Below are 72,089 nucleotides of genomic sequence, written 5' to 3' on the forward strand. Positions count from 1 at the left end.
TCTCAAATCCTACTCGGAGCTGCCGGATCTGCTTGTTAAAGTACGCCGCCTGTGTGCCCATTTTAGGAAGTCAGCTACAGCTTCCGCCGCCCTTGCAGTGTTTCAGCAGCGTTTGCAGCTTCTGGCTCACAGACTGGTGTGTGATGTTCCCACACTGGAACTCTACACTGCAGATGTTGGGAAGGATTTGTTAGCAGAAGAGGGCAGTTGTTAAGTACCAGCATCAACAAGGCCGTCGGTATTCAGTTCAGACTCCACACATAAGACCTCAGGAGTGGACATGGATGTCAGACATATTTACCATCCTCCAAAACTTTGAGGATTCCACCAAGATGGTGAGCGGCAATGACGCCATAATTAGTCTCACCATCCTGCTTCTCTGTATTCTGAAACGGTCTCAGCTCACAATCAAGGAGGATGCATTGCAGGCGGAGCGCGATGAGATGGAGCAAGGAACCATACAGGGTGATTACACACAGCCAAGCCTCATCTCATCCCAATGTGGATTGGGTGACAATGAGGAAGAGGAGGAGGAGGAAGGGAAGGAGCTAGTTTCATGCACTATAGATAGTACTACCTGTACAGCTGTCATACCGTCTGTTCAGCGTGGATAGCTAGAGGACAGAGAGGAGGAGGAGGAGAGCATGGTCAGTCATCCTCTTGGTGAGGACAAGGAAGTCTTGCCTGTTAGTAGTCTGGCACGAATGGCTGAGATTATGTTATGCTGCCTTTCCCATGACCTTCGCGTTCTCAAAATATTGGGTGACAGTCATTACTGGTTGGTGACACTTCTAGACCCCCGCTACAAGGAGAACTTTATATCTCTTATTCCTGAGGCGGACAGATCTACAAAAATTGGGCAGTACCAGAAGGCCCATGTCGCGAAACTATAAAAAAAATTCCCATCTGAAAACGCTGGCGGCAGAGGTCACAGTTCGTTGGACAACCAAGGAGTACAGGCGAGAGAGACACAACTTCAATCCAGCAGAGGCAGGGGAACACTGTCAAAGTTCTGGGACAGTTTTCTCAGACCCTCCCATCGCACAGGCCCTGAGGCGCGGGGTACTCTCACAAGGAGTGCAAAGTTTGGGAAGATGCTGAGGGAGTACCTTGCCGACCGTACCAACGTCCTCCGTGATTCCTCTGTGCCTTATAATAATTTGGTTTCCAAGCTGGATACGTGGAATGAACTGGCGCTCTATGCCTTGGAGGTCCTGGCCTGCCCTGCCGCCAGCGTTTTATCAGAGCGGGTTTTTAGTGCCGCCGGTGAAATTATAACTGATAAGCGCATCCGCCTGTCAACTGAAAATGCTGACAGGCTGACTCATATAAAAATGAACAAGGGCTGGATTGGGCCAGACTTCTCAACAACACCGAATGATAGCAGCGTAACATAAACTCAAATCCAGTGTCTTTTCTTGGGAGGTGTATTCCCATGCACCTTTTCACACCCACACATTGGTATACGCTTCCTGATTTTGGCCATTTGCTCTTGTCCTCCTCCTTCTCCTCATCCTCCACCATCATATCACCAGGATGACGTTGGTCCGTTATGCAGCACCCACATAATTTTTTTAACAGGTGTTTATGATGCCCGTGAAAATTTTTTTTTATACAGTATGTTCATGTATACCTCCCAGGGGTACATGTTTGTCAGCCCATACACTTAGTTCATAGGCATTACAAATATAGGAGGCCCGCTCCTTTCTAATGGGAACATTTTTTTCAGGAGGCCCTCCTCCACATCTCTTCCAAGGGGCATTGAAGTGCCTCCAAATTTTTGGCAGCCCTTGCATTCACTGCATAGGCCAACACTATGGGAGACTCTCTGCTTTCTAATGGGAATTTGTCGTTACTGTGGCCCTGCTCTGTGTGTCTTTAAATTCTTAGTGGGGTTTTTCCTAAAATTGGTCAGCCATTGGACTCACTGCATACCCTATAACTGTGTAGCAGACCCTCTCCTTTCTAATGGGAACATGTTGTACCTTGTTACTGTGCCCTGCTCTATGTGTCTTTAAATTCTTAGTGGGGTTTTTCCCAAATTTTTGCAGCCCTTTCAGTCACAGCATGGGCATTACCACTATAGGAGACCCGCTCCTTTATCATGGGAACATTTTTTTTAACTGAGACCCTCCTCTATGTCTCTTCTAAGGGGTATTGGGTTGCGTCAAATTTTTGGCAGCCCTTGCAGTCACTGGATACGCAATAACAGTATTGGAGGCCCACTTGTTAATAATGGGAACAGCAAAGCATAGCCGGCTGATGTCTCACTTACAATAGCTACTGCCGACTGCTGGCCTTTTAAGAATAGTAAGGGCCGTCTGATGTCCCTATAAAAATAGGCTTTATGACTTTCAGAGTCCCTCCATCTTAACTAAAAAAGGATGTGTCTTATGATGTGTCACACACTACATTGCCAGATAAGGTTGTAAAATGTTAAAATGTCATTTCCCGGTGAATGCATTTGTCTTAAAATATATCGTAAAAAAAAAACAAAACAATAGGATCTTTCTTTAGTATAAAAAACAGCGTCACCAATTTAACCTCAATGTAATCACATTGTTCAGCTCATGCACCTCCTCCTTCATCTCCGAAAAGATCACATCAGTCACAAGCTGAAAGCACTGCAGCACTGCCTTGGCCAAGCGGCAACAGGCTGTGCTGAAGATAACATGCCTAATGCTTAATTGACAAACCGCCCAGTGCTGCAGAGTTGTTGAAAGCTGTAACACAGCAGCCTGATCTGTGGCTCTCACCGCTGAACATACAGCCAGGCAGGGTCGTGTGTGACAATGGGCGGAACCAGGTGACGGAGAAATTACAGCCGGGGTAGATACGGTTTCGCTCTATGCCAGCCCTTTCACCGAGCTAAAGAATATGGCTGTGGTGAAATACAACTCCCACTGAGAAGCTGCTTCAGATTGAAAAACATTGTTCCCATTGTTCATTCTGAGGGCTAACCTTTCTCACCCACTCAAGAGCCCCATAGCAGCTGCAAAGTTAGTGATATCATGAACTTTCCTGAGGTAGAAGCCAAGGCACACCAGAGGATTCTATGGTGGGACCCTTCAACCCTGCTGAGAAGCAGTCCTGGCTAAGAAAAGTGTGTGGAGGGTTCCCTGACACTCTGTGGCTGCTTTTTTACTGAGAAAGAAACACACGCAAACATGGGGAGAACATACAAAGTCCTTGCAGATGTTGTCCTTGCTGGGATTTGAACCCAGGATCCCAGTGCTGCAAGGCTACAGTGCTAACCACTGATCCAATGTGCTGCCGCTCACCCTCTAATATCTAACAGGCTGGAGAAACTTGCACCTACTGCCACTCTATCTTCAGCTCCTTTGTGAGAAAATGTATTTGGGCCGTCACTCAGTCTACCAAATAAAATTCCTGAGATGGAAATTGGGGATGGCTTTGCTACTGGTACTGGGGGCAGTGCTAATACCATGGGGTTGTACCATAGTTTGCTGGAAATATCCCAAGCTGGTAGGAGGCAAGAAAATTCCCACAGAAAAGTACCAGCAGTAATGTTCAGGCCACATTTTAAGTGCAATCAGCTTTAGAGGACTTCCTGGGAGATATGACATGCAGGGTAGATACGGTTTCCCTCTAGGCCAGTCCTTTCACCGAGCTAAATACAACTCTCAGCCAAAAAAGTTGTGGACTGGCTCCGTACCGTCCCTGGCCACATTCACCTGTCCACGTGTTTGTGGTTAGGTGGTCCTTCCCAGTAAGTGCACTGGGCAGGGCACGGGTAATGTTGTGGTACCCTTGCTTGTGGAATGCGGAGGCGATACCGGGAAATATAGTGGCGGCTGGGGACTGAGTATGGACACCCGGCCGCCGCCGGCATGAGGTTGTGAAAAGCTTCCGCCTCCACGAGCTTAAAAGGCCATTTTTCAAGTGCAAAGAGCGGCCCAGAAATCTGTCAGTTTAGTGTTGCGGCCTGTGGGTGGGTGGGTGGCTGGCTGCATACTTGCACTTGCATTCGAAGTAACAGAAAACTAAGCAGATGATGGCCTCTATCATCATCATGGCCTCACCTCGGCACTATGAACTCTCCTGAAGGAGAAGCCATGGTCGGCCGGAGGAGTCTCCCGTTCTCTGGTGAGCCCGTCCAGCCCTGCAAAAAAGCAGCCCCGGCTAAGAAAAGTGTTGGCGATGGTTCCCGGACACTCTATGGCTGCTTTTTTAATATGGATCGGCCATGCTTATGCATGTTATTTCTCAAAACGCATTGCAGATCAGGCCATTGTCCAACTCTGTATTCAAGAAATTAAATGCGCAAAGAAAGATGTGTGTGTGTGTGTCAAAGCACCACCGACAAGTGCAAGTTGATGTTGGATGGGCTGCCATTGCTTCTGCAACAAGCTCAATTTCAGGACTTCCTGGGAGAAATGACACGCAGGGTAGATACGGTTTCCCTCTATGCCAGTCCTTTCACCGAGCTAAATACAACTCTTAGCAGAAAAAGTTGTGGACTGGCTCCGTACCGACCCTGGCCACATTCACCTGTCCACGTGTTTGTGCATAGGCGGTCCTTCACAGCAAGTGCACTGGGGAGGGCACGGGTAATGTTGTGGGACCCGTGCTTGTGGAAGGCGGAGGTGATACCGGAAAATATAGTGGCCGCTGGAGACCGAGTATGGACCCCCGGCCGCCGCTGGCATGAGGTTGTGAAAAGCTTCTGCCTTCACTAGCTTAAAAGGCCATATTTCAAGTGCAAAGAGCTGCCCAGAAATCTGTCAGTTTAGTGTTGCCGCCTGTGGGTGGGTGGGTGTCTGGCTGCATACTTGCACTTGCATTCCAAGTAACAGAAAACTAAGCAGATAGTGGACTCTATCATCATCATGGCCTCACCTCAACACTATGAACTCTCCTGAAGGAGAAGCCAGGACCCACCGGAGGAGTCTCCAGTTCTCTGGTGTGCCTGTTCAACCCTGCAAAAAAGCAGCCCTGGCGAAGAAAAGTGTGCGGGAGGGTTCCAAGACACTCTATGGCTGCTTTTTTAATGTGGATTGGATGTGCTTATGCATGTTATTTCTCAAATTGCATTGCAGATCAGGATATTGCCCAAGTCTATAGTCATGAAATTAAAGGCGCAAAGAAAGATGTTTGTGTGTCGTAGCTCCACCAACAAGTGCGAGCTGATGTTGGATGGGCTGCCATTGCTTATGTAACAAGCTGTATTAGAGGATTTCCTGGGAGAAATTACATCCGGAGTAGATACGGTTTCCCTCTATGCCAATCCTTTCACCGAGCTAAAGAATATGGCTGTGGTGAAATACAACTCTCACAGAGAAGCTGTGTCAGACTGAAAAACATTGGGCCCACCAAAGGATGTGATTCTGAGGGTTCACCTTTCTCCCCCGCTCAACAGACCCATAGTTTGCACCTATTATGAACTCTCCTGATGGAGAAGCCACGGCCCACCCGAGGATTCTCTGGTGGGCCCATCCAACCCTGCCAAGAAGCAGCCCTGGCTAAGAAAAGTGTGTGGGAAGGTTCCCGGACACTCTATGGCTGCATTTTTAATGTGGACTGGCTTCGTACCGTCCCTGGCCACATTCACCTTTCCACATGTTTGTGCTTAGGCGGTCTTTCCCAGTAAGTGCACTGGGGAGGGCACAAGTAATGTTGTGGGACACGTGCTTGTGGAAGGCGGAGACGACACCGGGAGAAATAGTGGCTGCTGAGGGCTGAGTATGGAACACCCGGCCACCACCGCTATGAGGTTGTGGACATCTTCCGCCTCCATGAGCCTAAAAGGCTACATTTCAAGTGCAAGCAGCTGCCCAGAAATCTGGCAGCTTACTATTGCGGACTGTGGGTGACTGGCTGAATACCTGCTCTTGCATTCCAAGGAATGGGGTAGGGACAAATGAACGCTGCACTGGGACCAGGAGGTGGACGGTGATTGTTGTAAGTCTGCAACGACAAGTGCATGGCGGGAGGCATCATCGCATGCGCCAAGGATCACTTATGATTGGCACATTTTTAGGCAGTGACCTGGTAGTCAGAGATGCTTCCAGGGGTCTTCCCCATGCTGTTCCCATGTCTTTTCAGCACTGCATGCATGTGTCTGATGATGTGTCACACACCACATGGTCAGATAAGGTTGTAAAACGTTAAAATTATATTTCCCAGTGAATGCATTTGTCTTGGTTGAAAGCAATGCAAAAGTGCAAAAACACATCAAAAACGCTGCATGTGAACATAGCCCAAGGTGTGGAGGAGCATTTTTGTTTTGGTTCATTTATTTTGCCTTATATACAAGTCTTTACCCTGGAAAGGATGTTCTTTAACATATTTCTCAGGAAAATCCATTTTGGTTTCATTTTTGCATGTTTTATTTTGAGTCCGTAAAAGTGGCATAATACCTCTGACAACATTGTTGACAGAAGTGACCTGGGCATCAGAAATGCTTCCAGGGGTCTTCCCCATGCTGATCCCATGTCATTTGAGCACTGTTCCCATCGATTTGGACAATTTTTAGGCCCTCTGCAGACCGCCGGGGGGAGCTGCCTGAAAAATGCTTGAGTTTCCCTTACATTACATTGGGCTTGTTACTCGGACTGAGCTCTCGAGCATTCCAATTTGCTCGACTCGAACAACGAGTACCCAAGCATTTTAGTACTCGCTCATCACTAGTCATGTTCAATGTACAGAGTCACTGTTGTTCAAAAATTGAAAAGCCCCAATCAAGACAAAAAAATTTGTTATTGCCTGATTTACTCCTTTGGGGGCATTAGAAAGGTTGGGTGTACAGTAACAAGCTACGAACATTACAGGCACTCTGAGAAAACATACAGCGAGATATTCAGGCTATGACCCTAGACGTCCTGCGGAATAACTTCTACAATATGGAACGGCGCGCGCAAGCGTGCTTGGATGCGAACAGTCGACATTTTAAACACCTTCTTTAGAACATCAGTTTCTCATGAACCATGGTATGTACAGTCCAAATTTCAGTACGATAGATACAGCAATTTTTCTGGGTAAAGTAAGAAGTGAATCACCCTGTATTTCACTAAGTAATTGATTTGTTCTAACGCATGTATTCAGTATATGCTAATAAAGAGTGCTTGAAAAAAACTAATTAAGAAAATCTATCTACAAGAGCACTTTTAATTTCTTTACATGTAGATACAGATAAGCCATAGTTATGGGCATCAAAAAATTGTATTAATGAAAAAATAACTATCTTCTTTTACAAGCGCAATCTGTTTTGTTTATTTGTTGATTTCCTCCTGTATTATTATGATTATATAGCGTTTTTTTCCTGGGCTTTTAATTACTGAACATTTAGCTTTGTCTTTGTGCTAATATTGTTCGAATGTAGAGGTGTTCTTAATTGTTTCCCACTGTTATTATTGAAATGGCTTCATGATTATGGAATCTGGGTTACTGTCGTCTCTTAAAGCCGCTTGCTATTAGTTGGAGTTTGAAAAGAAGAAGCTAATAATAGGTATTGAACAAATGGCTGCAATTATTAAATGGTAACAACAGGGAACTTTTCAAACAATGATGGCGTTTCAAATTATTTAATGTGAGTTTAGAATAGTTAAATTCTCTAAAATATTTGCATGGCATTTGTTCCTCTACACTGTGTGCAGAATTATTAGGCAAGTTGTATTTTAGAGGATTATTTTTATTATTGATCAACAACTATGTTCTCAATCAACCCAAAAGACTCATAAATATCCAAGCTTAATATTTTTGGAAGTTGGAGTGGGTTTTTTTTAGATTTGGCTATCTTAGGAGGATATCTGTTTGTGCAGGTAACTATTACTGTGCAGAATTATTAGGCAACTTAATAAAAACCAAATATAATCCCATCTCACTTGTTTATTTTCACCAGGTAAACCAATATCAGTGCACAAAATTTAGAAATAAACATTTCTGACATACAAAAACAAAAAAATTAGTGATCAATATAGCCACCTTTCTTTATGATGACACTCAACAGCCTTCCATCCATAGATTCTGTCAGTTGCTTGATCTGTTTTCGATCAACATTGCGTGCAGCAGCCACCACAGCCTCCCAGACATTGTTCCGAGAGGTATACTGTATTCCCTCCCTGTAGATCTCACATTTTATGATGGACCACAGGTTCTCTATGGGGTTCAGATCAGGTGAACAAGGGGGTCATGTCATTATTTTTTCTTCTTTTAGACCTTTACTGGCCAGCCACGCTGTGGAGTAGTTGGATGCATGTGATGGAGCATTGTCCTGCATGAAAATCATGTTTTTCTTAAACGATACGGACTTCTTCCTGTACCACTGCTTGAAGAAGCTGTCTTCCTGGAACTGGCAGTAGGTCTGGGAGTTGAGCTTCACTCCATCCTCAACCCGAAAAGGTCCCACAAGTTCATCTTTGATGATACCAGCCCATACCAGTACCCAACCTCTACCTTGCTGGCGTCTGAGTCGGAGTGGAGCTCTCTGCCCTTTATTGATCCAGCCTCTGGCCCATCCATCTGGCCCATCGAGAGTCACTCTCATTTCATCAGTCCATAAAACCTTTGAAAAATCAGTCTTAAGATATTTCTTGGCCCATTCTTGACGTTTTATCTTATGTTTCTTGTTCAAAGGTGGTCGTTTTTCAGCCTTCCTTACCTTGGCCATGTCCCTGAGTATCGCACACATTGTGCTTTTTGATACTCCAGTAACCTTGCAGCTCTGATATATGGCAAAACTACTGGCAAATGGCATCTTGGCAGCTTCACGCTTGATTTTCCTCAATTCATGGGCAGCTATTTTTCTCCTTTTTTGGCCAACATTCTTCTTGCGACCCTGTTGGCTATTTGCCATGAAACGCTTGATTGTTTGGTGATCACGCTTCAAAAGTTTGGAAATTTCAAGACTGCTACATCCTTCTGCAAGACATCTCACAATTTTGGACTTTTCAGAGCCTGTCAAATCTTTCTTCTGACCCATTTTGCCAAACGAAAGGAAGTTGCCTAATAATTAAGCACACCTTATATAGGGTGTTGATGTCATTAGACAACACCCCTCCTCATTACAGAGATGCACATCACCAGATTTACTTAATTGGTATTTGGCTCTCAAGCCTATGCAGCTTGGAGTAGGACAACATGTATAGAAAGTATTGAAGTAATCAAAATATGCATTTGCCTAATAATTCTGCACGCGGTGTATGTCCTACTCCATGAAGGAACAAAGACGGCCACACAGTAAGAAAAATATGCAATAGCTATAATTAGTATTAATATTTCAAAGGAAGGATGGGTTCTCGGGGCCACCTTAATCTGATATAGGCGGAAAAAAATTTTGGAGTCTTAAAAGGAGCCTGTCAACATGAAATTGTTGTTTAAACCAAGGACATCCGTGGCATGGCCAAACAGTTTAGTGCAACTTCCCACATACTTTTTTCCATCTATCTTTTTTTAAAGAGCTAGATGCAAAACAAGTAGGCAGGAAGGTGCATTGATGTGTTTGGCCACACCAAAGTTCCGCATCTCTGCTTGGTTTGAACAGTCATTGTGTGCTACCAGACTCCCTTTAAGGTCTGCTTGCTATCAATAGTGACCCCTTTGTGGGAGTGCTGATTTTTATTGAAAGGAATCTGATGGTTGTGGTCCTAAAGATTGTTAAGCATTCTGTGCATTTTCACTCTATCATACAGATGATACCTGAACCCTTCCAAGTCATCTATATGAGCATGCATGTAATAGGAAGTTGAATAAAATTATACTTTGATATCTGCGATCTGATATCTTATTCCAGAAAAATCCACATTTTTATTATATGTAAAATTAGCTGTTAAGATCTGTGGACCGGACACTGATCTCCCTGAGAATCTGCCTCTAGAGCCTATTTTAAATAAAAGGGGGCGCTACTAGTGTGAGACATGTACTGACTGACAGTCTGCTTTCCTGATCTCACTGCACAGCTGTGTGTGAATAGAACTAGATCCCAGTCTTAAGTCTCTCACCAAATCTCATACTTTGCACTGATGAAGGGCAACACCACGAAACACTGTGTCTGCAAATTGAGATTCTGGTTTGACTTTTATCCTATGTTATATGGCAAGGCTTGTTAAAGGGTCAATATTAACTTTTAGGATAGCTACTTCCAATAGGTGGCTCTAGAGTTCTAGTTGTCTTCCTTTCTGAAGAGAATTTGCATATTTGATTATAACTGACACACCTGCAGGCTCCTCTCTGCTTCAGCTTTCATCTGACAAGCAACCAGTGTTGCCACATTGTGGCAATACAGCAGAGCTGTGAGAGCTGCAGCAAATGTGTTTGTTATGAGACAAAGTTCAGTTCTACTGCACTGTGTTAGCTATATGTCTCACACTGGTAACGTCCCCCTTTCATTTAATATAAGTTCTGGAGGCAGATTCTCATGCAAATCTTAACATTTTATTTACAGATGAAAAATAAACGGCTTTCTCTGGAATAAGACATCAGATCACAGATATCAAGATATCATTTTATTCAGCTTCCTATGATCTACAGTATGTGCTCATATAGACGGCTTAGGAGGGCTGATCCTACTGATAGATTATCTTTAAGTCTGTTGGAGACAGCTATGAGTCTAGTACCATGGAGTCTACTATGAGGATCACAGTCAGGGCACATATATGTATTCTATGTAACAAATGTATTATTTTGAATAGCAAACTTAGGTATAATATAATATAGAAGATGACATAATTGTCTTCACAAGATCATTTTAATCTCACTAGGGCTAGCAGCAAAGCTTCAACTAAGCTCATCTTGCAGCCTCCAAATATTATTTAATAGGTTGTCTGAAAGAATCCATATTTGTTTTATTTATTAACCCCTTCACACCCTGGCGATTTTCCATTTTTCCTTTTTTCCTCTCCTTCTTCCAAGAGCAAGAACTTTTTTTTATTTTTCCAGCCATATAGTTGTATGAGGGCTCGTTTTTTGCAGGACCAGTTGTACTTTTGAATGACATAATTAATTCTGCCACATAGTGTACTGGAAACCTGGAAACAAAAAAACTTCCAAGTGCAGGGAAATTGCAAAAAAAGTGCATTTCCTCAATTGGGTTTTGGTTCTTTTTATTTACCATGTTCACTATGTGATAAAATTAACCTGGCAATATGATTCCCCAGGTCAGTACAAGTATGCAGATACCAAACATGTATAGTTTTTTTTTTATTTAAGTGGTAAAAAAAATCAGAAATTTGTCAAAATATTTTTTGCTTTTGTCGTCATTTTCCGAGACCCGGAACGTTTTCATTTTTCAGGATTTGGGGCATCTGAGGACTTTTTATTTGTCCCCTGAGATGATGTTTTTACTGATACATTTATGGAGTAGATACGATGTTTTGATCACCTGTTATTCTATTTTATTGCAATGTTGCGGTGACAAAAAAAACATGGTTTTGGCATTTTGATTTTTTACTCGTTACGCCATTTACCAATTAGATAAATTTATTTTATATTTTGATAGATTGGACATTTATGAACGTGACAATACCAAATATGTGTATTTTTTTTTTAATTGTTTTATTTTCAATGGGGCAATAAGAGGTGATTAGAACTTTTGTGTTTTTTTTATTTTTAAAAACTTTTTTTTTTTACTTTTTACTATATTTTATACTCCTCTTAGGAGACTTGAAGCCGTGATTGTCAGATCGCTTGTGCTATATATAGCAGTGTTTCAGCAAAAATCATGATCTCCTATGAGAAGGATTGTAATGACAGGCCAGGGGGTCTTCAGCATGACAACCCATCGGCGCCCTACATTCATGTGATGGGTGCACTGATGGGCAGGATCAATGATCCTGCTGTCGGAGTGTGTTAAATGCCGCTGTCATGGATTGACAGCTGCAATAAACTGATCCATCCGTGGCTGTTAGAGGTACTTGATGGCTGAATAAATCAAAAAATTTGAGAGCTCATCTGCTAAGGCAGAGACACTACCGAAGACGTAAATATATGTCATAGGTCGTGAAGTGGTTAAAGGGTTTGTCCACTTCTAGGTCAACCTATTCTCAATCCATATATTTCCCCATTTAAAATAACAACACTTATACTCACCTCTGGTGCCGGCGCCTTTCCAGTGGTGTTGACACTGTCTCTCTTGGGGATCTCATAATAGTGTGATGTCACGCGAATTCTGTGGCCAATCAGCGGCTGCTTTACTCTTCCCACCATTGGTCATATCACATACATCCCAGAGAAACAGAGTAGTGCTAATTTTCTCCAGATGTAAGTGATTTGTCCAAAGCCTGGGAGTGTGAAGTGGCCTCCAGTAGTGTAGCTACTGGGGGGAGGACAGAGGGTGTGGTCGCTCCGAGCCCCATGCTCAGAGGGACCCACCTGGAGCTATGCTACCCTTATCTATATCAGTGTGCCCAGCTCGCTGATATAGTTAAGACCTGCAGGCTGCAGTAGAGCAGGGAGACACAATCTCCCTGCTCTACTGCTCTCTGTTCTGAAGACCGCAGGTTGCTTTAAGCCTGGAGTCTACAGAAAGGCAGAATGATACAGTGCTTGGAGCGATGGCACGTCTCAATGTGATGACATAATTGACTGGGCCTCTGACATCCTGCCACTGCGCCAGCCCTTTGCAGATGGACTCGCCAGGATCCTGGATTAGGTGAGTAGTATAGGATGTTTTTTATTTTAACTTGTGATGTGACATGGGGGCATCTTGAAAAATGGGGGGGGCATAGACATTATAGGGGCTATTATATTGTGCTGCAGCCAGTGTGGGGGCCATTACTATGGGGGTCATTATTTTGTGCTAATGTGCTATTAATATGGTAATGTAATATATGCTAATGTGGGGGTTATTATTTATAAAAAGTGAGGGCCATTATATTGCACTGCTGCTAATGTGGGGGGCACTATTGTGTTGCAGCTAATATACTGTTTTGGTACTACTGTGGGGTCATTATATAATATAGAAGCTAATGTGGGGGTCATTATATAGTATGGCAGCTAATATGGGAGGCATTTTATAGTGTGACAGCTAATATGGCGACCATTATACTGCTCTGGTACTACTGTTTGGCCATTATATATTGTGGCAGCTAAGGTGGGGTCATTATATAGTGTGGCAGCTAATGTGGGGGCCATTATATAGTGCAGAAGTTAATGTGGGGGCCTTTAAATAGTGTGGCAGCTAATGTGGGGTCCATTATATAGTTTGTAAGCTAATGTTGGGGCCATTTTACTATTGGGGTACTACAGTGGTGCCATTATATAGTGTGGAAGCTAATGTGGGGGTCATTATATAGTGTGGAAGCTAATGTGGTGGCCATTATATAGTTCTGCAGCTAATGTGGGGGCGATTATACTGTTTATAGCGAAGCTGTAGGCCCATTATACTGTTTATAGGGGAGCTGTGGGGACATTATGCTGTGTATAGAGGAGCTGTTAGCCCATTATACTGTCTATAGAAGAGCTGTACATGGGGGGACTCAGAGGACATTATTATTGTAGATGGAGGGACTCAGTGAACGTTATTTAATGTGAAGTGGGCACTTAAAAAGCATTATTGTTGTTGGGGCACTAAGGGTATTGTGACCCTCAAAGGGGCACATAGGAGGCATTATTACTTTATAGGGGCAAAATGTGACCACTATTATCTAAGGCACTTACACAGGGTATTAATATTTTCTATTTTCAAGGGGGAAATTGTACCATCTAGATGGCACAAAAAAGGCATTTAACTTCATAAGGGGCACAGTGGTGGGCATTAAGATGAAAAATGTTATTGTACCACACAGCAGGTGCAGTAATAGGGCAACATATGGCAGAATGAGGAGTTTGTGCAGGCTGGGAATAGATGGGGGCTGTGCTGGAAATGAGAGAAGTCTAATGTGTCTTTGCTGTAATCTCTGCAGACGAGTCCTGGCTGGAGAAATTGTCAGTCTGGGCCAGTTATAAAAGACGGAAAAAGAGAATGACTCCATCAGAAAGAACATCAGCTGTAAGTCACCATCTGTAAATCTACAGTAATCACTTGTATGGTCTGCAGCACCGGTATTTACCACTATATGGTCACTGTATGGCAGTAATATCAGTTATGGTCTTTGTATAGAGATGTATTTTGGTCATCTGCTGAGAATCCCCTATTTCCATAATTAGGGTGTGCCATTGTAGTTGTAATCAGGGTTACCTGGTTCGCCCCCTTGAGCTGAACCCCTAGCTATGCCTTTGGCAGCCGCTGATTGATTGCAGGGTTCAAGTAACGTCACACTGTAATATGATCGCCGGGAGAGACAATGCCAACACCACAGGAATGGCGTCAGCACCGCAGATGAGTAAAAATGTTATTAAAAAAAGGGGAAAACATAGGGAATGAGAAGGGGTTGTCCGAGTAGTGGACAACCTCCTTAAAATGATGACAACTACACTTTTCACAAAAGCTTACAATTTTCTTTCCTTCTGCCCCAGTGTTCTTTGTCAATGATCATGATCTTTAATTGTCATACACCTTCATTGTTAAATAATACTAGAGGACAACAGGGAGCTACATATTCCAAAATAATAGCCAGAAGTATAATGCCAGGTACGTCGGAGAACAAGGAGCCCCTAAGCGCGTTTTGCGTAGGCTTCATCGGGGGGGCCTCACCTTCATTATTAAGTCTACACTGTGCAAAAAAGAGTGTGGCATTTTGATGTTATTGAAGAGAAAAATTTTAAGAGAGCCGTTCATCGATATATACTCTAAGAGCATAGAAACTGGTAAAGCTCTAAGCATTTAGGAAAGGCACAGGAAAAACACACACAGTTCTCTATGCAAATGTATTACTATAATTATTATATGTATTGTAACACTGAATATAATCTTCCCAATTTAATAAAAGTGAATGTCTCATCTGATGAGATGGATCATCAAATCCCTTAGGGCAGATAAACCAGCAAGGTGAACTAGTAAAAACAACGGAGACTTTGGAGATTGGATGGCAGCTGGTGGAAAGTAGACTTTTCAATGAAGCCAAGCCCAGCAAAATAGAAGAGTTGAGTGAAGTAGCAGAGTCCAATTGAACAGCAGAGCTGAGTTTTTCAGGTGACTCACTTGTAGTATTGCAACAGCAGAGCTGTTTTTTTGGGAGACTCACATGTGATGATGTAGCATTGCACAGCAGCAAAGAAGAGCTTGGCAAATCAGGAGACTCAATTGTAGCGATATAACATAGTCCAGAGAAACAGCAGCAGAACTGGGTATATAAGGAGGCAGTAAAAATAGCAGAATTGAGCAGTTATTTCCCAAGTGTTGCCATGGATGCCCACTACCTGAATACTCAGGAAGAGTGAAAACACCTGATTTGACCTGTTAGACTTAGAAAAGTGACCTTACAGGAACACATAGGGATACTATGGTAATTGAACGTGCACAAGAACCTGTTGCTGGGGCAGGAGGACAAAACGCCAGATGCTGAGCAAAACTGTGAAAAAACAAAGTCCGCACAAACGTCCAAAGTTTGTCTGTTTTTTTTTCCCTAGAAAATGTCCAGATCAGACAGGAAAGAATGAAGTCTGAAACAGAAAGTTATTATGTGCATTCTACCAAGTAAAACTGGTACATGTATTGGCAGTCATGGCTAATTAAAATTTATGTCGCTCCGTCAATACATACATTCAATTACAGTGTCAAGGTGCAGAGAAAATAAATTGAAATAATTTGGAAAATTCAGATGCTAGATTATGTATTTATGACATTTGTTGCTCAGTGTTTCAAATCATTTGACCTTATTGTACTTGTGCAACATCGAAAAATAAATGCGCAACCTACCATGCCCTTTGCCTGGCAGGATGTAATGTTATGAGTGCGCCCTGACTGTGAACTAATCCCTGGGGTGGTAGACTCTGCCTAATTATTTATCTTGGGGCAGAATTAGTACTGTCACTTAAACATGTTTGTTTGACCCTGCTGGCAATAGTTTGCAAACTTGAACACTGATCAACTAGTGAGTTTTAGGTTAACTCCTTATGTAACCCAAAGGTCATAATTATTTTTTTTGGAAGATTGCTTGATCTTCTTTTCAAAGTTTTTTTTAGTTTGTAAGAATAATTTAAATAAAATCAATACTTTGTAGAAACTTTGTGTTAAAAAATTATTGGTCAAACCTAATTTGTATGCCTTGGAATAGAAAAGAGAAAAGTTTACAGAATAATTTACAGTACAGAAATAAAAATGTGAGAACAGAAATTACTTAATTACTGTATAGTGTTTGATATTTTGGTAAGATTCATAAAAATATTTACATTTTGTCATAATTGTAGCAATATTTTTTTTATCTACAAGTGCCTCACAAGCTCTATTTGTGACTGCTACTTCTGCGACCCTTATACCTACACCATAATTGTAAGGCTATGTGCCCACAATGCAGAAATGCTGCTGATTTTTTCTGCTTCTCCCTGGCAGGAAAAACACATGCGGATTTTACATGCGTTTTTCCTGCCAGGTAGAAGCGTTTGTCAAGCGTTTTTGCATGCATTTCTGCATGTGGGTTATCAAGCACTTTTCCAAGCGATTTTAGCATCACTTGGAAAAGTGCTTGAAAACTTGGTCACACTATATGAATCCATGCAACCGGCATGGATTTATATAGTGTGACCAAGTTAATAGTTAAAAAAGAATAAAAATGGTAAAAAACAAAAAAAAACGTTATACTCATCTTCTGATGGCCCCCAGTCTCCTGTACGGTGTGTCCTTGCTCCCCGGTGGCTCACGATGATGTAAAAGGACCTTCCATGACGTCATTTAGTCATGTGACAGGTCACGCAACCGCCGACGCCAGCGTTCATGTGACTTGTCACATGACTAAATGACGTCATGGAAGGTCCTTTTACACCATCGCCAGCCACCGGGGAGCCAGGATGCACCGTACACCGCCAGAAGGTGAGTATAAAGTTTATTTTTTATTTTAAATTCTTTTTTTTTAACAGGTACTATAGTACAAGGTTCTGGAGGAGAGTCTCCTCTTCTCCAGACCCGGTTACCATCCGCACATTGAATCGCTTAATATCCGCATGTGCACATGTAGTCATGCGGATATTATGCGATTCAATACAAGTCAATGGTGGCAATTACGCCACGTTTCCGCAAAAAAAATGGACATGCTGCAGATTTTTCCGCAATGATAATCCGCAGTGGAAATGCGGATTATCATTGGGGACCATGGGGCATGTATTACCAAGCATTTTTTAAGCATTTTCGCAGCAGAAATTCTGTGGCAAAAATGCTTGAAAAACACATAGTGGGCACGCAGCCTTAGAGTAGTATTTTAGAGCCTTTAGATCACCAATGCAAGACATATGTAAACCCATAAAACCATTTGGGAAAAAAGGGCAATTTGATCAAATTATTTAGTGTAAAAAGATTTTTATGTCTGAAAAAATGGTGACTATTCTGAACAAGTTCATGAAAAAATACACAATTACAAATTTACAGTGGGGGGGTTGAATTAGTCTGGAATAGTTTACCTAAGACATTGGCAGAGCATTGAGTTTGTAGGACATTGTTTACATTTACACTCTGGTTGGCCCTTAAGTTGGTCAGGTATTGTTCAATTTGACACGCTGGTCAGGCTTTGTTTAATTTACACATATCACTAATTTAATTAAATTGTACTAATCCTAACTGCCATACTCAGCTGAGGACAACAAGACATTATGGTTTAAACTTGGGAAAATTACAAAAATAAATGGGTTTCACATACTCCTGTACCTGCTTTTTTTCTCTAAAAACACAGCAAAACCTGATACCTGCATTTTTGCTGCATTTTGCATTTACTCATTGCTTACTATGGGTGAAAAAATGCTGCAAAAATGCTGAAAGAAGTGTCATGCTGCAATTTTCAAAAATGCAGCAGTTTTCCAATTCAGTCAGAAAAAAAAACAATGTGTGTATGAGATTTATGAGATCTCATAGACTTTGCTGGTACTGTAAAACCCAGCTTAAAATTTGCCCAAAAAAACACAGCATAAATGCAACATTTCGACATAGCCCTACAGTGAGTCATAGTGAGTAATGGCGAAGTTTCACACTGTCCCTTTTTTTGTCCAGTCTTCTTTAGACAATCCCATTTATAAAAAAGTTCATCAATGGAAAGCTAATTAGAGGGTGTTTTACTGCTGGGAACCAATAGAAAACCACAGTAAGTGTTCAGATCCCCTGCAGCACTAACACAGACGGTACGGTAGTTACCTGGATCCACCTTCTTACCTTTCTTAAATATCGGTACCACATCAGCTATCCTCCAATCCTGTGGCACTACCACTGTTACCAGAGAGTCTAAGAAAATGAGATTCAGAAAATGGTTTATCGGAACCAATCAATCTGGTTTAGGGTGGCAGCAAGAACTCCTGCTTAAAATACCTTGTATGTCTGGCATTAACCTGTTTCGAAATCTTGGCAGGTCCTCATTGCTGGTGTTATAGTTCAAGATGAGGATTAATTATCCATCAATCAATAATTGAGTTTATGAGAACCCAAGTCAAAACATCAGTCTACTTGTTTGATAAGCCAAATATGGGATTGATATCAAGTTTATAAAGACAATTCTTGTCCCTTTTTTACAGTAAGCAAAGTCCTAAATTGCCTGTCTCACATCGACATCTTCCCTATCAGTCTTCTGTGCTTATCCAGATCACGAATTCTGAAGCACACGGCGTCAGCGTTATGCAAGATGAGATTATAATATTTACCACAATGGTTTTACCCGACTCTGACAGGGCACTGCTGTGGGTCCTCTTCCCTGCTGGAGGCCTTAGATGAGGGAACTGAAATAATGAGGAATAAATGACCCCAACAGCAATCCTGTGAAGCTGAGCTGATTGAGAATTTCTCCGTGGGAGGGAGCTGGGGAGAAAAAAATCCCTTTATTTTATCTTTCTAATCGAATATAGAGGTGAAAAATGAAAGCAGCTCGAGCCATGGAGAAAAACGGAGTGGCAAATTGCATTTCAGAAGAAAATCAAGTTACAAGGGAACAAACTTTTTCTCTATTTTCTAAGGAAAGCAGGAAAAAAAAGTCTGAAATCAGCCAGTATTTTATGACCGCTGGTTTTAATGGTTTTAACTTATCCACTTTCTCAGCTTTTTTTTATTTTTCGTCTTCATTTTTTATTGTCAGTGCTATATTATGTTTTGATTTATTATTGGCCACTGATCTTTTCTTTGGCGGGGATCAGTAATGTCTATTCAGGTGCTTTGTTTTATCTATAGTATCACCTTTTCTGAAATTTAAACAGTTGACATTCAACCTTTCCTGCTCCATAAGGGCACACAAGAACACTTACTCTTTGCCCATTAAATGCTACTGCTTTTTAAAGCCTGGTTTTTTTTCTCTCTATATCTTGCACACATATTGGCAGGCAAAACTACTCTTAGGCTACATCTGGGTTGAAAACTTGACTTCTTTTATTTTTTTCTGGACAGCTCATCAACAAATCGCGTTTTACTGACACATTGGAAAACCTAAATAAGTAATTATCATTATAAGCGATCTATGTCTATAGCCCATAATTCTCAAACAAAGACATTAGTTGCATTCACTGTAAACTGTAAAATGATGATAATTACACTCAAAATAATCTGTATATGTTTCTTCAGCCTCAAAAAAAAAATAACAGATGCCTCAATTTTTTTTTATAGACAGGGAAAAAAAGTGCCCTACTTTTACGGACTGTGTTAGAATTTATGGACTGTTGGCAACCCTGGGGTATGTTCAATTGACCGGATTTTCTGTACGAGTTCTCTCCATGGAAAAAACTGAGAGCACTTGAATCAATGTTATTCAATAGGACTGTTCAGATCACTTTTTTTTCTACCAAATGTACACATGAAAAAAATTGCATCATGCACTAGTCTTCTCCGTATCTTGGGTGCGACTCGCCTATTCAAATGTATGGGTGCACAAAAAAAAAACAGATAACATGCAGATCATTGGTATAGCATCCAATTTCTCCGGATACATTGCTATAATTAACACAGGAAACTCTTTCCTGTCTTGTAAATTTTGTTCATTGCTGATGTATGAAAATTAATGTCATACAAATTGTATACAAATACAGATAAAAAATATTTTTTTTCTGGACGTTTTGTATACGCTTGTAATTAAGTGAGAAGATGACTGACACCATACCTGAAGACTTTTATGTGTTGTTATAAAATACTTTATTGTTGAGAACTGTATTATGCTGAATTTAATGTGCTGTTCCCTCCTTCTAAATATTTTCAGAATCTTCACCCTACTATTCATCTGTCTCCACACCCTCCATGCACAAGATAACTGCACTCGATATTTCATTATTGCACTTAATCATACGGGCTGATGACCGGATCATGCTGCTTTATATGAAAATCCCTATTATAATTGCCAGACCTGAAATAATAAGCACTTTTCACCTATTGTCTCCCCCCCATTTCCTTGTAGATTGTAAGCTTGCAAGCAGGGACCTCACTCCTAATGTAACTGTTTAAACTGTCTTACCTTGTATTGTCTGTACATGTCCCCACTTAATTGTAAAGTGCTGCGGAATATGTTGGCGCTATATAAATAATAAAATATTATTATAATTATTATAATGAGTCCCATTAGTGCTGTAGTACATTAGACAGCTTGGAGACCTGCAGATAGTAGGAGTGTTTTAGGAAGAGAGTTACTTCCAGCGTGGAGTGAGTCAGCAGTCAGTAGTGAAGTGAAACTAGTTACAGGGAGAGTGACAGACTAGGCCACCGAGTGAGGAATGTGTGAAGGGAAGAAGAAGAACAGAGATAGCAAGATTGTGTACCTTGATCCAGTGGAAAAGTAATATGGCCAGGTCATCCTGGACCTTGTGTGGTGAAGTGGATAATAGACAGAAGGAGAGCTCATCTGCAGTTAATACTGCCAGTAGCCCAAAGGAAGTATAGGTTTGGATTAGTCAGTAACCTTGAGACAGCACAGGCGAAATGGCTCTGAAGAGAAGGCAACTTGTAGACTGGACTTGGGAGTCATAGTAAATAAATACTGCACTTGCAAGCCTGGGGCAAGGGTATACCTGGACAGTGCCATGGTCAGTGAAGGACAGATAATAGGAACAGCCTGTTCTAGTCAGACAAGCCATATTGCTGAAATGTAGTTGTTTAGAAGTGATATGCCGCCATGTGATGCCAAAATGTCTGTGCTTCTGTGTAAAGCAGATGAAGATGTGAACACTAAGAGGCCGATGCAACAAGACTAGCGGTACACACCGGTATTGAAGAGAGGCCGTACTGAAGTCAGACGCTCCTGATTCATGATGAAATGCACTCCTCTTCATTAATCTGTACTTCTGATGAAGGGCGTTTTCCTCCGTGCACTAAACCTGAAATTTCACTCCAGTCAGGTACTGTAGTGAGATTTCTAGGGTGCAGAATACTACCGCTTGTCTTGAGTTAGATCAGCTGTGGTGTCACGCCCCAGCTGCACCCTTGTCCCACCCCAACTTTACCCATTTTGGCAGAGCTGAAAGAAACTGATGTGAAAACACCAAAAGTCGCAAAAACTTAGATAGAACTAAGAGTTGCGCCTAAATATGCAATTTTTCAAAGCTTTTATGCCACAAGTGTTGTGCATGCTATATTTTGTATGTATGTCATACTAGTTTCATCATTAGTGATGAGCTCGATGCTCACTACTACTCGATGCTCGCCCGAGCATCTCACTGCTCGAGATGCTCGGTGCTCGCCGAGTATTTCCAGGGTTGCTCGGCGGGAGCTCGGGTCCCCACCCTGCATGTTTGGTGCTTTTTAGAGCACCAAACAACATGCAGGGATTGCCTGCCACTCATTGTAATGCCGCAGCCATGGTGGTTGTGGCATTACAGTAATTGGATGGCCGCACAGCGTCATCAGGTCTATATCAGACCTGGCGCCGCTGTGCTCGTTACAGTCACTTCGGAATCAGGCAGTATAGGGAGAGGTGCTGCTGAGCTAGGAAGAGATTTGCTTGTGTATTAGGTAGTGATATCCATCTTAACAAACAGTCCATTTGAGGACTAACTAATCCATCTGCAGAGATATCAGCCAGACAGGGTATATAGGCAGGCAGTGTATATAGCAGACTGAAGTGCATATAGCACAAGAGGCTCCATTCCAGTGGGCAAAGCAAGTGTCAAGAGATGGGGAACTGGACATGATGGTGATTGTGCATGCAGAGGCCGAGGACAAGGCCGTGGGCAAGATGAAATTGTGACACAACAAACACCCACATCTTCTCGCCCGACCTTCCTGACCCAATTCCTAGGGGACCGCAGCACACCACTATTGAACCCAGAGCAGTGTCAAAAGGTTGTTGGTTGGATAGCGGATAATGCTTAAAGTCACTTAGCTACCACCACCACCACCCTGTCTTCCACACTGTCAAGTCTCAGTAGCTGTGAGTCAGGACCGCATATTCCTCACCCTGATCCTCCTTCTTCCCACCATGTCGAGTTCTGGAGACAACTGATCCCACAATTGGACACTCTGAAGAGCTGTTCACTTTTCCATTTATAGATTTGGGCCTCTCACCTTGTCGACTTGAAGCGGGGCAAGAGGAGATCACATGTAGCGATGCCCAAATATTTGAGCAGCCATGGTCACATGAAGGCAACGGTGGGAAAGTGTCACAAGAGGTGGACGATGATGAGACACAATTGCCAGAAAGTTAGGAGAAGGACCAGGGTGCGGATGTGGAAGACGATGTGGTGGATGATATAGTAACTAACCCAACCTGGCAGGAGGACATGCAGAGCGAGGACAGCAGCACACAGGGAAAGGGAGGCAGAGCACCCCAACAGGCAGGAAGAAGCAGTGTGGTGGCTGCAGACAGAAGGCAGGCAACCGTTCCCCATAACACCAACATGAAGGAAGTTGCCAGTACAACTGTTAGGTCTTCCCGAGTCTGGTTGTTCTTTAAAGACTCTGACGATCACCCCAAAAAGGCCATTTGCACTCCCTGCCAGGCCAGCATCAGCAGTGGTGGCAATACGACCAGCCTGACCACCACCTGTATGATCAGGCACAAGGCAGCAAAGCACCCAACTTTGTGGGCCGAACCCCAGGGTCCAGGAACAGTGTCTGCAGGTGGCACCATTGCTTCTTCTGTTGTTGTGCATGCAAGCCAATCACCTGTCCATGGTGCATGCGAAGATGCCTCCTGCCCTGAACCTATCGTTGCACACGCTCAAGTAGCGGCATCAGGAAGCACGTCCATGTCCTTGTCCCAGCGCAGCGATCAGTTGTCCATACCCCAGTCCTTGGAACTCAAGCGCAAATATGCAGCCAATGCCCCCCAGGCCACACTACTTAATTGTCACATTTCATGACTGTTTGCGCTCGAAATGTTGCCTTTTAGGCTCGTGGAGACGGAAGCATTCCGCAACCTGATGGCGACGGCCGTGCCTCGGTACTTGGTCCCCAGCCGACACTATTTCTCCCAGTGTGCCGTCCCCGCATTACACAAGCACGTGTCCCAAAACATTAGCTGTGCCCTCAACAATGCAGTTACCGGGAAAGTCCACCTAACTACGGACACGTGGACAAGTACTTGTGGGCAGGGACGGTACATCTCGCTGACGGCACACTGGGTTAACATAGTGGAAGCTGGGACCCAGTCGGACCTTGGGACGGAACACGTTCTCCCGACGCCAAGGATTGCGGGCCCTAGGTCAATCAGGGCTGCCCCCATGGTCTACAGCTCCTGCACCTCATCCTCCTCAGCCTCCTCCTCTTCAGCCTCCATCTCCGAAATGACCACATCAGTCACAAGCTGAAAGCACTGCAGCACTGCCTCGGCCAAGCGGCAACAGGCTGTGCTGAAGCTCATATGCTTAGGTGACAAACCGCACAATTCTGAAGAGTTGTGGACAGCTGTGAAAGAGCAGGCAGATCTGTGGATCATTCCGCTGAACCTACATTCAGACATGATCGCGAGTGACAATGGACGGAACCTGGTGGCGGCTCTGAGACAAGGCGAGCTCACATACTTACCATGCCTGGCCCATGTGCTTAACCTTGCAGTTCAGGGTTTCTCAAATCCTACCCGGAGCTGCCGGATCTGCTTGTTAAAGTACGCCGCCTGTGTGCCCATTTTACAAAGTCAGCTACAGCTTCCGCCGCCCTTGCCGTGTTTCAGCAGCGTTTGCAGCTTCTTGCTCACAGACTGGTGTGTGATGTCCCCACGCGCTGGAACTCTACACTGCAGATGTTGGGAAGGATTTGTGTGCAGAAGAGGGCAGTTGTTGAGTACCAGCATCAACAAGGCCGTCGGTATTCAGTTCAGACTCCACACATAAGACCTCAGCAGTGGATATGGATGTCAGACATACAGTATGTACCATCTCCAAAACTTTGAGGACTCCACCAAGATAGTGAGCGGCAATGATGCTATAATTAGTGTCACCATCCCGCTTCTCTGTCTTCTGAAATGCTCTCTGCTCACAATCAAAGAGGATGCATTGCAGGCGAAGCACAATGAGATGAAGCAGGGAACCATACAGGGTTATTACACACAGCCCAGCCTCATCTCATCCAAACTTGGATTGGGTAACAATGAGGAACAGGAGGAGGATGAAGAAGGACAGCTAGTTTCATGCACTATAGACGGTACTACCTGAACAGCTGTCATACTGTCTGTTCAGCGTGGATGGCCAGAGAACAGAGAGGAGGAGGAGAAGGAGAGCATGGTCAGTCATCCTGTTGGTTAGGACACGGAAGTCTTGCCTGTTAGTAGTCTGGCACGCATGGCTGAGTTTATGTTACACTGCCTTTCCCATGACCCTCGTGTTCTCAAAATTTTGGGTGACAGTCATTACTAGTTGGTGACACTTCTAGACCCACGCTACAAGGAGAACTTTATATCTCTTATTCCTGAGGCAGACAGGTCTACAAAAATGGGGCCCTTGTTGCGGAACTATTAAAAAAATTCCCAATTGAAAATGCTGGCGGCAGAGGGCACACTTCGTTGGACAACCAAGAAGTACAGGCGAGAGAGACACAACTTCAATCCAGCAGAGGCAGGGGAACACTGTCAAAGTTCTGGGAGAGTTTTCTCAGCCCCTCCCATCGCACAGGCCCTGAGGCGCGGGGTACTCTCACAAGGAGTGCAAAGTTTATGAATATGCTGAGGGAGTAACCTTGCCAACCGCACCAAAGTCCTCCGTGATTCCTCTGTGCCTTATAATTATTGGGTATCCAAGCTGGATACGTGGAATGAACTGGCTCTCTATGCCTTGGAGGTCTTGGCCTGCCCTGCCCCCAGCGTTTTATCAGAGCGAGTATTTAGTGCCGCTGGCGGAATTATAACTGATAAGCGCATCCGCCTGTCAACTGAAAATGCTGACAGGCTGACTCTTATAAAAATGAACAAGGGCTGGATTGGGCTAAACTTCTCAACACCACCGAATGATAGCAGCATAACATTAACTCAAATCCAGTGTCTTTTCTTGGGAGGTGTATTCCCATGCACCTTTTCACACCCAGACATGAGTAATCACTTCCTGATTTTGGCTATTTGCTCTTGTCCTCCTCCTTCTCCTCATCCTCCACCACCATATCACCAGGGTGACCATGGTCCGTGATGCAACACCCACGTAATTTTTTTAAAGGGTGTTTATGATGCCAGTATGAAAATTTTTTTGTACAGTATGTTCATGTATACCTCCCAGGGGTAAATGTTTGTCAGCCCATACACTTAGTGCATGGGCATTACAAGTATAGGAGGCCCGCTCCTTTCTAATGGAAACAAGGGGCATTGGAGTGCCTCCAAATTTTTGGCAACCCTTGCATTCACTGCACAGGTCAACACTATGGGAGACCCACTTTCTAATAATGGGAACATTGTATTCAGGAGGCTCTCTGACCTTCATGTCTCTTCCAAGGGGCATTGAAGTTCCTCCAAATTTTTGGCAGCCCTTGCATTCACTGCATAGGCCAACACTATGGGAGACTCTCTCCTTTCTAATGGGAATTTGTCTTTGCTGTGGCCCGGCTCTATGTCTCTTTAAATTGTTATTGGGTTTTTCCTAAATTTTGTCAGCCGTTGGACTCACTGCATACCTTATAACTGTATAGCAGACCCTCTCCTTTCTAATGGGAACATGTCGTACTTGTTACTGTGGCCCTGCACTATGTGTCTTTAATTTCTTAGTGGGTTTTTTCCTAAATTTGGTCAGTCGTTGGACTCACTGCATACTCTATAACTGTATAGCAGACTCTCTCCTTTCTAATGTGAATTTGTTGTTACTTTGGCCCTGCCCTATGTGTCTTTAATTTCTTAGTGAGGTTTTTCCTAAATTTCGTCAGCCGTTGGACTCACTGCATACCCTATAACTGTATAGCAGACCCTCTCCTTTCTAATGGGAACATGTTGTACTTCTTACTGTGGCCCTGCTCTTTGTGTCTTTAAATTCTTAGTGGGGTTTTTCCTAAATTTGGTCAGTCGTTGGACTCACTGCATACCCTATAACTGTATAGCAGACCCTCTCCTTTCTAATGGGAACATGTCGTACTTGTTATTGTGGCCCTGCTCTATGTGTCTTTAATTTCTTCGTGGGGTTTTTCCTAAATTTGGTCAGCTGTTGGACTAACTGCATACCCTATAACTGTATTTCAGACTCTCTCCTTTCTAATGGGAATATGTCATACTTGTTACTGTGGCCCTGCTCTATGTGTCTTTAAATTCTTAGTGGGGTTTTTCCTAAATTTGGTCAGTCGTTGGACTCACTGCATACTCTACAACTGTATAGCAGACTCTCTCCTTTCTAATGTGAATTTGTTGTTACTGTGGCCCTGCTCTATGTGTCTTTAATTTCTTAGTGAGGTTTTTCCTAAATTTTGTCAGCCGTTGGACTCACTGCATACCCTATAACTGTATAGCAGACCCTCTCCTTTCTAATGGGAACATGTCGTACTTGTTACTGTGGCCCTGCTCTATGTGTCTTTTTTTTCTTAGTGGGGTTTTTCCTAAATTTGGTCAGCCGTTGGACTAACTGCATACCCTATAACTGTATTTCAGACTCTCTCCTTTCTAATGGGAATTTGTCGTTATTGTGGCCCTGCTCTATGTGTCTTTAATTTCTTAGTGGGTTTTTTCCTAAATTTGGTCAGCCGTTGGACTCACTGCATACCCTATAACTGTATAGCAGACTCTCTCCTTTCTAATCAGAACATGTTGTACTCTTTACTGTGGCCCTGCTCTTTGTGTCTTTCTGAGTCCCTCCATCATCAATGAAACAGGATGTGTCTGATGATGTGTCACACACCACATTGCCAGATAAGGTTGTAAAATGTTAAAATGACATTTCCCCGTGAATGCATTTGCCTTAAAAAATAACGTAACAAAAAACAGCAGGATCTTTCTTTAGTATAAAACAGAGTCGCCAATGTAATCTCAATGTAATTACATTGATGAGCTCCTGCACCTCCTCCTTCATCTCCGAAATGACCACATCAGTCACAAGCTGAAAGCACTTCAGCACTGCCTTGGCCAAGCGGCAACAGGCTGTTCTGAAGATAACATGTTTATTGCTTAGGTGACAAACCGCCCAGCGCTCAGAGTTGTTCTTGTGGCTTGATCTGTGGCTCTCATCGCTGAACATACAGCCAGGCATGGTCATGTGTGACAATGGGCGGAACCTGGTGATGGAGAAATGACAGCCGGAGTAGATACAGTTTCCCTCTATGCCAGTCTTTTCACCGAGCTAAAGAATATGGCTGTGGTAAAATACAACTCCCATGGAGAAGCTGTTTCAGATTGAAAAACATTGTGCTTACCAGAGGATTTGATTCTGAGTGCTCACCTTTCTCCCTCGCTCAAGAGCCCCATAGTAGCTGCAAAGTTAGCGCTATCATGAACTCTCCTGATGTTGAAGCCAGGGCACACCAGAGGATTCTCTGGTGGGACCGTCCAACCCTGCCGAGAAGCAGTCCTGGCTAAGAAAAGTGTGAGGGAAGGTTCCTGGATACTCTATGGCTGCTTTTTTACTGAGGTGGAAACCCACGCAAACATGGGGAGAACATACAAAGTCCTTGCAGATGTTGTCCTTGCTGGGAATTGAACCCAGAATCCCAGCTCTGCAAGGCTTCAGTGCTAACCACTGATTCAATGTGCTGCCGTTCAACCTCTAATATCTAACAGGCTGGAGAAACTTGCACCTACTGCCACTCTATCTTCAGCTCCTTTGTGAGAAACGAATGCATTTGGGCAGCCACTCAGTCTACCAAAAAAATTCCTGAGAAGGAAATTGGGGATGGCTTCGCTACTGTTACTGGGGGCAATGCTAATACCATGGCGTCATACCATAGTTTACTGGAAATATTCCAGGCTGGTAGGAGGCAAGCAAATTCCCACAGAAAAGTACCAGCAGTAATGTTCAGCTTGTAGAAGGCGGAGACAACACCCGGAGAAATAGTGATGGCTGGGGACCGAGTATGGACACGAGGCATGATGCATGAGGTTGTGAAAAGCTTCCGCCTCCACGAGCCTAAAAGGCCACATTTCAAGTGCAAGCAGCTGCCCAGAAATCTGGCAGTTTAGTATTGCAGCCTGTGGGTGGGTGGCTGGCTGCATACTTGTGCTTGTATTCCAAGTAACAGAAAGCTAAGCAGATGGTGGCCTCTATCAACATCATGGCCTCACCTCGGCACTATGAACTCTCCTGAAGGAGAAGCCATCCAACCCTGCCGAGAAGCAGCCCTGGCTAAGAAAAGTGTGAGGGAAGGTTCCCGGACACTCTATGGCTGTTTTTTTAATGTGGATCGGACGTGCTTATGCATGTTATTTATCAAACCGTATTGCAGATCAGGCCATTGCCCAACTCTGTAGTCATGAAATTAAATATGCAAAGAAAGATGTTTGTGTGTCAAAGCACTACCGAGAAGTGCGAGTTGATGTTGGACGGGCTGCCATTGCTTCTGCAACAAGCTGCTTTAGAGTACTTCCTGGGAGAAAAGACACCCAGAGTAGATACAGTTTCCCTCTATGCATGTCCTTTCACCAAGCTAAAGAATATGGCTGTGGTGAAATACAACTCTCAGCAAAAAAAGCTATTGACTGGCTCTGTACTGTCCCTGGCCACATTCACCTGTCCACGTGTTTGTGGTTAGGCGGTCCTTCCCAGTAAGTGCACTGGGGAGGGCATGGGTAATGTTGTGGGACCCGTTCTTGTGGAAGGCGGAGACGATACCGGGAGAAACAGTGGCGGCTGGCGACCGAGTATGGACACCCTGCCGCCGCCGGCATGAGGCTAAGAAAAGCTTCCACCTCCACGAGCCTAAAAGGCCACATTTCAAGTGAAAGCAGCTTTAGAAGACTTCCTGGGAGAAATGACTGCTGGGTAGATATGGTTTCCCAAGTCCATTCACCAAGCTAAAGAATATGGCTGCGGTGAAATACAACTCAGCAAAAAAGCTGTGGACTGGCTCTGTACCGTCCCTGGCCACATTCACCTGTCCACGTGTTTGTGGTTAGGCGATCCTTCCCAGTAAGTGCACTGTTAATGTTGTGGGACCCGAGATTGTTGAAGGCGGAGACGACACCGGGAGAAACAGTGGCGGCTGGGGACCGAGTATGGATACCCGGTCGTCGCTGCCATAAGGTTGTGGACAGCTTCCGCCTCCACGAGCCTAAAAGTCCACATTTCAATTGCAAGCAGCTGTAATAAATTTGGCAGTATAATATTGCAGCCTGTGGGTTGGTGGGTGGCTGGCTGCATACTTGCACTTGCATTCCAAGGAATGGGGTAGGGACAACTGAACGCTGAACTGAGACAAGGACGTGGACGGTGATTGTTGCAAGTCTGCAACGACAGGTTCATGGTGGGAGACATCTTCGCATGCGCCAAGGATCACTTATGATGTGCACACTTTTAGGTAGTGACCTGGGAGTCAGAGATGCTTCCAGAGGTCTTCCCCATGCTGTTCCCATGTCTTTTCAGCACTGTATGCATGTGTCTGTTGATGTGTCACACACCACATGACCAGATAAGGTTGTAAAATGTTAAAATGACATTTCCCAGGAATTGTAATTGTCTTGGTTGAAAGCAATGCAAAAGTGCAAAAACCCATCAAAAACGCTACGTGTGAACATAGCCCAAGTTGTGGAGGAGTATTTTTGGTTTTAGTTATTTTTTTGCCTTATATACAAGTCATTACCCTGGAAAGGATGTTCCTTAACATATTTCCCAGGAAAATCCATTTTGGTTTCGTTTTTCTATGTTTTATTGTGAGTCTGTAAAAGTGGTGTAATACTCTGACAACGTTGTTGACAGCAGTGACCTGGGAGTTAGAGATGCTTCCAGGGGTCTTCCCCATGCTGTTCCCATGTCATTTGAGCACTGTTCCCATTGATTTGGGCAATTTTTAGGCCCTCTGCAGACCGCCGGGGGGAGCCACCTGAAAAATGCTTGCGTTTCCCATAGATTTACATTGGGCTCGTTGCTCTGGTTGAGCACCTGAGTATTCCAATGTGCTTGACCCGAGCAACGAGTACCCCAGCATTTTAGTGCTCGCTCATCACTATTCATCATTAATGACTTTTTTATCTTTTACAAAATGGACTGCTTTCTTCTTTGTAATCCTAATGATTTCTTATGGCTTTCCAGTGTGTGCATAACAAAATGTTAACTCTCCATAGTTTTTGGATTTGTAGCACCCTGAGGACTCGGTTGCTACAGGGGTATTGCACCTCAAACCAGAGGTGTGGTATTCCACTCCCGGGTAAAGATGGAGTGTGGAACGGAGCTCAGTTAGCTGCATACACTACACTCTCCCCATTTCCGGGGGACAGATCAACGGTACTCCCACCAGATAGATGTGCAGGTACGACAGCGTCTGGAGTGGGGAGGGGGGAGGAATATCCCAGTGGTGTAGGAGCAGACAGGGGAGGGACTCTGGGCATAGGTAGGAGCCCATTGGTTGCTGGTCACCTGGGCTCGGGTGTCAGAAGGAGGTATATAAGGTGGGCACCATCTTAGGAGAGGGCGGTCTGTCTGTCGGTGCAGAGAGGAGCTCAGCCAGAGAGGGCTGACAGGGAGCTGTGGCTCAGTCTGGGCCCAGCTTCAGAGCCAGGCCTGGAGTGGAGACCTAAGGCAGAGAGAGAGAAGGAAGAAGAAGTAACAGGAACACCAGGAAAGGCCCAGAGACACAAGAAAAGAAGGAACCCTAAGATCCCACGGAATAACGGGTGAAGGGTTGGCAGAACAGGGTGCCGGATCCCAAACTGGTGGAGGCCAATTATCCTTAGCCAGGAACCGGAGGTCGTGGTCAAGTTTTGGCGCGACCCCTCGCCACATCCACCAGGAAGGCATACCATATAGGGTCAGGGAAACCGGGAAAGGTTTCACCACCAGAAGGCCCGAGGGAGCTGGACAAAGGTGGGTCCCTGGTGGGGACGGCCAGTAGGAAGGAAGAGAGGGGAGCTCAGGACCACGCTCTGGAACTGCCTGGGAGTTGGCTGAGTCCCGCACCTGGTGGACGCAGCACGGCTCGGGTGGTCCTAACTGTGCACAAGGGACCTGATAAAGAACTGTGAGTAAAGCTGTGAAAACTGCAATTGCACGTCTCAGTAATTCCTCGTCGGACCGGCACCATCAGTGCTGGGACATACACACCATCTCTCCCAACATCATTCTCATCCTCTGCCCTGAGGCCATACCCCTCCCGTTGGGGGTTATACCATCCACGCTGCACATCCGTTCCACCGGCCTCAGCGGACTGCCCTGCAGCGACGGCTTCATAGCCGCATTCAACGGGTGGCGTAGTCGGACACTAATACCATCATACCAATAACGCCACTTAGTTTGACACCCTGGGCACGGACCGGGTCACCGCCATGTGGACTACTACCCCTATCGGATCCGGCTCCGGGTATTCCCGCGTGCACAACGCTACACAACATGGCCCAGGGGGTGCGTGCACTTTGGCGTAGTCGGCAGGATCTCGTGCCCGCAACCACCGGGTACTGCGTGCCTAAAGGTAAGTTCACAGGTACCTTAAAAAGAAGTCTCCCGCCGCTTCCAGAGGGTTCCCGCCATCGGACGCCATCTGGGGTCATTTCCCGCCGTTTGCCCGCCATCTGCAGCCTTTGCCCGCCATCTGCGGAGTATCCCGCCATCGGTGGACGATTCCCGCCATCTTGGACAGTTTCCCGCCCTGGCAGAGCGGACGCCATTGTGGGCGTGCCAGAGGGTGGCAAGAGACCACCTCCCATCGTGGGCATGGTCTCAGAGTGGCGCCAAAGGAAGAGACCGCCCCCACCAGCCGAGAGTACAATAATGGAGATGTCCATCAGAGTGGGGGGGCTGCCCCTGAAACTGACAGTCACCAAGTTGCCCCGGGACCACTCCCCATGGGGGCGGATAGGGAACAAAACTGAGAGGATGGGTGCGGCCTGGAGGAGTCTGGACGGATCGCACCCGGGAATGGAGGAAGCGCCCAGCAATGCCAGCACCTCGGGCCGGGGACTGCTGCAGGCCGCAACGCCAGACAGCCTAGTGGAGATCCTGGCACAGCTCCCCAGAGATCCGGAGCGTGCACAGGCTGCGCTGGAGGACTTGGACCGGAGGATGGCCCGGGCACAGCAGGATGCGCTGGCCGAGTGGAGAAGGGAGATGGCCCGGCAGGCTGGGATCCGCCAGCAGGAGGCGCCACCCGCAACAAGGAGCATGTCCGCCTCTGAGGATGGTGCAGGAGGGACGAAGGCCGGCGATGACGCCGCGGAGGGAGCTGCAAGGATGGAAGCAGGTAATGGGGACGTCACTACCCCGAGCCCAGTAGCCGCAAGCCTGCCCCAGCTCCCCGTCGCAGAGCCCGAAGTCCTACTCACTACACCCGTTGCCGCACCGCCACTGCTCCCAACTTGGCCTCAAGCGGCAGGAGCCGCGGTCACGCCCTCTTCCGCGCCACGCCCCTTGACCCTGAGCGCGGCAAAACAGGACGTGCCACCGGCCTGGTCGCAGGGCCTGGTGAACCCGGGCGCCGCTGCCCCTCCAGCGCCCTCTTCCTCAACGGTGCCGTCCTTTGACCCAAATAGGATTCCCCCGGCCTGGTCGCAGGGCCGAGTACCCCCGGGCGCCGCTGCCCCCACAGCGCCCTCTACCTCCACAGTGCCACCACTGGGCGCAGATCTCTTCGCGCAACATACCAGCCCGGACGGGCTGCCCTTCGTGTGGCCACCGAAGTACGTCAACCCCCGACTCCGGAAGGAACGGCCCCTGTGCGAGCCTCTGATCCCGGCTCCGGCGCCTGCCAAAATCACTCCGCTTCCACTGGAGGATGCCCAGTTTGCATGGGACCCCACCGGTGAGAACCTAATGGGGTTTACCCAGGAGACCCGGGCGGACGCAGCCCGGCGTGAGGAGTGCTGCCGTCAACAGCTGGATGTCTTTGGAAGAGAGCGGCGAGAGAGGCGGATCCGCGAAGAACAGCTGCAGGTCCGGAGCGCGGAACAGAAGCGCAGGGCCCGACAAAACTCCCGTGCAGCCCACGGTAACCGCACTGACGGGACCGTAATAAAGTTCCAGCTAGAGCATGGCTGGGGCTTTATCCGGGACCACCAAACTCCCGGCGACGTCTTTGTTACCCGCAGGGATGTAGAGAGCCACCTGCCGGAGGGACACCGTGGACGTGATCTCTACCCGGGTGACGTGGTCACCTTCACCCGGCACCAGTGTGCCAAGGGACCGTACGCCCTTCACGTACACCGACTAACTGAGGAGGAGTTGCAGTATGAGGAAAGCCAAGAGTACCCGGACGGGTACTGAAGACTACCCTCAGGAGTGAGCACGGAGAGGACATAGCTACTGAAGGGAAGTAGCATGAACAAGGAACTGTATATAGTTACCCGTCGGGGTACCTAAGTTGCTGCTAATCAGAGTGTGGTCCCCGTTGGGACTAGTATGGAACTATTAAAGAACAGTTACCTGTGTGCCCCTAATCCCTTACCAGGCTGAGGACTGTGAGCAGCCATTCCCCTATTCCCACTGGCCGAGGACTGAGAGCGGCCACCCTATAAATAGTTGCGCTTCTTAAAGCGCCCCCTATTGGTTTTATAGAAGAACTACTTTTCTACCTTGGAATTAGTGACTGTTGCACCGTGGCCAGAAATCAAGGATATGTTTTGAAAATGTTTATTTGAAAATGTCTTATAATGAAGAGTTTAAGATGCTGCTGAAACAGTAATGCCGAAGTTTTATATAGTGTTTACAAAAGAGTTCCGGTGGCATTAGCAAAGTGTTGTATAGAAATGTTTTATACTAGTAACGTCAAAAAAAAAAAAAAAAGAGAGAGAGAAAAGTACCTCCCATAAAGGGATGAGTTTTCAGTTAATGTCTTACATGCAAGTGTACACTTTAAAATTTTTGTATGTTTTAATTTGCCTTTGCTCTTTTCCAGCCCGAGGACGTGCTGTGATTTACCAGGGGGGAATGTAGCACCCTGAGGACTCGGTTGCTACAGGGGTATTGCACCTCAAACCAGAGGTGTGGTATTCCACTCCCGGGTAAGGATGGAGTGTGGAACGGAGCTCAGTTAGCTGCATACACTACACTCACCCCATTTCCGGGGGACAGATCAACGGTACTCCCACCAGATAGATGTGCAGGTACGACAGCGTCTGTCCCAGGCTGGAGTGGGGAGGGGGAGGAATATCCCAGTGGTGTAGGAGCAGACAGGGGAGGGACTCTGGGCATAGGTAGGAGCCCATTGGTTGCTGGTCACCTGGGCTCGGGTGTCAGAAGGAGGTATATAAGGTGGGCACCATCTTAGGAGAGGGCGGTCTGTCTGTCGGTGCAGAGAGGAGCTCAGCCAGAGAGGGCTGACAGGGAGCTGTGGCTCAGTCTGGGCCCAGCTCCAGAGCCAGGCCTGGAGTGGAGACCTAAGGCAGAGAGAGAGAAGGAAGAAGAAGTAACAGGAACACCAGGAAAGGCCCAGAGACACAAGAAAAGAAGGAACCCTAAGATCACACGGAATAACGGGTGAAGGGTTGGCAGAACAGGGTGCCGGATCCCAAACTGGTGGAGGCCAATTATCCTTAGCCAGGAACCGGAGGTCGTGGTCAAGTTTTGGCGCGACCCCTCGCCACATCCACCAGGAAGGCATACCATATAGGGTCAGGGAAACCGGGAAAGGTTTCACCACCAGAAGGCCCGAGGGAGCTGGACAAAGGTGGGTCCCTGGTGGGGACGGCCAGTAGGAAGGAAGAGAGGGGAGCTCAGGACCACGCTCTGGAACTGCCTGGGAGTTGGCCGAGTCCCGCACCTGGTGGACGCAGCACGGCTCGGGTGGTCCTAACTGTGCACAAGGGACCTGATAAAGAACTGTGAGTAAAGCTGTGAAAACTGCAATTGCACGTCTCAGTGATTCCTCGTCGGACCGGCACCATCAGTGCTGGGACATACACACCATCTCTCCCAACATCATTCTCATCCTCTGCCCTGAGGCCATACCCCTCCCGTTGGGGGTTATACCATCCACGCTGCACATCCGTACCACCGGCCTCAGCGGACTGCCCTGCAGCGGCGGCTTCATAGCCGCATTCAACGGGTGGCGTAGTCGGACACTAATACCATCATACCAATAACGCCACTTAGTTTGACACCCTGGGCACGGACCGGGTCACCGCCACGTGGACTACTACCCCTATCGGATCCGGCTCCGGGTATTCCCGCGTGCACAACGCTACACAACATGGCCCAGGGGGTGCGTGCACTTTGGCGTAGTCGGCAGGATCTCGTGCCCGCAACCACCGGGTACTGCGTGCCTGAAGGAAAGTTCACATGTACCTTAAAAAGAAGTCTCCCGCCGCTTCCAGAGGGTTCCCGCCATCGGACGCCATCTGGGGTCATTTCCCGCCGTTTGCCCGCCATCTGCAGCCTTTGCCCGCCATCTGCGGAGTTTCCCGCCATCGGTGGACGATTCCCGCCATCTTGGACAGTTTCCCGCCCTGGCAGAGCGGACACCATTGTGGGCGTGCCAGAGGGTGGCAAGAGACCACCTCCCATCGTGGGCATGGTCCCAGAGTGGCGCCAAAGGAAGAGACCGCCCCCACCAGCCGAGAGTACAATAATGGAGATGTCCATCAGAGTGGGGGGGCTGCCCCTGAAACTGACAGTCACCAAGTTGCCCCGGGACCACTCCCCATGGGGGCGGATAGGGAACAAAACTGAGAGGATGGGTGCGGCCTGGAGGAGTCTGGACGGATCGCACCCGGGAATGGAGGAAGCGCCCAGCAATGCCAGCACCTCGGGCCGGGGACTGCTGCAGGCCGCAACGCCAGACAGCCTAGTGGAGATCCTGGCACAGCTCCCCAGAGATCCGGAGCGTGCACAGGCTGCGCTGGAGGACTTGGACCGGAGGATGGCCCGGGCACAGCAGGATGCGCTGGCCGAGTGGAGAAGGGAGATGGCCCGGCAGGCTGGGATCCGCCAGCAGGAGGCGCCACCCGCAACGAGGAGCATGTCCGCCTCTGAGGATGGTGCAGGAGGGACGAAGGCCGGAGACGACGCCGCGGAGGGAGCTGCAAGGATGGAAGCAGGTAATGGGGACGTCACTACCCCGAGCCCAGTAGCCGCAAGCCTGCCCCAGCTCCCCGTCGCAGAGCCCGAAGTCCTACTCACCACACCCGTTGCCGCACCGCCACTGCTCCCAACTAGGCCTCAAGCGGCAGGAGCCGCGGTCACGCCCTCTTCCGCGCCACGCCCCTTGACCCTGAGCGCGGCAAAACAGGAAGTGCCACCGGCCTGGTCGCAGGGCCTGGTGAACCCGGGCGCCGCTGCCCCTCCAGCGCCCTCTTCCTCAACGGTGCCGTCCTTTGACCCAAATAGGATTCCCCCGGCCTGGTCGCAGGGCCGAGTACCCCCGGGCGCCGCTGCCCCCACAGCGCCCTCTACCTCCACAGTGCCACCACTGGGCGCAGATCTCTTCGCGCAACATACCAGCCCGGACGGGCTGCCCTTCGTGTGGCCACCGGAGTACGTCAACCCCCGACTCCGGAAGGAACGGCCCCTGTGCGAGCCTCTGATCCCGGCTCTGGCGCCCGCCAAAATCACTCCGCTTCCACTGGAGGATGCCCAGTTTGCATGGGACCCCACCGGTGAGAACCTAATGGGGTTTACCCAGGAGACCCGGGCGGACGCAGCCCGGCGTGAGGAGTGCTGCCGTCAACAGCTGGATGTCTTTGGAAGAGAGCGGCGAGAGAGGCGGATCCGCGAAGAACAGCTGCAGGTCCGGAGCGCGGAACAGAAGCGCAGGGTCCGACAAAACTCCCGTGCAGCCCACGGTCCCCGCACTGACGGGACCGTAATAAAGTTCCAGCTAGAGCATGGCTAGGGCTTTATCCGGGACCACCAAACTCCCGGCGACGTCTTTGTTACCCGCAGGGATGTCGAGAGCCACCTGCCGGAGGGACACCGTGGACGTGATCTCTACCCGGGTGACGTGGTCACCTTCACCCGGCACCAGTGTGCCAAGGGACCGTACGCCCTTCACGTACACCGGCTAACTGAGGAGGAGTTGCAGTATAAGGAAAGCCAAGAGGACCCGGACGGGTCTGAAGATTACCCTCAGGAGGGAGCACGGAGAGGACATAGCTACTGAAGGGAAGTAGCATGAACAAGGAACTGTATATAGTTACCCGTCAGGGTACCTAAGTTGCTGCTAATCAGAGTGTGGTCCCCGTTGGGACTAGTATGGAACTATTAAAGAACTGTTACCTGTGTGCCCCTAATCCCTTACCAGGCTGAGGACTGTGAGCAGCCATTCCCCTATTCCCACTGGCCGAGGACTGAGAGCGGCCACCCTATAAATAGTTGCGCTTCTTAAAGCGCCCCCTATTGGTTTTATAGAAGAACTACTTTTCTACCTTGGAATTAGTGACTGTTGCACTTTACCTGGTCACAAGTTGCACCGTGGCCAGAAATCAAGGATATGTTTTGAAAATGTTTATTTGAATATGTCTTATAATGAAGAGTTTAAGATGCTGCTGAAACAGTAATGCCGAAGTTTTATATAGTGTTTACAAAAGAGTTCCGGTGGCATTAGCAAAGTGTTGTATAGAAATGTTTTATACTAGTAACGTCAAAAAAAAAAAAAAAAAAAAGAGAGAAAAGTACCTCCCATAAAGGGATAAGTTTTCAGTTAATGTCTTACATGCAAGTGTACACTTTAAAATTTTTGTATGTTTTAATTTGCCTTTGCTCTTTTCCAGCCCGAGGACGTGCTGTGATTTACCAGGGGGGAATGTAGCACCCTGAGGACTCGGTTGCTACAGGGGTATTGCACCTCAAACCAGAGGTGTGGTATTCCACTCCCGGGTAAGGATGGAGTGTGGAACGGAGCTCAGTTAGCTGCATACACTACACTCACCCCATTTCCGGGGGACAGATCAACGGTACTCCCACCAGATAGATGTGCAGGTACGACAGCGTCTGTCCCAGGCTGGAGTGGGGAGGGGGAGGAATATCCCAGTGGTGTAGGAGCAGACAGGGGAGGGACTCTGGGCATAGGTAGGAGCCCATTGGTTGCTGGTCACCTGGGCTCGGGTGTCAGAAGGAGGTATATAAGGTGGGCACCATCTTAGGAGAGGGCGGTCTGTCTGTCGGTGCAGAGAGGAGCTCAGCCAGAGAGGGCTGACAGGGAGCTGTGGCTCAGTCTGGGCCCAGCTCCAGAGCCAGGCCTGGAGTGGAGACCTAAGGCAGAGAGAGAGAAGGAAGAAGAAGTAACAGGAACACCAGGAAAGGCCCAGAGACACAAGAAAAGAAGGAACCCTAAGATCCCACGGAATAACGGGTGAAGGGTTGGCAGAACAGGGTGCCGGATCCCAAACTGGTGGAGGCCAATTATCCTTAGCCAGGAACCGGAGGTCGTGGTCAAGTTTTGGCGCGACCCCTCGCCACATCCACCAGGAAGGCATACCATATAGGGTCAGGGAAACCGGGAAAGGTTTCACCACCAGAAGGCCCGAGGGAGCTGGACAAAGGTGGGTCCCTGTTGGGGACGGCCAGTAGGAAGGAAGAGAGGGGAGCTCAGGACCACGCTCTGGAACTGCCTGGGAGTTGGCCGAGTCCCGCACCTGGTGGACGCAGCATGGCTCGGGTGGTCCTAACTTTGCACAAGGGACCTGATAAAGAACTGTGAGTAAAGCTGTGAAAACTGCAATTGCACGTCTCAGTGATTCCTCGTCGGACCGGCACCATCAGTGCTGGGACATACACACCATCTCTCCCAACATCATTCTCATCCTCTGCCCTGAGGCCATACCCCTCCCGTTGGGGGTTATACCATCCACGCTGCACATCCGTACCACCGGCCTCAGCGGACTGCCCTGCAGCGGCGGCTTCATAGCCGCATTCAACGGGTGGCGTAGTCGGACACTAATACCATCATACCAATAACGCCACTTAGTTTGACACCCTGGGCACGGACCGGGTCACCGCCACGTGGACTACTACCCCTATCGGATCCGGCTCCGGGTATTCCCGCGTGCGCAACGCTACACAACATGGCCCAGGGGGTGCGTCAGATTACTTGGGCCACCTTCTTTCTTGTGAAAAAAGAAATAATGTTCCTCATGCTAATTGGGCTTCAAGTTACCATACATTATTACCTGACAAAGATGTTGTCTTCTATGTCATGTTTGGGCTGCTCCAAATCTAATTAGTTGAGTATTGGTGCTCGCTTCTATTCACTCTGATATCGGAGAGGAACCATGGTGTCCAATAATCATAGGTTAGTAAAGATAATGCTTTGGCATGATGGAAATGATTTATACAGCTAAAACCTGGGGACAGGTTCTGCCTAAATTCTAATTTTGAAGTTTCTTTCAACTTTGACTTCTAAATTTGATTTCATTCTATGAAAATTGAATGTGCCACAATTGCCAGTAAAAGTCTGAAAAGGTTAAAATAAAATATTATACTCACCTCTTTCTTCACCGGTTTCACTGATGCTCACTGCTGTGTCCTTCTCTGGCTCCCTCACTTTGGTTTCAATCTTCTTCTCTTCAGTCTCTTTTTTTTGGAGCCCCTGACAATGAATAGGCTTCTTCCATCAACCTGACCAGCCTCACTACACGACATTATGACACGTGAGCCGACACACTTCATGACATTGCGTGAGGCCTAGTCACTGAGTAAAGATAGAAGAGAAGAAGACAGGAGCGAGAGGGTGTTCCGGTAGGGAGCTGCAATGGTCGAATAGGTGATGGGTAGGGGTGTGTTATATATATTTTTTAAATCTTTTAACCCTTTTTGTTCCTAAAAAGAATCAAGCAAAATGGAATTTGGTGAAATCGAGCAAATTGAGTTAGAAAAAAATCTTATTCTGAATTTTTTGTGAAATTTATAGTGAATTTGATTTGCTTACAATTGATTTGCTCTTCTCTACATGGAAGCTATGTTTTCACCGGATTTTGTATCCAGTTCAATGGTTGCCCTGAGGGATACTAAGCAGAACATAGACCACTACACATGCTAAAAGAGTGTCATCTGCTGGGCAAGTAATGATTAAGTATTACTTTTTACTTTCTAGGAAATCGTATCCTGCTGTAGTTCCCTATACAGTTGTCTTGTGCAAGAATGAAAGAGCACAGCATGGTACACATTACTGTATGGAATATAGTGGTATACACTGAGACTTGTATCAATACAAAACCAAAAATCTAAGCTGGACTATAAGCTGGTATACTGGTATACATGCAAAGTGTAAGAGTGTATTCACACTGTGGCCATTTCACAGACAAAACCCAAGAAAAAAACAAAGTGAGAATATACCCTGCAGCAAGTAAATAAGTAAAGAGTAAAGGTACATATAAATAAAGCAATGTAGAAAGGAAAAAAATAAAAGCGGCACTCACCATTCCTGCAAAATCATCTGTCCTTTATTTCATACAACGGGACTGATAAGTGGCAAGCAGGGGGAGCGGGGAAGAAGAGCGGACAACAGCCGTTTCGTGCTTGTGCTAGGACTTCTGGGGGTCAGCTCCTCTTCCCCGCTCCCACTGCTTGCCACTTATCAGTCCTGTTGTATGAAATAAAGGACAAATGATTTCACAGGAATGGTGAGTGCCGCTTTTATTTCCTTTCTACATTGGATTATATCTGTTTGGAGCAGAGCAGCACCTGTGCCTGTTTTTTCAGTTATAGGTTCATCTCTTTACACTGTTGATAAGGTGGTGCAGGCATTCTTACTATTTTTATATCTAAATAGCACAGGGTACTTAGTAATTATATTTTGATCAAAAAAGCATAAAAGCCATCCCACCACGACAAGGTGTACCCTTCGTGACGGTCCTAACCTGTCTCTAGTATTAAAATATTACCATGTGTCAGACAACATCAATGTGAATACAGTTGTTTTGTGCAAGAATGAAAGAGCACAGCATGGTGCACATTACTGCATGGAATATTGTGGTATACGTTGAAACTTATATCGATACATAAACTAGAGAAATATTTCAATATAGTCCGTAATGTGAACAAAGGCTTACTAGGACAGTTATTGAAAAAAAGGGGCTGTGAGCGTGTGACTACATTGAGACATAAGAATAATCTGAATTATTGAATAAGCCCTAATACGATTCCTATAAACTTCTATCGGGTTTTAATGGATTATAAGTATCATGCAGAAAAAAAATTCTATTCTGATTCTTTGAGAACTATTTTCCTTAAGAAGCGACAGTTTTAAAGAGGCTCAGCAACTTTTTCAAGTGTAAGCGACATTAAATAGCATATAGAACTTCAGATTCAGAATATGTATTTTTTTAATCTTTATACTCGCCCTCTAGACCCCTTTGCAATCCCTCTAACATATACATGCTGAAGTATGTAGTCAGCATCAATCCATCAATCGAGCCATGCCGCCGATATCATTATCAAGCTGATCGAGTATATAGCTTACCTAATATTGTCACAGAATTAAAGGGGCAGTCTCAAGTTCAACAATGGGTAAAATTGCAAAGTACTTGCAAAAATAGGCAACTTTGAAATTTATCTCTTATTAAATACTCTCTAAAGTTTTAAGAAATTAGTAGTGTTGAGCGAGCACTAAAATGATTGGGTGCTCGAAGCTCGGGCCGAGCTCACTGTGATACTCGGGTGCTCGACCCAAGCAACGAGCCCAATGTTAGTCTATGGGAGACACGAGCATTTTTGCGGCGGCACCCCCGGCAGTCTGTAGAAAGCCCAAAACGATAGTGACAGTGCTCAAATGACATGGGGACAGCATGGGGATCGCCCAAGGAAGCATTTCTGACCCCCAGGTCACTACTGTCAACAACGTGGTCAGAGGTATTAAACCACTTTTACGGGCTCACAATAAAACGTTCAAAACAAAAGTGAAACTGTGTTCCTGTGAAATATGTTAAGGAACATTCTTTCCAGGGAAAAGACCTGTGTATAAGGTAAAATAAATAACCAAAAACAAAAATACTCCTCCACACCTTGGGCTATGTTCACAAGTAGCATTTTTTATGCGTTTTTGCACTTTTGTATTGCTTTCAACCGTGACAAATACATTCACCGGGAAATGTCATTTTAATATTTTACAACCTTATCTGGCCATGTGCTGTGTGACACATGCATACATTGCTGAAAAGACATGGGAACAGCATGGGGAAGACCCGTGGAAGCATCTCTGACACCCAGGTCACTGCCTAAAAGTGTGCCCATCAGAAGTGATCCTTGCCGCATCAGAAGATGCAGACTTGCAACTATCCCCATGCAAGTCCTTGTCCCAGGGCAGTGTTCAATTGTACCTCCCCCATTCCTTGCAATGCAAGTGCAAGTATGCAGCCTGCCACCCACCTCCAGGCTGCAAATCCATACTGCTTGCACTTGATATTGGGCCTTTTAGGCATGTGGAGGCGGAATCTGGCGACCATGTCATGGCTGCGTCGGCGGCCTGGTATCCATACTCAGTCCCCATCCGCCCGGCGGCCGGGTGTCCACGCTTGGTCCCCAGCCGCCAGGGGGCGGCCAGGTGTCCATACTCGGTCCTCAGCTGCCCCGCGGCCGGGTGCCCACACAGGGTCCCCAGTCGCATGGGGGCGGCCGGGTGTCCATAAACGGTCCCCAGCCGTCCCTATTTGAAGGACAGCCTAACCACAAACATGTGGACAAGTGAATATGGCCAGGGATGGTCCATCTCACTGATGCCTTCACACTGGGTTAATATTGTGGAAGCCGGGACACAGTTGGACACTGGGATGCAACACGTCCTCCAGACATAGAGGATTGCGGGTCATGGGTCAATCAGGCTTCAACACAAAGTTCAGAAGGTAGACAGCAGCAGTGGTCGGCCTCCTACACAACGAGTAAATTATTCATGAACATGAGTCCATCCATCTCCTTAGCTTTCTGTTCCTTGGAATGCAAGCGCATGTATGTAGTAGCGGCTAGGCCTGAGGTGGTCTGCGTTTTGGCGCATATCCTACCTCCTCCGAGGATTGCTGGATGTTTTCCTGCTACTATCCCAGTTTTATGACTCCCGTTAAAACAAAGCTTCACGTGATGAATGATGGATGAGGTGGTGGCAAAGGAGAAAGAGCAGGAGGAACAGGGACCATTCATATCAATATCAGGCCAGTCAACCACACATGTCTTGTAGGATATGTTTCTGTACCAAAAAGGAGTGGTTCGGCTACACAGTTATAGGGCATACAGTGAGTGAAATGCCTACCAAAAATTTCGAGGCACTCCAATGCCCCTTGGAAGTGACATGGAGGTCAGAGGGCCTTAACTAAACCTTTTTTCCATTTATAGCAACTGGATCTCCTGTACACTGCTGGCCTAAGCAGTGAATGGAAGGCTTTCCAAAAATTATGAGGAACTGCAATGCCCCTTAAAACAGAAGTGGATTACAGTGTACTAAAAGCCTTCTACCCATTATTGGGGAGTGGGTCTCCCTTAGTTTTCGCCTATGCATTGAAAAGCAAAAGCTGATTAAAATTAGGAGGAAATGCAATGCCTGTTGGAAGAGTCGTGGAAGTTAGAGGTAATTTAAAACAACATTTCAATGCCCCTTGGAAGAGCTGTGGAGTTCAGAGTGGTTTAACAAGATGGTATTAATGCCCCTTGGAAGAGTGGTGGAGGTCGCAGTGGAATAAAAAGACAATATCAATGCCCCTTGGAAGAGTGATGGAGGTCACAGTAGCTTAACAAGACGGTTTTAATGCCCCTTAGAAGAGCTGTGGTGTTCAGAGTGGTTTAACAAGACAGTTTTAATGACCCTTGGAAGAGACGTGGAGGTCACAGTAGCTTAACAAGACGGTTTTAATGCCCCTTGGAAGAGCTGTGGTGTTCAGAGTGGTTTAACAAGACGGTTTTAATGCCCCTTGGAAGAGACGTGGAGTTCAGAGTGGTTTAATAATACGGTTTTAATGCCCCTTGGAAGAGACGTGGAGGTCACAGTAGCTTAACAAGATGGTTTTAATGCCCCTTGGAAGAGTGGTGGAGGTCGCAGTGGAATAAAAAGACAATACCAATGCCCATTGGAAGAGACGTGGAGGTCACAGTAGCTTAACAAGACAGTTTTAATGCCCCTTGGAAGAGTGGTGGAGGTCGCAGTGGAATAAAAAGACAATATCAATGCCCCTTGGAAGAGTGGTGGAGGTCACAGTAGCTTAACAAGATGGTTTTAAGGCCCCTTGGAAGAGCTGTGGAGTTCAGAGTGGTTTAACAAGACGGTTTTAATGCCCCTTGGAAGAGACGTGGAGGTCACAGTAGCTTAACAAGACGGTTTTAATGCCACTTGGAAGAGCTGTGGAGTTCAGAGTGGTTTAACAAGACGGTTTTCATGCACCTTACAAGAGCCATGCAGTACAGCATATTAAAAACATTATTCCCATTATTGGGAGTGGGTCTCCCATAGTCTTTGCCTATGCCTTCCAAGCAAAAGCTGCCAAAAATTAGGACGGAGGAACTTTCAATGCTGGCAAACAAGAGCCATGCAGTACAGCATATTAAAAACATTATTCCCATTATTGGGGAGTGGGTCTCCCATAGTCTTTGCCTATGCCTTCCAAGCAAAAGCTGCCAAAAATTAGGACGGAGGAACTTGCAATGCTGGCAAACAAGAGCCATGCAGTAGAGCATATTAAAAACATTATTCCCCTTATTGGGGAGTGGGTCTCCCATAGTTTTTGCCTATGCCTTCCAAGCAAAAGCTGCCAAAATTAGGACAGAGGAACTTGCAATGATGGCAACATGGACCAAGTTCACCCTGGTGGTATAGTGGTGGTGGAGGCTGAGCATAAGGAGAAGAGTAAAATACAGCAGAAATGAGGACACATATACCCATGTGTGGGTGGGAAGCGGTGCATGGAAATACACCTCCCGAAATAACACAGTGGATTTGACTTTATGTTACTCTGCTGTCATTTGGTGGTGATGAGAAGTCTGGCCCAATCCAGCCCTTGCTCATTTTGATAAGGGTAAGCTTGTCAGCATTGTCAGTTGACAGGCGAGTGCGCTTATCAGTTATAATTCCCCCAGCGGCACTAAAAACACGCTCCGATAACACGCTAGTGGCAGGGCAAGCCAGGACCTCCAAGGCATACAGAGCAAGTTCATTCGAAGTGTCCAGCTTGGATACCCAATAATTAAAAGGCACAGAGGAATCACGGAGGACGCTGGTACGGTCGGCAAGGTACTCCCTCACCATCTTTTGAAACTTTCCACTCCTTGTAAAAGTACCCCGCGCCTCAGGGCATGTAAGCTGGGTGGGTCTCAGAAAACTGTCCCAGAACGTTGACAGTGTTCCCCTGCCTCTGCTGGATTGAAGTTGCGTCTCTCTTGCCTGTACACCTTGGTTGGGCAATGAACTGTGACTTCTGCTGCTAGAGTGTTCAGATGGGAATTTTTTTAACAGTTCTGCAGCAAGGGCCTTCTGGTACTGCCCCATTTTTGTAGACCTCTCCACCTCAGGAATAAGAGAGTGAAAGTTCTCCTTGTAGCGGGGGTCTAAAAGTGTCACCAACCAGTTATTACTGTCACCCACCATTTTGACAACGCGACAGTCACGGTTAAGGCAGCGTAACATAAAGTCAGCCATGCGTGCCAAACTGGTAATGGGCAAGACTTCCATGTCCTCATCAAGATGACGACTGACCATGCTCTCCTCCTCCTCCTCCTCCCCCCTGTTCTCAGGCCACCCACACTGAACCGACGGTACGACAGTTGTACGGGTACTACCGTCTAAAGTGCATGATACCAGCTCTTGTTCTTCCTCCTCCTCCTCCTCCTCTCCCTCATTGTCCCCCAATGCACGTTGGGATGAGATGAGGCTGGGCTGTGTGTAATTGCCCGTTACGGCTTCTTGATCCATCTTATCATACTCTGGCTGCAATGCCTCCTCTTTAATTCTCTGCAGAGAGCGTTGCAAAAGACAGACAAGTGGGATGCTGTTGCTAATGATGGTGTCATCGCCACTCACCATCTTGGTGGACTCCTCAAACTTTGTCAGGATGGTACATATGTCAGACATCCAGGTCCACTCCTGAAGTGTTATGTGTGGAGTCTGACCTAAATATCGACGGCCTTGTTGCATCTGGTACTCCACAACTGCTCTCTTCTGCTCACAAATCCTTTGCAACATGTGGAGGGTAGAGTTCTGGGGGACATCATGCACCAGTCAGTGTTCCTGAAGCTGCAAACGCTGCTGCAATACAGCAAGGGCGGCCGAAGCTGTAGCTGACTTTCGAAAATGAGCTGACAGGTGGTGTTCTTTGACGAGCAGATCTGGCAACTCGGGGTATGATTTAAGAAACCGTTGAACCACGAGGTTAAGCACATAAGCCAGGCATGGTACGTGTGTGATCTCGTCTCGCCTCAGAGCCGCCACCAGGTTACGGCCATTGTCACACATGACCATGCCTGAATGTAGGTTCAGCGGTTTCAGCCACAGATCTGCGTGCTCTTTCACAGCTGTCTACAACTCACAAGCAGTGTGAGGTTTATCACCTAAGCTTATGAGTTTCAGCACAGCCTGTTGCCGCTTGGCTGAGGAAGTACTGCAGTGCTTCCAGCTTGTAACTGATGTGGTGATATCTGAGATGGAGGCTGAACATGAGGAGGAGGAGGAGGATGATGCGCAGGAGCTGAACACTATGGGGGCAAATCTGACTGACATAGGGCCCGCAATCCTCGGTGTGGGGAGGATGTGTTCCGTCCCAAGATCCGACTGGGTCCCAGCTTCCACTATGTTTACCCAGTGTGCCGTCAGGGAGATATACCGTCCCTGGCCACAAGCACTTGTCCACGTGTCCGTTGTCAGGTGGACTCTCCCAGTAACTGCGTTGTTGAGGGCACAGCAGATGTTTTGGGACACGTGCTTGTGTAGTGTGGGGATGGCACACAGGGCAAAATAGTGTCAGCTAGGGACCGAGTACCGAGGGACGGCCACCGCCATAAGGTTGCGGAAGGATTCCGTCTCCACCAACCTAAAAGGTAGCATTTCCAGTGCAAGCAGTCGTGAAATATGCGAATTTAGGACTGTGGCCTGTGGGATGTTGACTGAGAATTTGTGCTTTTGTTCAAAGCTCTGGGATATGGACAATTGAACTCTGCGGTGGGACGTGGACGTGGACGTTGATGCTGTTTCTTGAGAAACTGCCATAACAAATGAAGACTGAGAGGAGGGGGCATCTTTGCATGCAGTATGGACAGGGGATTGCCTTGCACGCACAACAGGGGGTTCTCTTACATGCAGAACAGTGGAAGAAGCAGTGGTGACACCCTCTGACACTGGTCGTGGATCCTGGGGTTCGCCCCACAAAGTCGGGTGCTTTGCTGACATGTGCCTGATCATGCTGGTGGTGGTCAGGCTGGTAGTTTTGTCACCCCTGCTGATGCTGGTATGGCAGGTGGTACAAATGGCCTTTTTGGGGTTATCAGCAGAGTCTTTAAAAAAATTCCAGACTCTGGAAGACCTACCGGTTGTACTTGCAACGTCCCTCGTGTTGGTGTTACGTGGAGCTGTTGCCCGCCATCTGTGTGCGGCCACCAAACTGCTTCTTCCTGGCTGTTGGGGTACTCTGCCTCCCTCCCCCTGTGTGCTGCTGGCTTCGCTTTGCGTGTCCTCCTGCCATGTTGGGTCAGTTACTATATTATCCACCACCTCCTCCTCTTCCTCTTGCGCACCACGATCCTCCTCCTCATTTTGTGGCAATTGTGTCTCATCATCGTCCACCTCTTGTGACAAACTTCCAGCGTCAATTTCCTATGGCCGTGGCTGTTTAAATATTTGTGCATCGCTACATGGGAACTCCTCTTCCACCACTTAAAGCAGAGCAGGCGAGGGGCACAAGTATGGAAATGGACCAGTGAACAGCTCTTCAGAGTGTCCAACTGTGGGATCAGTTGCTGTCAGATGACACTCGGCATGGTGGGAGGAAGCATCAGGGTGAGGAGGAGAATGCGGTCGAGACTCACAGCTACTAAAACTTGACCATGTGGAAGACAGACCGGAGGTGGTGGTGCCCAGCTAACTGGAAGTATTATCTGCTATCCAATTAATAGCCTGTTCACACTGATCAGTTCGCAATACTGGTGTTGTAGTGTGCTTCCCTAGTAATTCGGTCAAGAAGTGGGAGCGAGAAGATGTGGCTGTTGATTGTGGCACATTTTCACCTTGGCCACGGCCCCATCCTCTACACTCACCATCACCAGAACGTCCAGTTCCACGTCCCTTGCCACGCGCCTTGCCCATTGTAAATGAAGTAAAATAGCTTACACTCGCACTATCAATGGAAAAAAGGTAATAAAGAGGAGATTAGAACCGTGGAAGAGGAAAACCACAGTTCTATTTCTCTGGCCTACACCAGAATCTTTTAGAATCAGATATATTTGTGTCTGAACACTGAGCGAGACACTCAAACTGTAAAAAAGGCAGAAAGGTGGATTATACAGAGATTTGAACCGTGGAACTGCAAAACCATAGTTATTGTTATGTGGCCTACACCAGAATCTTTTAAACAGATATATTTGTGTCTGAACAGTCAGGGAGACACTATTACTGTTTTTTTTTATGGAAAAAAGGCCAAAAGCTGGATAATACTGAGATTTGAACCGTGGAACTGCAAAACCATAGTTATAGTTATGTGGCCTACACCAGAATTTTTTAAACAGATATATTTGCGTCTGAACAGTCAGGGAGACACTATTACTATTTTTTTTAATGGAAAAAAGGCCAAAAGCTGGATAATACAGAGATTTGAACCGTGGAACTGCAAAACCAGAGTAATAGTTATGTGGCCTACACCAGAATCTTTTAAACAGATAAATTTGTGTCTGAACAGTCAGCGAGACACTATTACTGTTTTTTTTTACGGAAAAAAGGCCAAAAGCTGGATATTACAGAGATTTTAACCGTGGAACTGCAAAACCACAGTTCAAGTTTTCTGGCCTACACCAGAATCTTTTAAACAGATATATTTGTGTCTGAACAGTCAGGGAGACACTATTACTGTTTTCTTTTACGGAAAAAAGGCCAAAAGCTGGATAATACTGAGATTTGAACCGTGGATCTGCAAAACCACAGTAATAGTTATGTGGCCTACACCAGAATCTTTTAAACAGATATATTCGTGTCTGAACAGTCAGGGAGACACTATTAATGTTTTTTTTTATGGAAAAAAGGCCAAAACCAGGATAATACTGAGATTTGAACAGTGGAACTGCAAATCCACAGTTATAGTTATGTGGCCTACACCCGAATCTTTTAAACAGATATATTTGTTTCTGAACAGTCAGGGAGACACTATTACTGTTTTTTTTTACGGAAAAAAGGCCAAAAGCTGGATAATACAGAGATTTGAACCGTGGAACTGCAAAACCACAGTTATAGTTATGTGGCCTACACCAGAATCTATTAAACAGATATATTTGTGTCTGAACAGTCAGGGAGACACTATTACTGTTTTTTTTTACGGAAAAAAGGCCAAAAGCTGGATAATACTGAGATTTGAACCGTGCAACTGCAAAACCACAGTTATAGTTATGTGGCCTACACCAGAATCTTTTAAACAGATGTATTTGTGTCTGAACAGTCAGGGAGACACTATTAATGTTTTTTTTTACAGAAAAAGGCCAAAAGCTGGATAATACAAAGATTTGAACCGTGGACTGCAAAACCACAGTTATAGTTATGTGGCCTACACCAGAATCTTTTACACAGATATATTTGTGTCTGAACAGTCAGTGAGACACTATTACTGTTTTTTTTTTTACGGAAAAAAGGCCAAAAGCTGGATAATATAGAGAACTGAACCGTGGAACTGCAAAACCACAGTTATAGTTATGTGGCCTACACCAGAATCTTTTAAACAGATATATTTGTGTCTGAACAGTCAGCGAGACACTATTACTGTTTTTTTATGGAAAAAAGGCCAAAAGCTGGATATTACAGAGATTTGGACCGTGGAACTGCAAAACCACAGTTATAGTTATGTGGCCTACACCAGAATCTTTTAAACCGATATATTGGCGTCTGAGCAGACACACTCAATTTTTTTTTTTTGGGGGGGTGGGAATACCAAAACGTTAATAAGACGCGTATTTGTACAGTCTGACTGAGGAAAAAAAATACAGGATTTAGAAAGACCCTCCAGGCAGTTTATTGATTTGGCAACATAATAATGCCAGAGTATCATATCATTATGCCATTCATTTGTCCAAAAGTTCATCACTGCCGTTGATAACCCTGAGCACCAGGTACACCTATCTCAAGTCTGCCTGGTCTCCCAAGTCTCCTGCCTGGTCTCCAAAGTCTCCTGCCTGGTCTCCCAAGTCTCCTGCCTGGTCTCTCAAGTCTCCTGCTTGGTCTCCCATGTCTTCTGCCTGGTCTCCCAAGTCTCCTGCCTGGTCTCCAAAGTCTCCTGCCTGGTCTCCCAAGTCTCCTGCCTGGTCTACCAATTCTCCTGCCTCGTCTCCCAAGTCTCCTGCCTGGTCTCCCAAGTCTCCTGGCACTAATGATCCAAAACTCTCTCTTGTGGTGGGATATTAAATAATAGTCACAATATTTTAGACCTAAAAGCAATAATTAAACATTCACTTTATGATTGCACAGGTAATTCATTGGTCATTACTTTAGTTGTTCCTGCTACTTAAAACAATACCATTTGGAGGATGTTGAGGATTCCAGTTGAAAAACATTGATTGCATCAAAGTAATTAATTTGTGACCAAACTGAAAGGGAATCTATCAGTAGGTTTTTGATATGTAATCTGAGAGTAGCATAATGTAGGGTCAGGGATCCCGTGTCCAGTGATCTGTCACCTAATAGGAGTGTGTTGCTGTTTTAATAAAATCAGTGTTTTATTAACAGGAGATTATCTACAGGACTAACTGCTTAGTGCCTTCTGGTCAACTGCTGTGTGTAACCTTGCTCCCACCACTGATTGACAGTGTTTTGTCTATGCGCAGAGTTTCTCTGAGACTATTTCTGACAGTTGGTGCAAAAATTCTTTGGTTATGCAAACCAATTCTTGCAGCAGCTGTCCGGGTGGCTGGTCTCAGACGATCATGGAGGTGAAGATGCTGGATGTTGAGGTCCTGGGCTGGTGTGGTTACACGTGGTCTGTGGTTGTGAAAACGTTTGGATGTACAATATTGCCAAATTCTCTAACACTTATAGTAGAGAAATGAATATTCAATTCATGGGGAACATCTCTGGTGGACATTCCTGCAGTCATGATGCCAATTGCACGCTCCCTCAAAACTAGCGACATCTGTGGCATTGTGCTGTGCGATAAAACTGCCAGACTTAGAGTAGCCTTTTACTGTGGCCAGACTAAAGCACACTTGTTCAATAATCACACTGTCTAATTAGCATCTTAATATGCCACGCCTATGAGGTGGTTGGATTATCTTGGTAAAAGAGAAATGCTCACTAAAACAGATTTAGGCCCCCTTCACAATTCCGTTTTTTATGTCCGTATGCGGTCCGTTTTTTAAGAACCACAAATACGGACACACGCACACCCAATGTATTCAATGGTGGTGCACACATGTCAAGTTTTTCACATGGCCCGTGTGTGCATGTGAAAATCCACAGACATGTCCATTTTTTCCTGCCACCATGGAGGATATGCATGGCGCACACATGCACACTGTTGACATAGATGACATCCATGTGACAACTGTATGACAGGAACCCAAATGAAATTCGCCAGTACAGTTAGCGCTTTTCCCAGCCGCTGGTTGCTGATTACAACTATCATCATCATCACCTGGTCTACCTGTGATCAGTGAGACCAGGCGACGCTGATGACAGTTGTAGTCAGCACCCACTGTCTTGGAAAAGTATTAACTACAGCTGTCATGTTCCTCGCCCGTGATCAATTAGACCAGGTGACGCTGATGAAAAATTTAGTCAGCAGTACCATCTGGGAATATGGTGTGGGTTCAGCCTTAGTTTTATTAACCAGCTGAGGGAGAGCAGACAGTGGGGGACTGGTGTTATTATTCTGGGAAGGAGTCCATATCTATAAAGGTTCCCAGCCTATTAATATCAGCTCAAAGCTGTCTGCATACCCTTTACTGGTTATTAAGAAGGATGGACCCAAAAAAAATTGCGTGGGGTTTCCCCAAATTCTTAATAACCAGCAAAGGCTAAACAGACAGATGTCACATGAATGTCACATGGATGTTACACAAATGTTACACAGATGTCACACACATACACATGGATGGTACACGGACATGAAAAACGGATCTCACCAGTACTGTTTCTTCCAGTACTGGAAACACCAGGACGCGTGAAGGAGGCCATAGGCAAATTTGTGAACAATATTTGAGAAAAAAAGGCATTTTGTGTACAAAAAGTCATAGATCTTTGAGTTTAGCTCATGAAAAATGGGGGCAACAACAAAAGTGTTGCATTTATATTTTTGTTCAGTAGAAATAGCCACATTTTTTTAACATTTTTGACTAAAGAATACTCTTTATCAATTTATCCACTCAGGTCAGGGATATAGTTGTTTAATAATCTTTCTCTGTGTGTTTATGCCCTCCACCACCACACTCACAGCTAGCTAATCTGATATAGAGTGTGTTGAAATCAGTGTATTTCTGATTTTGCTGCCTCTGCGTCGACTTAATAATCTATAGCAGGTCCTTCTTCAGTCTAAATTTCGGTTGTGGCCAAGGATGTTGGTCTGTTAGTATCTGGAAGATAAAGGAAGATGGAAACACAAGCGCTAGGGTGGCATAATTCCGTATACAGGTCTCACATGGAGTTGGTCTTTAAATAGGTTTGTGCAGTCTTTTAAAGGCATCTCTTAATGTCTTTTCATCATTTTGGTTAACTGGTTGATAACTCATGTCCTACCACGCTATCTGTATTCTACTGCAGAAGGTCATGGCATCCTTTTCCTTTCCATGCACTACGTCAATTAGTCTGCTCGAGCTCAGATCTTTCTTTACTTGTGTTCATGTCTTATCTGCCTCTAAGTAAGTCCATCCAGAATCAAAAATTGTCAGGTTGGCAGGTATTCTTTTGTGTCTCACTTTCTGAGTCATCAGTCTTGTCATTTGTCCCATAGCATTAGTACTGATACTATTTGGCAACCAAAATCATTTCAAACCCACACCTCTTTACTTCCTCAGACGCTTTGAGTCATCTTGCAGCCTTTTGAGACAATGGTCCTTCAGCCATCCAGCCTTTTCTTTCATAAATTGTTTTAATTGATTTACATTGAGCCAACCACTCATCGGCAAACCTGCTTTTTTCAACATAGGTTCACAATCTTTAATAGCCTATTTCCCAGTTCTGTCTGCAACAATGTCAATGGCAAGATGACTCCTAGACCCCTAAGAACTATCTGAATCTCCCATAATTCAGAATTTTATGATCCCTTTCCAGAACTGGATCCAAAGGCTCAGTTCTCAGAACATGAGGATAAACCAGGATTCAAAACTTCAGGTCCCACAACACAAGGGTAAACCCAAAAGAAGTTGTTTCCTAGAATGCAACCAGTACCACAGCACTTGCTCAGAACAATCCTAGCAGTTGAATCTCTATCTATATCAACATAGCATGCCAATCACACCACAAAAAAATGTATATATAGTGTATAAAATCTTCACATCAATCCAATTTATTTCTCTTACTCAATGTCATACAGTTCAGACAACTTGAACCAAATGGCAATCACCTTCTATGGGGTTAAGATCTTACTGGCAGATAGTTACTGACTGCCTTCCTGATCTGCCCTGTGGCAGTGTGTTCTGGCTTAGGTGGCAATTCTCCAGAATTATTTGATTTCACATTAACAGAGCAGCTCTTTCACTTCCGGTCTGCTCTGTTGACAGGGCATCACTGTCGACGTCATGCTGATTGACATAACTGCCAGCTCCTGGCAGTTATGCAGCTGGCTGTCAGTCAACATGACATCGGCAGTGAAGCACTGTTGGCAGAACAGAGTGAAAGAGAAGAAGCTGCTCTGTTGACTTGACAATACCGGAAGCCGGACAATCGCCAATAGGAGCAGTTTGTCACCACTCTGAGCCAAAAGAGATTGGCACAGTACAGAATCGGCAAGTAGTTACCAACTCCATGCCAGTAAGTTCTTAGCCCTAGAGCCAAAAAAAAACAACAAAGTCCCAGATAACTACTTTAAGTCTAAAATTAGGCTTAGTGGCCAATGTGAAAATTGCAAGATATCTGATTTTCTTTTTAATATACAGTAGATAGTGATATGGAAAAGTAAAAAAAAATCAAATATTGTTTAAAAATACATTTATCACAAGAACTTGATTTAAATAATACATCATTTTCTAATGATACCGTTCCCTTAACTCAATATGCCCTAACAGAGTATTTTAAAATATACTTTTCTACAGCAGACATCCCCTTTAAGAGTCATGTCATAGTCTACCAATGTACATTCTTAAAAGAGGCAGCCGTGATAGGAATTATTCTTTTTTTTTTTTACTTGTGGGTATGACTGAAATCATCACATTAAAATTATATTTAAATGTGCTCTCCATATTTCATAAAAAGCGAGACACAGCTCCATATCTTTATTTACCAAATCCCTTTAAATTTCTCATGCAGCAGCCATTAATCTATATGAGCTTCCGTTCTGTTTCATTTTTTTTTTTTTATCTCTCCTTGCATATTTCTTGTCAGTCTAACTGCTCCACGTCTTCTCGGGAACAGGCATTAATTAGCAAAACAAATACAGCTCGCTGCTTCGGATAAATTACATTTTTCTATCTGATAACACGACCGGGAGCAGAATATTGTATCATATACATGCTCAGTACTGAAAGTCTAGACTCTTGGAATTTTTATTTTTTTATGCTAAAATGAGAATTATGTATCCTGTTCCTCTTTGTGATTTTTTTCATTAGGATTATCATATCGTGGATCAGTTTTCTCTCTTCAAAGTTGTCTGTGAATATTCTACTGTGGCACGAACGATCCACAAGCTCCGTGGTCCTCATTGTTCTGGCTGATCAAGAGTAGCCGCAAGATCATATTTACATGCTAGTCGGCAAAATTGTTTTTTCAACTTTCCTGTCATGTTTTTCCAATCCTCTTTTTTGCTATACAGTTTGGGAACCCAAATACAGTGTGACCAAGTTGTCAAGCACTTTCCAAGTGATGCTAAAATCGCTTGGAAAGCACTTGACAACCCGCATGTGGATATGCATGTGAAGAACGCTTCACTTCCGCTTGTCCCTGGCAGGAAAAAAGCATGTAAAATCCGCATGTACAATCCGCATGTACAATCCACATGTACAATCCGCATGTACAATCCGCATGTACAATCCGCATGTACATTCCGCATGCGTTTTTTTCTGCCAGGGAGATGTAGAAATGCTCAGGAAAAATCCGGAGCATATCTGCATCGTGGGCACATAGTCTTAATGATAGATTGTAACACCCTGGAACTCATATACAGTTATATGAAAAAGTTTGGGCACCCCTATTAATCTTAAGCTTAATGTTTTATAAAAATTGGTGTTTTTGCAACAGCTATTTCAGTTTGATATATGTAATAACTGTTGGACACAGTAATGTTTCTGCCTTGAAATGAGGTTTATTGTACTAACAGAAAATGTACAATCTGCATTCAAACAAAATTTGACAGTCGGCGGTCACGTGACCCTTCACATGACTAAATGACGTCACCGCAGGTCCTTTAAGTCCACCGCGAACTGCCGGCAAGCCTGGACGGATCGGATAAGAACACCGGGGGCCATCAGAAGGTAAGTATAATGTATATTTTTATTTTATTCTTTTTTTTACAGGTACTATGGTACCCAGGTCTGGAGGAGAGTCTCCTCTTCTCCAAATCCGGGTACTATCCGCACATTGAACTGCATGATATCTGCATGATATCCGCATGTACAGATGCAGTGATGAAGATGTCATGAGTAGTGTTGAGCCACCCCCGTAGTGTTCGAGTTCGGTTCGGTTCGTCGAACACCCGTGTGTTCGCCGAACTGTTCGTCGAACTGTTCGTCGAACACCTTCGAACACCGTTAAAACCAATGGCAGGCAAACAAAAACACATAGAAACACATAGAAAACACCTTCAAAGGTGTCCAAAAGCTGACAAACTGCTCAGAAGACACAACTAACACATGGAAAAGTGACAAGTACATATAGTCATGCGAAAAGAAAAGAGGTGGAGGAGTAAAAGGAGGGGGAGACACAGATATAGGCATGTCATGCCCTTCTAAAATCCAAAAAGTGAGAAGCCGAGACGGCCAGTCCGCTCCTGCCCGTGCCACCTCCGTGTCGCCGGGTTTGTGCCAGAGCCGCGGTGAACCCTGACGGCCAGCCCCCCTCTCCCAATACTGGTGCCTGTCCGCTGGTGGGTCGAGAGAGCCCCCCTGTGGTGGAGGCAGCTCTAAGCTTTTTAATTTAAATTGTCCCTCTAATTTAAATGAATACACTTTAAATCCATTTACAAGGATCTATTGGAGGGCAAGTCTCATGCCAGCAGCCGCGTAATTCCAGCTCCAGTAGCGTCCACTAAAGCTGCTGCAGTTAAAAAGCTTTTATAAGGATCGAGCTCGGCTGTCCACCGCAAGGCATCCTAGTGCCAGTCCCAGCCCCTATGCCTTGGGGTGCCTCCTGATGCTCTTCACTAAGTATCCCGTGGTCCCGAAGCATTTCCTTTGAAAAAATTAAGTGTCCAAACTACAGGTGGTGTAGCTTGCTTAACAGCCGGGATAATCCGCTGACTAGCAGACACTGCTACTAGGCACAAAGTATTTCCTGGGCTAGATGCAGTTAAAAATTTGTAAGTAGATACTCTCGTTGGATGCTGAGAAAGCATTCCATAGAGTCTCCTGGCACGCCATATATGATTCTCTTAAAAAGCTTGGGGTAGGGGTCTAGGGGACCCTTTTATAGCCAAAATCACGGCCCTGTATCACAATACGTCACCTAGGCTGAAGATAAATGGAACTGTAGCACCGAGGGCTCGGTTGCTACAGACGTATTGCACCTCACCCAGAGGTGTGATATCTCACTCTCAGATAAGGATGGAGTGTGGATCAGGACCCGACACCTGCATGCATTACACCACATTGCCGTGGGGCAGGGCGACCAATATGCCCCTGAGATGGGCACGACAGTCCCTGTCCCTGGCTGGAGTGGGGGGAGGGAAAACTGAGGAAGGGGAACCCTGCAGTGCAGGAGCAGGGAGGAAGCAGTTGATGGGTGCATTGAGAAGGGAGTATAAAAGGTGGGCACCATCTTAGTTCAGTGCAGAGAAGTCTGAGCAGAAGTGGCAGGGAGCAGGGGCTCTGCATGAGCTCTGCTCCGGAGGCGGGCCTAGTAACAGAGGCCCAGGCCTGCAAGAGGGAGAAGGAAGGAAGAGGAGCGGAGAAGGCTCCAGGAACGAGGAATGAAGGGATCCCAGGGGTGCGGACGGGCGAGTCGCCACCGCACGCCCGAATCCACCTGCGTGGAGGGGTCAGGCCAAAGGGGGAGACCGGTCCCCGAACTAGTGGAGGCAGGAAACGACCCTCAGCTAGAAACCGGAGGCTTTGATATTTTATGTGGCGCAGCCCCTTGCTCCACCCGCTAGGAAGGCACCACATAGGGTCAGGGAAACTGGCGCCAAGTTTACCAAGAGGAGGCCCGAGGCAGCCGGACAGAAGTGTTGGTAAGAAAGGCCAGACAAAGGTCACACAAAGGGGGTCCTGTGAAGCGCTCCAAAGTTATCTGGGAGTTGTCTGAGCCCCTCACCTGGTGAGCACAGTACGACGTGGGCAGCCGTTACCTGCAGACGTGGTCTGGATAATAAGAACTGTGAGTAAAGGCCCTGAACTGCATCACTGACTCCGTGTCGTTACTGCTGCTGCCCTGCACCATCACCCCCATCCTCCGCATACACTGCCCTGAGGCTATACTCCTCCCGTGGGGAGTTATGCTACGCTCTGCTGCACCCACAACACCAGCCTTAGCGGTCTGCCCTGTAGCGGCGGTTCACTCTGACCGCAATCCACGGGTGGCGTAGTCAGACATTTAAACATCAAAACCACATAAATAGTTCCGCCACTGGTTTGACCGCCCTGAGCCACGGAACCGGATCGCCGCCACGAAGACTACAACCACCAGCATCCACCAAAAAGGGTCCGGCTCCGGGTGTCCCAAGGCCCAGGGGGTGCGTCAGAACATTTTCATCACCTTTCACAATCACCAATGGGACAAGGCAGGGATGTCCTCTGTCCCCTCTCTTATACATCCTAGTGACGGAGCACCTGCTCTCATCAATTCGCCATAACCCCAATATTAGGTGGATTGAGGTGGGAGGCACCGAGTACAAGTGCTCTCTATTTGCTGATGATGTCCTAGTATATATCACTCAATCACATATATCCATCCCTGCTGTTATGGCTGAAATAGATCACTTTGTTACATGGTAAAATTTTAAAATCAATGCAGCGAAGTCTGAGGCCCTCGATGTCTCCCTCCCTAAATCCATATAGGATTCCATCCAGTCCAACTTTCCCTTTGCCTGGCCCTCACAGGGTATCAAATACTTAGGAATTCCTATTCATAGAGACCTCTCCCATCTATGTTATCTTAATTTTGGGCCCTTTATTGAACAATTCCATACAGACCACGGTTGGCAAGTTAGAACTGTAAGATTCACTACGTGAACCACTGGTGTTTTGTGGAAAAGCACATGTACACCGCGTTCCAAATTATTATGCAAAAAGTGTTTAGGAGTGATAAGGGAAGAATTTGTTTGTTTGTCAGTTAAACTCATTGATGGTGATGTGTGTCAGGGCTCTTTATATCACTGTAAGCAACTGCAGACACCTGTGCTAATTAGTTTGGCAGGTGTGTCCAATGAAAGGCAAGACTACTTAAGAAGGCTCTCTCACATTATTAAGCAGCCTACATTTTCTGCCAAAATGGGAAAGAAAAAGGATGTGTCGGCTGCTGAGAAGCAACAAATTGTGGAGTGTTTAGGTCAAGGCATGACTACAATCAACATTGTGCGATGATCAGGATGAAGTGTCTTGGCAATCAAGAAGTATGTAGCTGATTCACAGTACACACGTGTGCGTGCTGATAAGGGCAAATTGAGGACTCTTTCCTACAGGCAATTACGTCAGGTTGAAACAGCAGCGGCAAAAAAGCCTTGTCATAGCAGCAGACAAGTTTTTGAAGCTGCTTGTGCCTCCAACGTCCCCCGAACAACAAGATGCAGGGTCCTTCAGAGGTTTGCAGCTGTGCATATGCCATCCTGTCGACCTCCTCTATCCACTTCACACAAGCAGAAACGGCTCCAGTGGGCCAAACATTACATGAAGACTGATTTCAAAACTGTTTTGTTCACGGATGAGTGCCGTGCAGCGCTCGATGGTACAGATGAATGGAGTGGAGGATGGCTGGTTGATGGACACCCCACGCAAACACGGCTACAGCGCCAACAAGGAGGAGGTGGAGTAATGTTTTGGGCTGGAATCATGGGGAGAGAGATTGTCGGCCCCTTTAGGATCCCTGAAGGCGCTAAAGATGAACTCCATAATGTATGTGGATTTTCTCAAACAGCACTTCCTGCCATGGTTCAAGAAGAAGAACCGTGTATTTCACAGCAAGATCATTTTTCTGCATGATAATGCACCATCTCATGCTGCACATAAAACATCTGCATCTCTGGCTGATATGGGCATAAAAGGGGACAAACTTATGGTGTGACCCCCATGCTCCCCTGACCTCTACCCCATTCAGAACCTTTGGAGCATCATTAAAAGGAGTGTCTATGATGGCGGGAGGCAGTTCACATCTAAGCAACAGCTCTGGGAGGGTATTCTGTCCTCATGCAAAACAATTGAAGCAGAAACCATCCAAAACCTGACAAATTCAATGGACGAGAGAGTTCAGAAGCTCCTTTCGAACAAGGGGTCCTATGTGAAAATGTAACATCACCTAGAATAAGGTTTTGAGTTGAAAACTGTTTTATTTCAGTTTCTAACAACCTGCTAATGCTTATAATTTCAAAAATGACCATTTTTTTGGTCTTTATTAAAATGAAAAGGTTGATCGAAAAGTTTGGGGGATCTAAGAGTGTGGCAACCCAGTAGTCATGATTACTTCGAATTCTGACAATATGAGGGTCATGCTGCAGGTAGTGCAGCAAGAAGGCACTTATGTGTCTTGCGCATCTCGGAGCCCCAAAATTATTTTCCGGGCTAGATGCAGCTAAAAATTATTTTTAATTTTAAATCTGGTGAAGCTTATTATAGATGGCCTAATAGGATCAGTGCTGCACACTGCTACAAAGCCCAAATTATTTTCCAGTCAAGATACAGATAAACATGATTAGTAATTTGAAAGCTTAAAACGGTTGGTAGGGTGATTTTAACCAATCAACAAGCTTTTACTCTCCCCAGGATGACACAGGGGTAGAAAAGTCGTTTCGGATCCATTATTTGTTCATCTTTATGAACGTGAGTCTGTCTACATTATCAGTGGAGAGCCGCGTGCGCTTATCTGTCAGCACACCACCAGCAGCGCTGAACACACGTTCAGACAGAACGCTGGCTGCGGGGCATGACAAGATCTCCAAGGCGTAAGTGGCTAGCTCCGGCCATTTATCCAGATTGGAAGCCCAAAAAGAGCAAGGGTCCAGTGACACAGTCGTGGCTTCAATGTTTACTTGGAGATACTCCTGTACCATCGTCTCTAGGCGTTGACTATGTGTCAGACTTCTTGTCTCCTGTGGCCTTGCAAAGGATGGGCTAAAAAAGTGGTGAAATGATTCCGCAAAATTGATGTTACCAGCAGATACTGTGGTTCTGTTACGGTTTTAGTGCTGAACACTTGACGGTCCCACGGTTGGCAAGTTGGAACTGTGAGATTCACTACGTGCACCACTGGTATTTTGTGGAAAAGCACATGTAAGATTCTGCAACAGTCTCTGCTGATACTCCTGCATGCGTGCATCCCTTTCTATGGCAGGAATAATTTCTGCAAATTTACTTTTGTACCGGGGATCTAACAGTGTGGCAACCCAGTAGTCAGGATTATTTCTAATTCTCACAATTCGAGGGTCATGTTGCAGGTAGTGCAGCAAGAAGGCACTCATGTGTGTTGCGCATCCAGGAGCACCAAGTCCCTGTTGTGTTGGTGGCGAGGTAGCAATCATGCTTCCTTCCTCTGTCCTCTCCCCCCAACCTCGCACAACAGAAATGTGATCAAGGTCTCCCTCATCTGATGAGTCTTCCATCAGTTCGTCCTCCACTTCTTCCTGGGCTCCTGCACCTTCCTCACTAGTTTGGCTGCTACCATGCGCCCTGGTAAAATCATCTCCCCCACCCTCACATGCCTGCCGCCTTGGTGCTGCCGACCGTCTGGACCTTGCAGATGTTAGCCCTTCCGCATACAACTCCTCCTCCTCTACTTCCTCCACCTCCTCTTGTGCCACCACCTGACTCCGAATTCTGTTTAACATGTGCTCCAGCATGTAAATCACCGGAATAGTCATGCTGATAATGGCATCGTCAGCACTAAACATCTTCGTCGCCATTTCAAAACTGTGCAGAAGGGTGCATAGGTCCCTGATCTGAGACCACTCCTCCAGCGTGATTTGCCCCACCTCTGAATCTCGTTGGCCCAGGCTATACGTCAGAACGTATTGCACCAGGGCTTGTCGGTGCTGCCACAGTCGCTGCAACATGTGCAGAGTTGAATTCCACCGGGTAGGCACATCGCATTTTAGCCGGTGAAGTGGCAGGCCCAACGACTTCTGTAGAGATGTAAGTTGCTGAGCTGCGGGATGCGAACGGCGGAAGTGAGCACACAGCGACCGTGCCCTCTGCAGAAGGCCATCTAGTCTGGGATAGTGGGCTAAAAATTGCTGGACAACCAGGTTCAACACGTGAGCCATACAAGGCACGTGTGTGACATTGCCCCGGCGAAGGGCCGCACCCAGGTTTGCAGCATTGTCGCACACGGCCTTCCCTGGTTTCAGGTCCAGTGGAGACAACCATTCATGAAATTGGTTCTCCAGAGCTGACCACAACTCCTCAGCTGTGTGACTCACATTTCCCAGACATTTCAATGTAAAAACCGCCTGATGACGTTGAGCCCTACTGCCAGCATAGTAAGGAGGTGTGCAGGATCCCTTCTGCGCAGTTAGAAAGCTTGTGGCATGACCAGACAGGCTTTGGGTGCAGGTGGAAGACCGAGAGGAGGTTGAGGAGGCAGAAGCAGTGGAGGAAAAATGACATAAAGAGGATTGACGCACAACTCGTGGGGACGGCAAGACTTGGACAGCAGCCCCTTGTCCTGCTGTCACCGTAGTTACCCAGTGCCCAGTCAGCGACATGTAACGCCCCTGTCCATGCCTACTCGTCCAAGTGTCTGTGGTGAAATGCACCCTGTCACACACAGAGTTTCTCAAAGAAGCGGTGATGTTGTGTGCGACATGCTGGTGGAGCGCAGGCACACCTTTCTTTGAGAAGTAGTGCCGACTGGGCATCTGGTACTGGGGCACTGCGACGGACATAAGGTCTCGAAAATCCTCTGTGTCCACCAGGCGGAAAGGCAGCATTTCTGTAGCCAAGAGCTTGCAGATGGTGAAATTCAACCTCTTAGCTTTCTCATGGCTAGGAGGAAATGGTCTTTTACTTGTCCACATCTGAGGGACCGAGGGCTGGCTATTGTGCTTAGACGGGGTTGATAAGGGTGTCCCCGGCAAACTGACGGTCTATGAGGAAGATGCAGGCGGACATGTTAGGTTGCCTTGATCCAAAGGTGGTGCTATCGATGTCGGACAGCGCTCAAGACCAGCTGGTGTTACCACCTCCAAAGAAAATGATGACCTGCCAATCACGCTGGCTGTTGCGGGTAAAGAGGTGGCAGGTCTGCGCCCCAAAACAGGTGTGACTGCTGTCCCCCCAGTCACAGAGGATGAAGAGGCCGCGGATGCACAAGATATGGCAGACGGTGGTTGGCCCGGCCGGCTAGACCGCATTGTAGCACACTGAGCTTCCCACTGCAACTTATGCTTCATGTCCATGTGCCGGTTCATGCATGAAGTACTCAAACTATGTATTTTTTGGCCTCTACTTAGCTTTTGCTGACAAATGTTACAGATAACACGAGTTGGGTCATCTTTATCGATCTGAAAAAATGCCCAGGCTATGCAAGGCTTAGCACCCATGCGACCTGAAGAGCCACCACGACTTGAGGTGAGAGGCAGAGTTGTGTTTGAGGATGCAGTTGTTGACGTGCTTCCAGTACTACGTCTCTGTCCAGGAAGGCGCAACCTGACCTCGTCGTCACTAGCATCTTCCTCCACCTCCTCTGCTGACCTCATCTCTTGGCTGACTGTGGGTTGACAGTAAGTGGGATCTCCGACCTCATCATCATCACCCTGTGCGTTATCACACCCATCGTCCTCAGAGCCAACCTGTTCCTGCCCTGACAAAAAACTAAAGTTGTCACTCCAATCAGGTATTTGAGTCTTATCATCGTCTTCCTCATTGTCTCCACCAACAGGAGTTACAGTTTGGGAATGAGGGTCTACATTATGGTCAGAACCTTCTGCGTCTGGTCCTGGATCCGACTCATAAAGATTCTGGGCATCAGTGCAGATCATTTCCTCGTCTGGATTCACAGAAGCGCTGGAGTCGACCTCTGATTCCCAGGCTATAGTATGAGTAAACAGCTCTGCAGACTCAACCATCTGTTCTACCTCATACTCAGACGGGCAGCTGGAGATTTGGGAGCTGTGAGGAAGCAAGTGCGATTTGGGTGACACCTTTGAGGACTGGAGTATTTGTGATGTTGAAGTTGATGTGGAGGAGAGCCCACTTAAAGGAGCACTTGATATCCGTTGAAGCACCTGCTGTTTTTGTGCCTCATCTGGAATTTGTAGCGATTGGCGTGGCCGTAAGAAAGGGATCTTATCACATTGTCCGCTAAAAGAAGTAGACATTTTAGTTTGGCTGGAAGATGGTCTTTCTTCTGCACCTACCCCACGGACACAACCTTTTTTCCCCTTCCCAACACGCCTATTCCCCTTTCCACCAGCAGCAGGCCTTTTTCCACTCATTTTGGTGGTTAACTAATTCACAACTCTGGAGTTGTTTGCACAAAAAAACAATGGATGGTAACCGAGCAGAGCTGAGTGGCCAAACTGTGGTATTAGGCCAAAACTATTGGCTGGGTTAGATGCAGAAAAAAATTATTTTTAATTTGCAACCTGATGGAGGTCAGTATAGATGGACTAATAGACCAAGTCCCACACACCGCTAGAAGCCCAAATATTTTTTCAGAGCTAGATGCAGAAATTTTTTTTTATTCAATTTGCAACCTGATGGAGGTCAGTATAGATGGACTAATAGACCAAGTCCCACACACTGCTAGAAGCCCAAATATTTTTTCAGAGCTAGATGCAGAAAAAAATTATTTTTAATTTGCAACCTGATGGAGGTCAGTATAGATGGACTAATAGACCAAGTCCCACACACTGCTAGAAGCCCAAATATTTTTTCAGAGCTAGATGCAGAAAAAAATTATTTTTAATTTGCAACCTGATGGAGGTCAGTATAGATGGACTAATAGACCAAGTCCCACACACTGCTAGAAGCCCAAATATTTTTTCAGAGCTAGATGCAGAAAAAAATTATTTTTAATTTGCAACCTGATGGAGGTCAGTATAGATGGACTAATAGAACAAGTCCCACACGCTGCTAGAAGCCCAAATATTTTTTCAGAGATAAATGAAGAAAAAAATTATTTTTAATTTGCAACCTGATGGAGGTCAGTATAGATGGACTAATAGACCAAGTCCCACACACTGCTAGAAGCCCAAATATTTTTTCAGAGCTAGATGCAGAAAAAAATTATTTTTAATTTGCAACCTGATGGAGGTCAGTATAGATGGACTAATAGAACAAGTCCCACACGCTGCTAGAAGCCCAAATATTTTTTCAGAGATAAATGAAGAAAAAAATTATTTTTAATTTGCAACCTGATGGAGGTCAGTATAGATGGACTAATAGACCAAGTCCCACACACTGCTAGAAGCCCAAATATTTTTTCAGAGCTAGATGCAGAAAAAAATTATTTTTAATTTGCAACCTGATGGAGGTCAGTATAGATGGACTAATAGACCAAGTCCCACACACCGCTAGAAGCCCAAATATTTTTTCAGAGCTAGATGCAGAAAAAAATTATATTCAATTTGCAACCTGCTGGAGGTCAGTATAGAAGGACTAATAGAACAAGTCCCACACACTGCTAGAAGCCCAAATATTTTTTCAGAGCTAAATGAAGAAAAAAAATTATTTTTAATTTGCAACCTGATGGAGGTCAGTATAGATGGACTAATAGACCAAGTCCCACACACTGCTAGAAGCCCAAATATTTTTTCAGAGCTAGATGCAGAAAAAAATTATTTTTAATTTGCAACCTGATGGAGGTCAGTATAGATGGACTAATAGACCAAGTCCCACACACCGCTAGAAGCCCAAATATTTTTTCAGAGCTAGATGCAGAAAATTTTTTTATTCAATTTGCAACCTGATGGAGGTCAGTATAGATGGACTAATAGACCAAGTCCCACACACTGCTAGAAGCCCAAATATTTTTTCAGAGCTAGATGCAGAAAAAAATTATTTTTAATTTGCAACCTGATGGAGGTCAGTATAGATGGACTAATAGACCAAGTCCCACACACTGCTAGAAGCCCAAATATTTTTTCAGAGCTAGATGCAGAAAAAAATTATTTTTAATTTGCAACCTGATGGAGGTCAGTATAGATGGACTAATAGAACAAGTCCCACATGCTGCTAGAAGCCCAAATATTTTTTCAGAGATAAATGAAGAAAAAAATTATTTTTAATTTGCAACCTGATGGAGGTCAGTATAGATGGACTAATAGACCAAGTCCCACACACTGCTAGAAGCCCAAATATTTTTTCAGAGCTAGATGCAGAAAAAAATTATTTTTAATTTGCAACCTGATGGAGGTCAGTATAGATGGACTAATAGACCAAGTCCCACACACCGCTAGAAGCCCAAATATTTTTTCAGAGCTAGATGCAGAAAAAAATTATATTCAATTTGCAACCTGCTGGAGGTCAGTATAGAAGGACTAATAGAACAAGTCCCACACACTGCTAGAAGCCCAAATATTTTTTCAGAGCTAAATGAAGAAAAAAATTATTTTTAATTTGCAACCTGATGGAGGTCAGTATAGATGGACTAATAGACCAAGTCCCACACACTGCTAGAAGCCCAAATATTTTTTCAGAGCTAGATGCAGAAAAAAATTATATTCAGTTTGCAACCTGATGGAGGTCAGTATAGATGGACTAATAGAATGATGCTATGCCCAAAAGATTTTACTTCACTAGGTGCAGTAAAAAAATTGGTATTCTATACACAGGTGGTATATCTTGCAACACAGATAGGCTACTCCACTGACTAACACACTCTGCAATAGGCCAAAAAGGATTAGCTTTGCTAGATTCAGCCAAATGCTGTGAAAAAAACTTGCACAGCACTGGCACAGACCTGCCTGGCAAAAACTGATAGGAACTGATGTAACCTAGTCCTGAAAAGGACTCCAATTACAATTAGTCTTTACTCCCACAATCTATCTATTTAAGAGCACAGACCTGCCTGATAAAAGTCGTAGGAAATGCTGTAACCTAGTCCTTAAAAGGACTGCAATCACAACTATTCCCTACTCCCAAGCTATCTGTATATTTGTGCGAAAATTGGCTTGAAATTAACAAGGTATAGCGCACACAGCAACAGCGGTGCCGTCTAACACGCAGCTGCAGCAGTGAGAAAATGGTGGCGACGGGGAAAATGGCTTGGTCTTATAGGGCAAGGACATGTGACATACACTGCCAATGACACATGCCCTTGCTTGTGTGAAAAAAAGCACTTCGCTCCATGTGTGTGATGCGCCCCCTGGGCCATATTCTTTAGGGGAATACCCGGAGCCGGATCAGATGGGGGTTGTAGTCTCCGAGTGGCTGTGACCCGGTCCGTGCCCAGGGTGTCAAGCTCAGTGTGTGGCAGTCCTTACTGATGTTACTAAAGTTCTTTATGTCGACTACGCCACCCGTTGAATTGCGGTCACTACGGCCGCCGCTGCAGCAGGGTCCGCTGAGGCTGATGGTGTTGGTGCAGCTTAGGTGATATAACCCCCAACGGGAGGGGTATAGCCTCAGGGGGTCAGGTGCAGAGGATGGTGGTTGTGGAAGTGCAGGGATGATGGTAATGAGAGTCAGAGTCGGGTTGTGCAGTTCAGGGTTCTTTACTTACTGCAGATGTTCCGGTCACTCCGGCCTTGAGTGACCACCCGAGCCGTGCTGCGTCCACCAGGTCCTGGACTCGGCCAACCCCCAAGTAGTTCTGGAGCGTGGTTCTGAGCTCCCGTTCTGTCCTGTCCTCGTCTCTGGCCTTCCCCACCAGGGATCCACCTAAGTCCGGCTCCCTCGGGCCTTCTGTTGGCGAACCCTTGCCTCTGGGTTCCCTGACCCTATGCGTGGTCTGCCTTCCGGGTGGATATGGTGGGTGGCCGTGGCAGATGCTGCCCACGGCCTCCGGTCTCTGGCTGAGGTATGCTGTAGCCCCCACCAGTTTGGGATCCGGTACCCTGTTGCCAACTCTTCACCCTCTGGTTTAGTTTGGGCTCTCAGAGTTCCTTCTTTCTCCCCCTCTGGGTCTTTCTTTCTCCTCTCTCACTCTTGCTCTGGGGCTGCTCTGCTCTTCTGCTCTCTTCCTCTGACTTCTCTGCAAAGACTGGCTGACTGACTTCTCTCAGACTGACCCTGATCTTAGATGGTGCCCACCTTATATACTCCCTCTATGTGTGAGCTCAGGTGACCAGCACCCAATGAGCTCCTAACTTTACCCAGGCTGCTCCCCCTATCTGCCCCTACACTACTGGGATGTACCACCCCCCTCCCACTCCAGCCAAGGACAGACTCGATCGTACCTGCACATTTCTAAGTGGGAGTACCGTTGGTCTGCCCTCCGGAAATGGGATGTGTGTAGTGCATGCAGCTAACTGAGCTCAGTTCCACACTCCATCCTTACCCGGGAGTGGAATATCACACCTCTGGGTTGAGGTGCAATACCCCTGTAGCAGCCGAATCCTCAGGGTGCTACATTCCCCCCTGGTAAATCACAGCACGTCCTCGGGCTGTAAGATATAAACAACACCAAAACATACAATTTTTTTTTTTATAAACTTAAACATATAAAACATATAAAACATCATATATATCAGCATAAACTTTTCATATAAAACTTTCTTATCTTCTGGTACCTCCGGTCACGGTGCAACTTGTGACCGGGTAAAGTGCTACAGTCTCTTAAAGAAAATGGTTTCCTATAAAACCGGTAGGGGGCGCTTTAGGAAGCGCAACTATATACAAAGGGATATGGCCGCTCTCAGTCCTCGGCCAGGTATTAGGAAAGGGATGACCGCTCTCAGTCCTCGGTCAGTGGGAATGGGGACACACGGGGTTAACAGTTCAGTTCTCTGGTCCCAACGGGGACTATATTTTAACTAGCAGCAGTAACAGTTCACTGTGCCCCGACGGGCAACTATATACAGCTTCTACTCTGCTGTACTCAACGACGACGTCCTCCTGCTCTTTCTTTGTGATTAACTTTAACTTCAGACCCGTCCGGGTCCTCTTGCTCCTCCTCACACCGCAGCTCCTCCTCCGTCAGGCGATGCACATGGAGGGCGTAGGGTCCTTTGGCACACTTGTGCCGGGTGAAGGTGACCTCGTCCCCTACATAAAGGTCACGACCTCTGTGTCCCTCCGGTAGGTGGGACTCAACGTCTCTTCTTGTCACGAAGACGTCGCCTGGGGTGCGGTGATCCCTGATGAAACCCCACCCATGCTGCATATTAAACTTGATCACAGTCCCGGTGGAAGGGGGACCATGAGCTGCACGGGGACTCCTCCTGGCCCGGCTCTTCTGCTCCGCGCTCTTTATTTGGGCTTGTTGTTCCCGGACCCGCCTCTCTCTCCGCTCCCTCTCAAAGACCTTGAGCTGCTGGCGGCAGCACTCTGCACGCTCCGCTGCGGCTGCCCGAGTCTCCTGAGTGAACCCCATGAGATCTTCTCCGGTGGGGTCCCACTCAAACTGTGCCTCCTCTAGCGGGGGCGAGGTCCTTTTTACGGTCTTTGGAACCGGAATCAGGGGTTCGTCTAGGGGTCTCTCTTTCCGGAGTCGGGGATGGTGAAACTCCGGTGGCCATATAAAGGGCTGCCCATCCGGGCACGTATGTTGGGCGAACAGATCTTCTCCCAGATGCGGCACTTTTGGTTTTATGGGCGCGGTGGTGGTGGCGCCCGGGTTGCCCAGGCCTTGCGGCCAGGCCTGGGGCACCTGGAAAGTGAAGGGCACCGTAAGGACGGCGGCGCCCTGGGCTACTTGGCCCTGCGACCAGGCCGGTGGCTCCGCGGAGGTAGGGGGCGCTGTTGGTATTGCGGCGCCCGGGGGTACTAGGCCCTGCGACCAGGCAGGTGGTACTTCCTGCTTGGTCACGCTCGGAGTCGAGGCGTGTGACGTCACAGGGGTCGCGGCTTCCGTTTGAGGCCTAGTCGGCGGCGGTGACGTTGCGGTTACGGGCACGGCAGGGGGTACTTCGGGCTCTGCGACGGGGAGCTGGGGCAGGTACGCGGTTTCCCGGTTTGGGGTAGAGACGTCCCCTTTACCTGCCTCCTTTCGTTCGGCTCCCTTCTCGGCGCCGTCTCCGGCCTTGAGTCCTCCTGCGCCATCCTCAGAGGCGGTCTGTCTCCTCGTCTCGGGTGGCGTGCTCCGCGGACGGGTTCTTGTCTGCTGGGCCATCTCACGGCTCCACTCCGCCAACGTCTCTCGCTGCACCCGGGCCATCCTCCGTGCGAGGCCCTCCAGCGCGGTCTGTGCACACTCCCGATCTCGGGGGAGCTGTGCCAGGACCTCCACTAAGCCTAGTGGGGTCGTTGCTTCTAGCAGGCTCCTGACCAACGGGTCGGTGCTGCTCTGCTCTCCTTCCGTTGTCTCCGGCAGGCCTTCTGGAGTGGCGACCTGCAACAGGCTCCTGACCACTGGGTCGGTGCTGCCTGGAGTGGCGGCCCGCATCAGGCTCCTGACCACTGGGTCGGTGCTGCCTGGCTCTCCCTCCATCTCCGGGTAGGCTCTTTCTGGACTCTCCTCCAGGCTTCTTGTCTCCGGGTGCGCTCTCTCCAGACTGCTCCAGGCGACACCCATCTTTGTTCTCTTCTTCTCAGTCCTCCCACTTCGAGGGCGGTCCCGGGGCCACTTGGTGATTGTCAGCTCCAGGGGCAGTTCTTTCACGCTGACAGACACCTCTAGCATCACAGACTCTGTTGGTGGGGGCGGTTTCCACTTTTGGCGCCATTTTCGGTCCTGGCCCACGATGGGAGGTGGCCTCTTGCCACCCTCTGGCACGCCCATAATGGCGTCCGCTCTTCCAAGGCGGGAAACCTTTGGAAATGGCGGGAATCGTCTCTCAGTGGCGGGAAACTCTGCAGATGGCGGGAAAAAGCTGTTAATGGCGGACAACCGGCGGGAATCGATCTGTGATGGAGTCCGATGGCGGGGACCCTCCGGGACCGGCGGGAGACTTCTTTTTGAGGTAAACTTGTTCTTTTCTTCAGGCACGCAGTACCCGGGTGTTGCGGGCACGTGATCCTGCCGACTACGCCAAAGTTGACGCGCCCCCTGGGCCATATTCTTTAGGGGAATACCCGGAGCCGGATCAGATGGGGGTTGTAGTCTCCGAGTGGCTGTGACCCGGTCCGTGCCCAGGGTGTCAAGCTCAGTGTGTGGCAGTCCTTACTGATGTTACTAAAGTTCTTTATGTCGACTACGCCACCCGTTGAATTGCGGTCACTACGGCCGCCGCTGCAGCAGGGTCCGCTGAGGCTGATGGTGTTGGTGCAGCTTAGGTGAAATAACCCCCAACGGGAGGGGTATAGCCTCAGGGGGTCAGGTGCAGAGGATGGTGGTTGTGGAAGTGCAGGGATGATGGTAATGAGAGTCAGAGTCGGGTTGTGCAGTTCAGGGTTCTTTACTTACTGCAGATGTTCCGGTCACTCCGGCCTTGAGTGACCACCCGAGCCGTGCTGCGTCCACCAGGTCCTGGACTCGGCCAACCCCCAAGTAGTTCTGGAGCGTGGTTCTGAGCTCCCGTTCTGTCCTGTCCTCGTCTCTGGCCTTCCCCACCAGGGATCCACCTAAGTCCGGCTCCCTCGGGCCTTCTGTTGGCGAACCCTTGCCTCTGGGTTCCCTGACCCTATGCGTGGTCTGCCTTCCGGGTGGATATGGTGGGTGGCCGTGGCAGATGCTGCCCACGGCCTCCGGTCTCTGGCTGAGGTATGCTGTAGCCCCCACCAGTTTGGGATCCGGTACCCTGTTGCCAACTCTTCACCCTCTGGTTTAGTTTGGGCTCTCAGAGTTCCTTCTTTCTCCCCCTCTGGGTCTTTCTTTCTCCTCTCTCACTCTTGCTCTGGGGCTGCTCTGCTCTTCTGCTCTCTTCCTCTGACTTCTCTGCAAAGACTGGCTGACTGACTTCTCTCAGACTGACCCTGATCTTAGATGGTGCCCACCTTATATACTCCCTCTATGTGTGAGCTCAGGTGACCAGCACCCA

Source organism: Phyllobates terribilis, unplaced genomic scaffold (assembly GCF_046119375.1).
Source record: "Phyllobates terribilis strain yellow unplaced genomic scaffold, ASM4611937v1 Scaffold_10__3_contigs__length_209671492, whole genome shotgun sequence".
In the NCBI taxonomy this organism is placed as follows: Eukaryota; Metazoa; Chordata; class Amphibia; order Anura; family Dendrobatidae; genus Phyllobates; species Phyllobates terribilis.